Raw genomic sequence first — 55717 nt, forward strand, 5'->3', positions numbered from 1 at the left:
TTTTTTCGAGAAGTTTCACATCCAGTTGCATGTGAGACAAAATCTGATTGTATTTTGTCGGTCATGTTGGAAAGCGCTTTATTTTCTGATTTCAACTCATTGACTGACTTTTTGAGAGACTCTATGGTCTTGACATATGAGGACTGTGCTTTCTCAAGTTCGGTCACTCTCTGCATTAACGACTGAGTTAGCGATCGTAGTTCGATAAACGCTTGCGTCGGACGTTCGCTAGGATGATCTTGTTTAGATTTATCAAACACATCAGATATGTATGAGCTATCGCCATTACAGAGCATATAGAGGGCAAAACAATCTCTAGCATACTTGGTTGAACTAGTGTTACTTTTGGTTGTTTTTCTGGTGATAAGTTTACCCGTTGGGCACCCCTTGGTATTTTTTGCTTTCACAAGTAGTGCATATCTGTATTCTATTATAAGCTGTTCGCTGTTCGATGTGATCTCAAGAAGTTTTTGAACATATAAGTCCCTGGGAAGATTTTGAAGTTCGAGATCAAAAGATGCAAAGTCGTTTTGGCAAGTCATTATTGTAGATTCCAAGGTGGCGTGAGTATCACTCATACTGCCACATAACCCGCTAGTTACTGCTTTCACAAAATCAGAGTTTTGAGGACAATGCGCAAAACTGAAGTTGGGTTCAATCTGATTTTCTGACAATACACAACTAAACTCTGGATTTTGACTACTTACAGGCAGGAGGCTGGCTCCACAGTTCTGTAGTTCAAGAATATCACTCGGAGGCGAATCGTGACCGTCCTCACCGGACGACGCCATTTTTTTTTCTTTTCCCGCTGCTGACGTCAGAGTATGCGTGGGTTTAATGTTGGGATTCCCTTTGGTTAAGTCCCCCAGTTCCTTTTCAAAAGGATGGTGTTTTCTTGCTGTTCCTGTCTTTTTATTATTATCAACGACATTCTTGTAACCCCTCATCAGTGTTTTGTATTTGTTCGTTACCTGTGTTTCTGTCAGGGCAAGGTTTTTCTCCTTGTTCAGATTACGGGTAATTTCCTGAAACATTTTCTTTTTGACCTGTTTGGGGTTTTCCTTTTGGTGTGCATGTACCTCATCAATCAATGACTTTGTTATTTCAGGTGTCCATTTAAATGAAGCAGCTTTAGAAAAGAAAAAAACAATTTTTTTCAAGTGCAACTAAAAATGCATATTTTCAATTAAACCTGAAGAGTTCTTAATTTAGAAATAGATCGTTATTTTTTTTTACCTGTATTGTCATTATCATCAGAGGTCTGACTGGTCAGCTCTGACTCCTCAGCTGTCTGCTGGATTTCCTCTACGGGTTGTACGGGTTCAATAGCACCATGTCATAAACTAGTATGTTCATCACTCCAGGGCTTTTTCTTTGGAATTCTGATATTTTCTCTTTAAAGTCTTCCTCTGCCAGTGGATCTACAAAAACAATGTGACAAAATACAAAATACATGCAGTTATATTTGAAACACACCATATTCAAGTTGAGTCATTCATTGAAATAAAATCAGAAATCTTCAGTAATACCTATTGAAATCAACACTGCTTTAAGTATTACTCACCTGTTTCGATTTTTGATGCAAACTGCAGAGGAAGTAGTGCTGTAATGCTTCCTTCAGGCGTGTCAATTACAAACGGACGTCTGTAAATTATTGAAAAAAATCAGTTTTCCCCTAGAGGTCTTTCAAACCATCTTCACAATATTGGACAATATTTTAAGTTTATACATTAAATTAAAAAAAATACCTGGTAAGCTCCTCCATCTCTTACGCACACCAGTTGCAATATATTTCGTCTTTTTTGAATAGCACCCCTGCTTCGAATCAGTCTCACGCAGCATGAAATGCTGACTTACAAAATTGACACCTTAGGAAAATCCTAAAACAGTCGTCAGTTATAAATCTTCGTTATATTTGGAAAAGAGTTCATGTTCTTTAAAAAGAAACACATCGGGGTTTTTTTTACTTCAAAATAGTAAAAACTTCTTCTTTTTTTTTAAATTATCTAAATTCTTATTGATAATGAATATTGCATATATATGTACCTGTATTCTGCGTCAACAAAAACTTTCACGGCCTCTGTATCTTTTTCCATCTTCGCTAGCCAAGGATTTCTGAAACGCTACTCTCCTCATAAACCCTTGGCATACGGTGAAGTCAAAAGACGGGATTGTTTTCCGTCACGTGATCTCGAATCTATCAGGTATGCACAGATTGCGTCATCGCCAGAAATAAAGACGTGTTAAAAAAAATTAAATCAAAGTTTTTTCAAGATTAATTAAGAAGCAATAATTGAGTTATGTTTATTCATTATTTATAGAACAAATCTAAAGCTTCAATTTGAATTCTTAATCACATATTTAGAAGATATTTGGATGACACCATGGCTATTCATAGAATTGAATGTTATCTTACGGATCGTTGCTTACTTGCGTTTTTCATTTCCGAGATTAAAGAGTGAAGATGCATCCCGAACGCAAATATCGTCATTTACAAAAAGCAATTGTTGATTGGTCGACCAGGGTGAACTGAAATCCAATCAGAACTCTGAAAAAAATCTCGATTTCTATGAACACCGTAGGCCAAGGGTTTATGAGGAGAGTAGCGTATCAGAAACCCTTGGCTAGCGAAGATGATCTTTTTCTTGTACTTCAAATGCCGGAATCGATACTGGAGTGGGACAAAGACCGCAGATATAGCACTTCCAATTTTGAATGTTTACATCAGACTACAAATAAAATTCAAAATAACATTCAACTCATTTGTTGGCATTTATCAATCAATGTACATATTTTTGTCATATCTTAAATGTTAACGTGCAATTAAAGTATATATTATTAAAGCTATTCTGAAATTTTATCTATCCGAGGTGTGAAACAAAGGTACGCATGTGTTTTGCTGATTACTATTATGTAAGTTTCTATTGAAAGACATACCCCCTCCAATTTTTGTACATGCAGTAAGCAGTTAGCTTAAACCCTTTTGCCTATACACATAAAAGTATCAAGTTTTTACAATTATTTATTGGCTAGAAAGGGACCACCCCCCCCCCTCTTTGATGTAGAAAAATATCAAACTTGTATAACTTTTTAGAGGGCTATAGGCATCTAATGCCAATTAGTACAAGCACTTAGTAGCTGTCTTCTCTATCAGGAAAATGGGTAAAAAATGATGTAATACTAGTATATTATATATATATATATATATATATATATATATATAGCATTTACATGCATTCATAAATGAGTATTCATATAAAAATATCTATTCATGGTCTAAAGTATTTGTTGATTTTTGCCGCGAAAACATGTTTATATTGATTGTAAGAAATACCACGCATTTCAATTAACTCCTGGACATGCATTGAAGGCTTACTTCATTGCTACATTCAACAAACTACAATTAACACAACAAACACTCGACATTCATTCATTCATTCTTTCTTTATTTCCTCCCATTGGAGATTCATGAACATATAAGAACACATAGTGAAAGAACAAAATATAACATCATATAAGTGCTAATTATTTACATTAATGCAAAATTAAATTTGAAAATGAAGAAATTGTCTTATATGTTTGCAAAAAATAAAGTTAGTGCACAGGGGTCAGAAATATCCATTTACGAGTATGTTATCTTTCTTTAATACACCGCAGCCACATCTCTTATAAAGCGAAAGTTAAGGATATGGAGTTCTGGTGCATCACGGTCGGAGAGTAAAGGTGTTAGACATCTGGCACCGAGCAGAAACAAGTATAATTCATTTCCAGGGAGTCCTGAGAGTTCGGCGCCTAGTGAGATGTCGTAGTCCTCAATCACAGTTTCCCACCAGGCGTCGCGAAACAGAGATGTTTCGGGGCAAACCGTAGTAATGTGCTCGAACACATTTGTGAAAGATTTTGCGCAGAGGCAGCATGTTTCCGGCAGTACATCTAAAAGGGTCCATAGCTTGACAATGAATTTACACAAAACAAGTTCATGGATATTTTTTGGGATGATCCACAGTTGCTCAGGTGGTTTGCTTGCGCAGAGAATGTTGAATCTAGCAAAGTCGGGGTCGACAAGCATTCGGTTGCGCCTAGAGGCAGAGTGAAAGGAGATGACAGAAGATTTCACTGAAGTTTTCCACTGAGACTTGTTGGGGAAGAATCCACTTTCGAGATAACCAGTTAACACGTGGTATAAGTTGTATTTCAGGAGTATGGGAATTATGTCCTGAATAAACCCATAATGTTTAGTACTAGCGTTGAACAGGTAGGAGAACAGACGGATGATGAATATGCGCTTGGTGAGGTAAGTTGTGTTGAGTTCACAGAGACGACCAAAGAATTGCAACTTCTTAATGTCAATCTCTGCTGTAATTGGAAGGAGACCTAGAAGGCTTTCGCACATGTCTGATCTTGTATGGTGGGACAGTCCCATAACATGTTTAACAACGAAATGTTGGAATGCGTTGAGTGTTCTTATGTCTTTTGTCCGAAGATCGCACCATAATTCGCTTCCGTAGAGAACTGATGGTAAGACAACTTTTTTGTACATTTTGGCCACTGTTATGGGGTTGAGCTGTTCGGAAACTTTAAGTGCGAAATATGCTTGCCGTCCTTTCCTGCAAGCGTTTGATGTTCTTTCGCCAGGATCAAAGTTGGAGCTTAAAAGGATTCCAAGATGATTGTACGAGTTGGAAAATTCAATGCGTTCATTGCCGAGACGCAAGCTTAAAGTGTCAGCAGGATTTGAGCGCTTTTGGTGGAAGAGGAGAACGTTGGATTTTGCGGTGTTAAATGTAAATCGCCAGCGTGTTGAGTATAGGAATATGTTGTCAAGAACTCTTTGAAGCTCAAGAGGTGTGAGAGCAATGGCACAGATGTCATCTGCTAGGGTTGGGTTTGAGCTTTGAACATTGAAGACTCCTATGTTCTTGCTAAGATTTTGAATTTCTGATAGTAAACCATCAATGAATACGAGATAAAGGAAAGTCGAAAGTACGCCTCCCTGTCGAACGCCTTGGGATACTCGAAACCACTGGGAGCTGGTCTGGTTTACTACAACGGAAAATTGTGTGTTGGAGTGACAGTCATTTATCAAAGACCACATTGTGCCCGATTTCCCGAGTTCGTGAAGTTTGTACATGAGACCGTGCCTCCATACCGTATCGAAAGCTTTCTGTGTATCTAAAAAGGCAACATAAACAGAGCTGTTTTGTTCAATATTGTGATGGATAGTTTCTTGTAGATTGAAGGAAGCTGTTAGACACCCAAGTTTTTCTTGAAAGCCTTGTTGCTGAGAGCATGGGAAAGATATTGATTGCAATAAGTTTGACTGTATTCTAGTGAGGATAAATGTTTCAAAAACTTTAAACGCACATGGGAGGAGAGCAATTGGTCGGTAACTATCGGGAGATTTTCGAGGTTTGTTGTTGCCTTTATAGATGGGAACAATCAGGTCTTTTTTCCAACAGGATGGAACATATCCGACTTCCAGAATTGCATTGAAGAGTTGAGAGCAATGCATCTAGCTACTTGTATACCGCCATGAATTAAATGTTCGTTTTGAGTGAGATCAAGACCAGGGGCTTTTCTGCGCTTGAGATTACGAATAATGTTCTGTATTTCCTTAACGGTCGCGGGACCTCCTGGGAAACTATCATTTGTTGATCTCGATATGCGTACGAGTTCACTATAACGGTTTTCTATTGAAGCGAGAAAGTCTGAACAATAATTTGCATTTTCTTTGGCATTATAAATGTCTGAAAAATGCTTTGCAAATGCGAGAGATACGCCAGGAGGGTCGTCAAATTGTTCGTCATTGTATTCAATAACAGGGTAAGTGCGAGAAGAACGTGGTTTCAGTCGTCTGATTAACTTCCAGAAAAGGCGAACATCGCACTCTGATGATTCATCTATATCCTTAAAAACACTTGACATGTAACGATCATGTTCGTCGTTGAGTTCGTTCCGGAAGTTTCGTTTTGCATGTTTGTATTTTTTGTAAGAGTCGTGTGTCATTCCTCGAGGGCGACCTTCATTTATCCACATCCTTCGCATTTGGCGCTCTGTATCGTGTAGCTCTTTTACTTTGGGAGTCCACTCTGGCCTCAAGAAGGGTTTGTACTTTGCCGTGGGGATAGTAAGTGATGATGCAGAATGTAGCACAGAGTTTAACTCTGTGCAGAACTTGTCCAGATCATCTATAGTTTTCAGACTTATGTTTTGGAAGTTTGCATGATTACGGATATATTTTTCGTATTCCTTTATTTGGTCTGGTTTGGCTTTATGCCAGGCTGGAAGCGAGGCAGATGGTTTGGATAGAACATGTGTTTTGATGTCAGTTTGTAGTTCCATGCAGATTGGCAGATGGTCGGAAGTAGAACTGAAAGAACCCTCTTCATAGACATGATAGATTACGACATAATTGCTCAGAGTTTTGCTGCATATTATGTAGTCTAATGTAGTTCGTGTCGTATTAAACGTGTAGTTTGATCCACTTGTTTTAAAGTCTATGTTCGGGCATGCCAGGTTGTTTCGAGTAATAAGGTCTTTCATGATTTTTGATTTCTGCAAGTTACAGTGCGAGTAGTCTTTGGTATAAAGACTAGCATTGAAATCGCCCCCAATAAGCACATCACCATAGGAAGAGTAGAGGTTATATAAAGCTTCAAGTAAGTTTATCTCATCAACATAAGATTGTGTATTGCTATCCGACGGAAGATGTACACTAAAAATAAACAACGACTTTCGATTGTAGCGCTTGAGCTCTACGCCGATAATGCGAGTAGAGCTAATGTCAGTGATTTCGACAACTGAGAACTGGATTCCTTTCTTGTACATTATACTTACTCCACCCTTGCCCAGAAAGCGACAAATGTCGGATAGAGTTTCGTTAGTGGATTTTTCTATACGTGTGAGACTACAATAGTCTGAACATATGGAGTCCAGATAATTGTCACAGCTTGATTTTAATTTATGCTCTGTTATTATTGCAATGTCACACTTTGATTTTACTAAGAGTTCCGATAAACAAAGTGACGACGATATGACACCACGGACATTCCAGGTCAAGATGTTTATGGAATTAGACATTTTAATGATATAAAAAATACTTTTTATATTGCAGAACGAGTGATTCAGGAGTGTTCGGTCTCCCAATCTTCCTCCTCTGAGGTACCATTTTCAGTAGGTCTGCTTTGCGCTATCTTTGATTCCCACTCCTTTTCACTCATCCACAATCGACAGGAGATTCCGTGCGGCCAAAATCCAGGTGCTTCCACGATTTGGGCGTCAGACAGAGCTACATTAATTTTTGCATTGCGACGAGACCCAGGGTATTTCGGTTTAAAAAACACGCAGTGTGAGACAGATATTCCTTTAGGTTTGAGGAAGTTAAGCATGCCTGGTTGCGTTGATCTGTTACCGACTCCTGATATGTAGTATCTGGCATTGCGCTTGTACGTTACACCTTCAAAGATGTCATTATCATCCTCGTTGGGCGGAGACATTTCAGGTGAGGTTTTGTTAGGCGCTGTAGCATCTGTTGTCGAGTAACTCGCAGCCACTTTGTAACTATACTGTTGGTTTGCCGAATTTGCATTGTTAAAAGGTTGATCGGATGATCGAACACTCTTAGACGACATAGAAACTGAGTCAGGCATGGTGTTGCTCTTGTTTTGACAAGAGTTGACGTGCACTACTTTCTTAACTAAAAGCGTGTACTGATTTGCGGCATATGCAGTTTTGCTACAACTAGTATTTTTGCTAACCACAGGGTCGTTTTTGTGTGAGTTGTCGGCTAACTCTTGTGTATTTGGTCTGATCGCTGCAGACGGGCCAGGTATATTATCGACGGGTGTGGGTGGGCGGACAATGGAACAATCAGCGTTGTCTGTATAGGAACAGTTAGCTTGTTCGCTCAGGTGTGGAGTCCCTTTAAATTCCACCTCGGCTGAAGAAGGGGTCCTCTGCGGGGAAATAGCTGAAGCATATGATTTTTGTGTTTTTGTGTTAGAAATTTGTTTTTGTAAATTAACACACACTTTGGATACTCTTGATATTTCTTCGTTCATTTTCTTGTTCACAGCTTGATATTCAATGAAGTCAAGACCATCGAGTTTTTTCAAATGTGCTTTGGTATTTTTTCGAGAAGTTTCACATCCAGTTGCATGTGAGACAAAATCTGATTGTATTTTGTCGGTCATGTTGGAAAGCGCTTTATTTTCTGATTTCAACTCATTGACTGACTTTTTGAGAGACTCTATGGTCTTGACATATGAGGACTGTGCTTTCTCAAGTTCGGTCACTCTCTGCATTAACGACTGAGTTAGCGATCGTAGTTCGATAAACGCTTGCGTCGGACGTTCGCTAGGATGATCTTGTTTAGATTTATCAAACACATCAGATATGTATGAGCTATCGCCATTACAGAGCATATAGAGGGCAAAACAATCTCTAGCATACTTGGTTGAACTAGTGTTACTTTTGGTTGTTTTTCTGGTGATAAGTTTACCCGTTGGGCACCCCTTGGTATTTTTTGCTTTCACAAGTAGTGCATATCTGTATTCTATTATAAGCTGTTCGCTGTTCGATGTGATCTCAAGAAGTTTTTGAACATATAAGTCCCTGGGAAGATTTTGAAGTTCGAGATCAAAAGATGCAAAGTCGTTTTGGCAAGTCATTATTGTAGATTCCAAGGTGGCGTGAGTATCACTCATACTGCCACATAACCCGCTAGTTACTGCTTTCACAAAATCAGAGTTTTGAGGACAATGCGCAAAACTGAAGTTGGGTTCAATCTGATTTTCTGACAATACACAACTAAACTCTGGATTTTGACACTTACAGGCAGGAGGCTGGCTCCACAGTTCTGTAGTTCAAGAATATCACTCGGAGGCGAATCGTGACCGTCCTCACCGGACGACGCCATTTTTTTTTCTTTTCCCGCTGCTGACGTCAGAGTATGCGTGGGTTTAATGTTGGGATTCCCTTTGGTTAAGTCCCCCAGTTCCTTTTCAAAAGGATGGTGTTTTCTTGCTGTTCCTGTCTTTTTATTATTATCAACGACATTCTTGTAACCCCTCATCAGTGTTTTGTATTTGTTCGTTACCTGTGTTTCTGTCAGGGCAAGGTTTTTCTCCTTGTTCAGATTACGGGTAATTTCCTGAAACATTTTCTTTTTGACCTGTTTGGGGTTTTCCTTTTGGTGTGCATGTACCTCATCAATCAATGACTTTGTTATTTCAGGTGTCCATTTAAATGAAGCAGCTTTAGAAAAGAAAAAAACAATTTTTTTCAAGTGCAACTAAAAATGCATATTTTCAATTAAACCTGAAGAGTTCTTAATTTAGAAATAGATCGTTATTTTTTTTTACCTGTATTGTCATTATCATCAGAGGTCTGACTGGTCAGCTCTGACTCCTCAGCTGTCTGCTGGATTTCCTCTACGGGTTGTACGGGTTCAATAGCACCATGTCATAAACTAGTATGTTCATCACTCCAGGGCTTTTTCTTTGGAATTCTGATATTTTCTCTTTAAAGTCTTCCTCTGCCAGTGGATCTACAAAAACAATGTGACAAAATACAAAATACATGCAGTTATATTTGAAACACACCATATTCAAGTTGAGTCATTCATTGAAATAAAATCAGAAATCTTCAGTAATACCTATTGAAATCAACACTGCTTTAAGTATTACTCACCTGTTTCGATTTTTGATGCAAACTGCAGAGGAAGTAGTGCTGTAATGCTTCCTTCAGGCGTGTCAATTACAAACGGACGTCTGTAAATTATTGAAAAAAATCAGTTTTCCCCCTAGAGGTCTTTCAAACCATCTTCACAATATTGGACAATATTTTAAGTTTATACATTAAATTAAAAAAAATACCTGGTAAGCTCCTCCATCTCTTACGCACACCAGTTGCAATATATTTCGTCTTTTTTGAATAGCACCCCTGCTTCGAATCAGTCTCACGCAGCATGAAATGCTGACTTACAAAATTGACACCTTAGGAAAATCCTAAAACAGTCGTCAGTTATAAATCTTCGTTATATTTGGAAAAGAGTTCATGTTCTTTAAAAAGAAACACATCGGGGTTTTTTTTACTTCAAAATAGTAAAAACTTCTTCTTTTTTTTTAAATTATCTAAATTCTTATTGATAATGAATATTGCATATATATGTACCTGTATTCTGCGTCAACAAAAACTTTCACGGCCTCTGTATCTTTTTCCATCTTCGCTAGCCAAGGATTTCTGAAACGCTACTCTCCTCATAAACCCTTGGCATACGGTGAAGTCAAAAGACGGGATTGTTTTCCGTCACGTGATCTCGAATCTATCAGGTATGCACAGATTGCGTCATCGCCAGAAATAAAGACGTGTTAAAAAAAATTAAATCAAAGTTTTTTCAAGATTAATTAAGAAGCAATAATTGAGTTATGTTTATTCATTATTTATAGAACAAATCTAAAGCTTCAATTTGAATTCTTAATCACATATTTAGAAGATATTTGGATGACACCATGGCTATTCATAGAATTGAATGTTATCTTACGGATCGTTGCTTACTTGCGTTTTTCATTTCCGAGATTAAAGAGTGAAGATGCATAATAAACGCAAATATCGTCATTTACAAAAAGCAATTGTTGATTGGTCGACCAGGGTGAACTGAAATCCAATCAGAACTCTGAAAAAAATCTCGATTTCTATGAACACCGTAGGCCAAGGGTTTATGAGGAGAGTAGCGTATCAGAAACCCTTGGCTAGCGAAGATGATCTTTTTCTTGTACTTCAAATGCCGGAATCGATACTGGAGTGGGACAAAGACCGCAGATATAGCACTTCCAATTTTGAATGTTTACATCAGACTACAAATAAAATTCAAAATAACATTCAACTCATTTGTTGGCATTTATCAATCAATGTACATATTTTTGTCATATCTTAAATGTTAACGTGCAATTAAAGTATATATTATTAAAGCTATTCTGAAATTTTATCTATCCGAGGTGTGAAACAAAGGTACGCATGTGTTTTGCTGATTACTATTATGTAAGTTTCTATTGAAAGACATACCCCCTCCAATTTTTGTACATGCAGTAAGCAGTTAGCTTAAACCCTTTTGCCTATACACATAAAAGTATCAAGTTTTTACAATTATTTATTGGCTAGAAAGGGACCACCCCCCCCCCTCTTTGATGTAGAAAAATATCAAACTTGTATAACTTTTTAGAGGGCTATAGGCATCTAATGCCAATTATTACAAGCACTTAGTAGCTGTCTTCTCTATCAGGAAAATGGGTAAAAAATGATGTAATACTAGTATATAATATATATATATATATATATATATATATATATATATATATATATATATATATATATATATATATATATATATATATATATATATATATATAGCATTTACATGCATTCATAAATGAGTCTTCATATCGAAATATCTATTCATGGTCTAAAGTATCTGTTGATTTTTGCCGCGAAAACATGTTTTTATTGATTATAAGAAATACCACGCATTTCAGTTAACTCCTGGACATGCATTGAAGGCTTACTTCATTGCTACATTCAACAAACTACAATTAACACAACAAACACTCGACAGTAATCCTCAATATTGAAAAAGAATCTTACAATTTTACCAACTTACCATTTTTCGGCCATATTGAATTTCGTAGTGCAATTTCCAACACATGCCCTGCACAGGGTGTAGAAGGTGTACACCAAAAGTGTACACTTTTTCACTTGATTACGGAAAAGTGTACACCGGGTGTAAGGTGTAGACAAATCAAGCGCGCCCTTTGTGTGCGTATTACCTGCAGACTGTCAAAGGCATCGAATGACTAAAGAAATTATTTAGGAAAGCAAGAAAAAACGAAGAATCATCTCCGAAAAGGATTTCCTCAGCTGCTGCAACCGATTTGACGTCCATATTGAAAATAATACACTATACCGAATTGCACTTGATTATAAGGTGTAAATCGGTTACACCGGGTGTAGTACGGTGTAGACAAATCAAGCGCGCCCATGATTGCTCTTCTTGAATAACAGGTTAAGCCCTAAGTGCCTATTGATTGTTATGTTAAATAATATCTTGATTAGTTCTCCAAATCACTTAAACTATTAAGGAAAAATAGTTAATTGTGTAAGTCAGCCATACTTTTATACAAAAAGTTCCTGTATTTTAAGTGAAATTATGTGGTCCCTAGCAACAATAAATGTTTAACGCATTGCTTTTTTTACTCTTTATAGCAAAAACTAAATGATAATTTGATTAATAAATTAAATTTGAAATAAGGTAAAAAGGATTAGATTTATGGTCAACCTACATTTATCATACTTGTATGTAAAAGTATGAATTTACAAAATATACAGCCTTCTCATTCTCAAACATAGGTTTTCACACACATGTAAAACACCTTTTTAAATGTATATGTAACATGTGACTGATAATACACATACTATATTCATCAACATATATGTAAAGAGAGCTTTAGAACAACCATAATTTATTTATGTACATTAGTATATTTAATGTGTGGTTTATAATGCACATAAACTATATATATACATGACACTTGTGTTTTATAAAACACATGTAAACCATGAGTCCATTAACGTACGTGTAACATGTGGTTGACCATACACATGTAAACCATGTGTTCATTAACGTACGTGTAACATGTGGTTGACTATACACATGTAAACCATATGTTAATTAACGTACGTGTAACATGTGGTTGACAATACACAAGTAAACCGTACGTTTATTAACGTACGTGTAAATGGTTGCACATAACATATGTTACATGTACGTTTCACGTACATAACACATACGTGTATTCCAAACATACGTTTAACGTACGTTATGTGAAACGTATGTAGTCAAACATATGTTATACGTACGAGGGCTGTTCGAAAATTATTGAGACATTGTGTATATTTTGCTTTCTAATGAAGGTCTTTCGGTGAAAATTTGCATATACGTTTGACATACACTAAAAATTTATAAGAGCAAGAAATATTTTACAAATATTGAATATTTTCTCTACAATGGTATATAAATTTGTCAATGGTAGGGGTACCCGGAGCAGTCGCGGAATCAGATTTTGAAAATATGTAACACCAAAATTCTAATTCTTCGTGGACCCATAATGAGAGCGAAAATAATTAACTTTAACTGTATAATTTTTCAGCTTTGTTTCAAATTCATGTTGTGCAACTTTTATAGAATTTTGATCAGAAATACGGAGATCATAAAAAAATTAAGCGCGGTAGAGAAATCTGCTAACAACGACAAAATGGATTTTGACGTCAAGGGCGGAGCAGCCAGCATACCGAAAATTTGTGTAGTGCAATGTAGAACTCTTTTTCTAGATTGAACGACCTGCTAAAACAATAAAACATAATGTTGTTATTTCATTAGTATACATTTTTTTTACAATTAATTTAACGAGAGTAAAAGTAAAAGATCTGGACGACGATGGGTTATTACGTACAGTATTGATTTCGTTATGGTATTAAACCGGCGTTGCATAAATCGGCATTGCATTATTCTAAATCATCCTTTCCCATAAATGACAATTTTTCACTGATGTAGCAACAGCATACATTTCTTAAGAATAGTTTAAGAAAAAAGTTTTATTTTTGTAATGTTTTATGTAACAACAAAGAAAGAAGAGTATTAAACGCTTCCCGATCGTTTCACATGCGAAACAATCTACGGTTAACGTAACGTTAAAATGACGTAGCGAGGCTGCTCCGGGTCGATAGACCTATGCATATTTATTACTTCACCGAAACTTATCTAATTATCATAGGAATTAGAAATTTTGCATAAGTGTTTTAGTCGTTCTTTATAAGATGTTAATGAATTTTCATGAAATTATCTCCGTCCTTTATGGAGTAAATGTAATTGTCTCAATAATTTCCGAACAGCCCTCGTACGTTGTACCACATACGTGAAACGTATGTTTGTAATACACGTATGTGATACGTACATTTCACATACGTGATACATTTGTTATGTGCAACCATATGTAACACGTACGTGGCACAATTAGCTGTGTATAATTAAATGAATTTGACGAAAAATGAAAAGTGCAGTTGTTGAATGCTCAGAATTGCATATGACGGAAGAGTAATTGTAATTTAATTAATTACTTTCCAAAACGGCATGTAATTCACAATGACTTTTCACTTATATTCAATTACACTAACTTTAATTAAATAAATGAAAAAACTGTCCCCTCCCCCTCCATCTCATAAACATTATTAAGAATATTCGTTCCTCGGCCAGGAAGGATAACTCCAACAATTAATATTTTATTTGAAATGCATCAGAATGAAGCATGGAAATGAACTTTGTTCATGCAACAATTTTCATTTTATTCATCTTTATAAGATTCAAGGTTTTTGGAAGTCTTGGAAAAGGTCTTATAAAACTTGACTTTTATACCCTATAAAAGGGAAAAATTTAATACAGTTTTAGAGAAATGAGATTTTCTTGAATCCAGCCTTAGATACTAATGCTTATTAGCATGATGTGATATAAAGAGTGATTTGTGGTGTCTTGCAATGATAGCAAAAGCCTTTTACACTATGTATTATAGAATATATGACGGAAATAGAAGACAAAAAGTACCAAATAAGTATAAAAATCATGGCAATTTCTCTGACACCTATCGTTTTTAACCTAAAATATATTTGTTCATCAATTTACAATTAGAAAATGCATTGCTGATATTCCAATTTGCTTTTTCTGCAAAAATATTGGAGATTTGACATTTTTCACTATGTAATATGATTAACTTTGATTTTTAACTTAAGGGACAATATCCCTCTGCTCTAAATTTTACGACTTTTTTTTTAAAATTCCAAACATTGATTTTCAGCAACAACTACAGCATTAAATTCAAATGGAAAATAGTTTGAAGTATGAAGCGTTGCTTAATTTTTCAGAAATGAATAATATGTCATATCATGATGTGAAGAAAATTTGATATTGTAAATAGAAAGATCAATTATTTTTTTATCTCACAATTAAATTATAAATATGAGGTATATATAAAAATAATATTTACTCTCATACTTATCTAATTCTCATTAGAAAACATACTGAAGCGTTGCTTTTTAAATCAGAATATCATTTTTTTTCTGTGCATGTAAAATAATACGCATCCATAAACAAGAGTTATCGTTCCATTATCGCCCTTGAAAATATATTTTAATGAAACAAAATGTTAATTTAATGTTGATAAACAATTCTGCATCTAAAATTTCTGTACAATTAAAAGACTTACACATTAGGAGATATAAATTTCTCAATTTACACCGTTTAAAGGACCTGAGTATAAATGTTTTAGGTAAACCATTATAAATAATTAATAATTATACGAGCAATAGATCCTAGAAATCATTATCTGTACGTTAGAACATGTTTGTTTGAGTTGCCTATAAATGGTTCATATGAATGAAATTTGTAAACCCTGGCATGAAAATTCACTGAATTTCATGTCCAAATGTCTGCAGACAGTTATCTCTCTTATCAGAGGGATATTCCACCTTAAAAGAAATCCTGTGGATAAATTTACATAACTTTGTGGATTCAGATATAGTTTCATGAGTACTTTTGATTACGTAACTGCTAATTTTATATACCTGAGGATCAGACTACCGTAAATAAAGGTTAACCGATCTTTTGGACCATTGAAGTATTTTGATGGTCATTTTTTAAAAAGAATGTTAACATAGTCATATTAATTGCCCTTTAAATATAATGTCCCTTTTCATTTTTACAAACTTTAAAATCAAATTAATCTTTGTAAAGTGTAGAAATAAGATTTGTATCTTTATTTTTTTTTATTAATCCATATGAAAAAAGTCCAATGGCTTCGAATTATTGGTATACTTTTGTTTGCAATACCTCCAGCTTGTGTTAGAAATTATCACCAGATGCTAATTTTATTCAATTTTTAATTGTTTTTAGAACACCCTTTTGAATATAACCATTCGTTTACTGGAATATGGCAGATCCTATGATTACCTGTACTTGTTTTTTTTCTGAAATGTGGTTTTTTAAGTTTGGTAAAAGGAACAAGTCAAAGTTTGAAATATCAGGCGAATATGGTTTGGGTGACAAAACATTAACTTTCTGTTTGCGTTCTATACTCCTTCAGATATTGAACCCCCCCCAATAAAAATTTTAGCAACAAGTCCACTAATATTTAGGAAAATAGCATACAAAACTGTTTTTGTGCCCTTGCAATTCCTTGCTCTTCTCAGGCCATTGCTGTTTCATCAAGCGCATCTTATTGTTAATTTGCTTTAAGGGTTTCAAGCAAAATGGATTCAAGTTTCATAATCTCTTTGAATTACAGACAAACGTGGATAGGTACAATTTTTGATTTTATTAAATGATTTTTAGATATATTCTACACGCTGTTGTTTTCACTCATTCTTCAAAATATAGGGTGACCTTTGAGTATTTAACCTTTATACTATTAAATGTTGCTTCAAAAAGTGTGAACTACCCCCAAAATGATGTCTTAAAGTCAAACAAACATAATCAATGATAAATTGCATGTTGTTGAATATTTGCAAATATACATTGGTTGTTGTATTTCTTTGTCGCCAGGTAAGGTAACCATTTTTGATGCCCATTACATATATATATATATCATTTTTTGTCGTTGAAATCCACCTGCTTATTTGTGTATTAAACTGACATTGGTTGCTGTAAATTTCACATATTTCAGTTAATATTTCATTGGGATTCTCAATTCATTAAAGATTCAGTAATGAGAGACAGTCAAGCTGAATGTCTTATAATTCCTGTGTTGTATGTCTTGGAGGTAATGGCATTATTTATTGAACGTCTCTCGTATTAAGGCAAAAAAAAAAAATCAAATGTACGTTAAACATAAATTCAATGGAAAGCTTAAAAATGATTCCAAGTTTTTAACACACGAATTAATGTAAAACCATGAGTAAATTATCTACTAGTCAGTATCTACATGTATGCATTTTTCTACAAATACCCCAGTGGAAAGAATCTTCAGATAGCAGGAAAATCTTAAAACTAAAAGATACCGTATAAGTAGAATTTCTAGCGAGGATTTAATTTTGGCATTATTGCGAGGGTGCCGAGATCGCTAAAATTAAATATCGCTAATAATTTATTGCGTTTCATTTGTAATAGCATCTTAAATGTGCCTTTTAAAATCGCTAAAATAACATCTCGCTAAATATAAATTACCAGTTTTTAAGGACAAATTGCTAAATTTGCGTCTCGCTAAAATTTCCACTTATACGGTATATATAAGGTTAGGGGACATGTTATTTAAAAATTGTATGAAGAATTAATGATATTATTGTAAAAAATGTTGTAAAATAATCTGTTATAAATATAAAGGAATGTACATGACTACTTTTTCATGTGTATTCTTAAATGTAATTTGTAATTTAATTAATTACATTTGCAAAGTAATTGCAATTTAATGAATTACTTTCCTATGTAATAGACCCCATCCCTGTCCACAACACGTTTGTTCGATTCTAGTTCGTTCCACACAGTACCAATAGCGAAGTTCAAAACTTTACAGTAATTCTTATTTCACAAAAATAGCATGAGAAGGTTTTAAAATCATACAAAAAAAATTTATAAAAAGTCGTGGAAAATATTTTCATGGCATTTTCACACTAGTTTTATAAATACATGTATAAATACGATGGTTAAATGACCGTCGATCTAATCATGTTTCCTAGATAAGCCTCTGAAAAGCTGGTAATTATATATCCCTCTGCTCAAAGGTTAAGCAAATATACTGGATCACATCAATCGGGTTTGACTGACACAATAATTGTCAAAATAACCAGTAAAAGAAAGAAGATTGCGTGCTGAAAAGTCTACGAATTTACTCAAAATCTGCACAAAAATGCGATCCACGACGATTCTCGAAAATGGCAACATTTGGTTTAACATGGAAGTCCATGTTCCCCACCCTTCTTATTCATAAAATTATGGTTTTTTCTCTTTTCCCACGAAAAAAATCTTATTCGTGGAATGCTTTGGGTTCTGCCACTTCTCAGTTTATAAATACAATATACCAAAAAATACGAGGGGGGATCAAAAAGTTCGCGAACTAATTGAATTACTTCCAAAAAAGAAATGATACAGGGTTTCGGTGTGTTGAAAATGTTTTAAAGTAGTCCTCTCTGATTGTAATGCGCATCTGCAAAAATTCTGTCCATGCGCGATCACGTGATAGTGGCGGTCATCTGACATGCTCCTTAGCGTTCTGTCACAGAACCTTCAAAATGTTTCCGACTCTTCTTTTTTACCATGCAAGTCATTTTTTTTTTGCAGCAATGGCCTAATCTCGGCAATAGTATGGGTGAATGATGATATCCTTTTGAAGAATAAGCATGGTGACCATGAAAACCCAAGTCCTCTGTCTTTTGAGCGTCTTCGGTGCCTTCAATTTATCATATCTAATATGTTTTAAGTCTAAAGATAAATTATATTTTAGAGATTTATTAATTATTTTATTGTAAAGATATTTATCTATTTTTCTAACTATAAGTTGGTGATCTCTCATATAAAATTGCTTAACAAAAGACACGTTTCTCTCCCAGTTTGCTTTCACTGGGCAACAGAACAAACATCCTTTTTAAACATCTCCCTACCTTCACTTAAACAATCAATCCAATTAATGAAAAAGTCTTCTGGCAAGTCTTTTGTCTTCGTTTAACCATATACAAATTATTATAAACTTTTACAAATGACTTTTCAAGATATATTTTTAACTTAACAGCCGTTCGTTTCTCGAATACGACTAAGTCAACCAATTTTTGTCACGAGTGACCTACCTTAATGCATTTTTAGCTCACCTGAGCCAAAGGCTCACGTGAGCTTTTCTGATCAAAATTTGTCCGTTGTCTGTCGTTGTCGTCGTCGTTGTTATAAACTTTTCACATTTTCATCTTCTTCTCAAGAACCACTGGGCCAATTTGAACCAAACGTGTTACAAAGTATCCTTGGGTAAAGGGGATTCAAGTTTGTTCAAGTGAAGGACCACACCCTTTTCCAAGGAGAGATAATTATGAATTAGAGAAAAATTAATGGCATCTTAAAAAAAATCTTCTTCTCAAGAACCACTGGGCCAGGAAAGATGAAACTCATGTGGAATCATCATCAGGGAGTGTAGATTCAAGTTTGTTCAAATCATGACCCCCGGGGGTAGGAAGGGGCCAAAATGGCCGATCAAAGTTTTACATAGGAATATATAGGAAAAATCTTTAAAAATCTTCTCAAGAACCACTGGGCCAGGAAAGATGAAACTCATGTGGAATCATCTTCAGGTAGTGTAGATTCAAGTTTGTTCAAAGCATGACCCCTGGGGGTAGGGTGGGGCCAAAATGGCTGATCAAATTTTTACATAGGAATATATAGGAAAAATCTTTTAAAAATCTTCTTCTCAAGAACCACTGGGCCAGGAAAGATGAAACTCATGTGGAATCATCCTCAGGTAGTGTAGATTCAAGTTTGTTCAAATCATGACCCCCGGGGGTAGGGTGGGGCCAAAATGGCCGATCAAAGTTTTAAATAGGAATATATAGGGAAAATCTTTTTCTCAAGAACCATTGAGACAGGAAAGATGAAACTCTTGTGGAATCATCCCTAGGTAGTGTAGATTCAAGTTTCTTCAAATCATGATCCTCTGGGGTAGGGTGGGGCCAAATGGTTGATCAAAGTTTTAAATAGGAATATATAGGGAAACCTTTTAAAATCTTCTTTTCACGTACTTCAAAGCCATGCTTAGTGATATTTATAGGGAATCATCCTCAGGTATCGTAGATTCTAGTTAGTTCAAAACATGACCCCCTGGGGGGATAAAATTCAAGCTCCCTCCCCCTCACCGCCATCAGTAAATTTTCAGTTCTGTTCTAATATGTGCTCTTTTCTAGCCAATTACTCAGGTGAGCGATGTGGCCCCTGGGCCTCTTGTTACATTGTGACGTCACAAACACGGGGGAAAACGTTCCATTACATATGTTATTTATAGAACATGTGTATGACTTTATGCGTGCCAAATTTCATTCTAATCTGAATTTTGATTTTGTAAATATAGAGATAGTTCGCGAACTTTTTGATCACCTCTCGTATACCATAAATTAATTGAAAACTTTGATTGAATAATTGAAGTTATGTGTGTTTGTAATAGGATAGTATTTTGATGAGGATCATTAAAACACGTAACAAAACTATTCTTTTGTGTGATTTTCTTAACGGCAATAACATTATTTACTGAATGTCCTTTGAAACGTTGCTACTCTTACGACGCTTGCGGTGTTTCAGAGATAAGATTAATTTTCCCAACATATTTTTGCCAGGCCATGCGTTGTGCTTTGTATTCCGAGTTTCTTGTTCATTCAGGCCACTACCCCAAAACATGTCATCGCTTGCTTCAACAAGGATGTAATTTGAGCCGAAACCTGTTACTTTCTCCCGGAATAACTCAATTTGCTTGAATTTAGCTTGTAAGACTCTTTTCATAATATTTTTTTGTCTTTTTTCCCGATCTGAAATATTCATTGCATTGATATTAATATTTTCCAATTTTTCGTATTCCTGGTACGCATTTTCAGCAGATCTATATATCCTCCCATCAATTTCTATATTTACGGTAAAGGAATTTGAAAGAACATCGTGTCTTTTGATAACGACGACATTATCATCTTGCTTTACATAACTTTCGCAGTTCACAGAGCCAGCAACATGTCCTTCTTTTTTGCAAACTTTGCATTGTTGATGATTGGTGTTGTCAACTTTTGTATTGTTGTTTATCCATACTAGAACGACAACAGCAACAACAGCAACTACCATCTGAAATTCATTTACATGAGCTTGATTAATTATTTTAATTATAAATAAATATTCAACTCACAAACAATTAATAATTGCACTAATAGAATTTCACAAGTGATATACTTGTAAGTATATATATCTATATAGCATAACATATAAACTCACTGTTCGATAATATCACATTTTGAAAAAATATATTTATAATTTTTTTCTCTGAATAGATGGTCCAAGCAATTTTTTGATATATCAATACAAAAATTCAAATAAAATTAATTTACATTAAATAATTTTTAATCATTTTGTTAACAGAAAATGCTTTAGTAAAATTGTTTGCTATACATGTACCTCTAAGATAAAATAACCAATCACGACGTAAGAATGAAGAACTATTTTGTCCCTTAAAACTTCGTAACATCCCTGTAGATAAATTATTTTGTATTATTAATGAACTAATATAAATTTTATAGATTTTTAATTCAGGGTGGCAAAACGACAAGAAACATGTTTAGTAATAATTTAATTATTCCGAAGTAAATAATTTTCAGTTACTTTGGTGTTATATGTTCCACTATCAACATTTGCATGGCATACTAAAGGAGCTGAAGAGTACGTGCTGACAGTGACATCCTTACAGCAGGTCTTTGGAATTTGTGAATTCGTTTGTTGACACTCTCCACTAGTAGTGCACCAAGGAGTATTGTCAAAATCATTAGTCGTGCTGAACACAGGATTTACTGCACAACAGTCCAGCTTATTAAAAAATTAATAAATGATAATTGCAATATTTCCACATCAATATTATGACCCAGGACTCATTTAAACCGATATATATATATATATATATATATATATATATATATATATATATATATATATATATATATATATATATATATATATATATATATATATATAGAAAGCACAGAGAAATTCACTTTTACAATATATATATATATATATATAAGGAATGTTTTTAAGTTTTGTGTGAGTTATTGGTGTGTGAATCACACAGACTTGTCACGTAGGCATATTTCATGAAGCGCGCTAGCGCTTCATGAAAAATATGCCTACGTGCAAGTCTGTGTGATTCTCACAACAATAATTCACACTAAACTTAAAAACATTCCTTTTATTTACATTTTACATGTTAAGAAGCACAAAAAATATACTCAATATTTGAATTTCTTTCTGCCCTATATCGTTATACTTTTACTAACGTCGCTGTAGCCTTATTGTGACGTCACGTTTCTCCGTGTATATTTCTACACGTGAGTATACACGAAAATGGTTTTCAAATCAATTTCACAGTTGGCTTAGTAAAAAAATACAGTGAATGTAATATATATATATATATATATATATATATATATATATATATATATATATATATATATATATATATATATATATATATATATATATATATATTATATATATCTCGGTTTAAATGAGCACATTTGAAGCACATTTTACAACAACTCTTAAACTAACATAACTGCCCTAAGTGAAGAAATATTAATACAGAAAGCACAAAGAATTTACTTTTATATGGAAACCTACTTCCGCCCTAGCCCGGGGTTGAAATCTCGACCTTCGGAATTTGTCTCCTAGCAATGCATGAACAGCGCGCTAGATCGCTCGCCTATCTAGGCAAGTCAAAAAAACTTGCTTTCGATGCCGATGGAAGTGGGTATCCATATAAAAGTGAATTTCTAATTTTCGAATTTGTAAAATGTGCTTTATAAATAATAATTAATTTCATGTAACAATCCTCTGTTAAAACTAATGTCAAATAACTGTATCTCACTTCTATTCTCAATGACCGTGTAGTGTAGGACAGCGACGCGAGAATTCCATCGACATCGAAAGCAAGTTTTTTTGACTTGCCTAGATAGGCGAGCGGTCTAGCGCGCTGTTCCCGCACTGCTAGGAGACAGATTCCGAAGGTCGAGAGTTCAACCCCGGGCTGGGGCGGAAGTAGGTATCCACATAAAAGTGAATTTTTTTGTGCTTTCTATATTAATATTTCTTCACTTAGGGCAGTTATGTTAGTTTAAGAGTTGTTGTAAAATGTGCTTTATAAATAATAATTAATTTCATTACAACGTGTATTGGTAACAATCCTCTGTAAAAACTAATGTCCAAATAACTGTATCTCACTTCTATTCTCAATGACCGTGTAGTGTAGGACAGCGCCGCGAGAATTCCATCGGTATCGAAAGCAAGTTCGAGAGTTCAACCCCGGGCTGGGGCGGAAGTGGGTATCCATATAAAAGTGAATTTCTTTGTGCTTTCTATATATATATATATATATATATATATATATATATATATATATATATATATATATATATATAAAGCACTACAAAAACCAACAACACTGTATATCCTAAATGTCGGATCTACCAAGTAGATACAAGGTCAAGGATGGAAATTTATATAAAGCACTAAAAATGACCAACGACACGAGCAATAAAAATTGTCAAATTTTCGGGACGCCCTGTCCCTTCCTCGGGACAAAGAAAAAAGTTAAAAAGTCATAAGAACAAAGGAAAAAGAGAAATAAAAACAACTAGCACTACTACTAAACTACTAAACACTAGATATTTACATACTTAATTACATGTTGAATTGTAATTTTTTAAGAACACTAATAAAGAAAGAAATCCGGACCGCTATGAAATTCGTCCGGTCTATCGGGTATACTCGGGTGAAGTGCGATTTACATAATTGAACGAATTAATTATGCTAATTAATTACGACAATCAGTAAATCGTACATTGTTTCATTCTCTCAAAATGGCGTAACTTTACTTAATAAAGAATAATGAAAGAAAAATCATACAGTAGGGATATTTAATCCTATGAATTGTGATCAATTATAAATTTTGAAATATTTAAGGACTTATTATCGGGAAAAAATAATTAACAAAGGCGTAAGCAATACATAGTTATGTGGTTGTTCGAGTTCGAGAGTTGGTGGCACAAATTAACTGTAGAGTTTACACTAAATTGAGAGAATAATTTTGTTTAGTATGATCAGGAATTGGGTCTAATTTACGTTCATTCTGGTGAAGTCATTCAATTTGTTAATACCATTTGGGCGGAATGACTTCAATCTGTGCATCCAGAACTTTTCTTTGCTTTTCCTTTGAGCATCTGTCCATCTTGGGTTATGGTCAATCACCACGATGAGGGTATCGAAGCCTGTAGAGAAGTCTGGGATAGTAGATCCATACAAGTTCCTTCTACCGAGTCCCTTGCTAAGCTCCTTGAACATGTTCTCAAGTTCAACAACTTCATGTTTAATGGAGAACATTACCTGCAAGTTAATGGCACTGCTATGGTTACGAAAATGGCACCGTCTTATGCCAATGTCTTCATGGGCAGACTGGAACGCAACTTGTTACTTCAAGCACCATTTAGGCCTCATAGCTGGTTGCGTTTCATTGACGATATAGAGATGAAGTGGGTGGATTGTCGCGAGAACCTCGAGGCATTCATTACGTTTGCCAACACCTTTCATCAGTCGATCAAATTTACAGTAGACGTATCTAATTCGAAAAACGTATTCCTAGATACTACATCTACCCTGATTGATGGTGAAATCGAATTCAGTCTCCACACCAAACCCACAGACTCCCACCTATATCTGATGCCCACTAGCTGTCATCCCCCTCACACTTTTAAGGGAGTGCCTAAGGGTCAAGCCACCAGAATTCGACGCATCTGTTCGTCCCCTGCCTTATATCAGGAGCAAAGTGGTCTTCTTAAGTCCCACTTATGCAAAAGAGGCTACAATGCCCGCACCGTACAAACAGCTATTGATGAGATGGCGGAACATGACAGGCAAAAGGCAAAACCTATTACGCTACAAGGAAAAAGACAATAGCGACAGGGTCCCTCTGGTAACCACATACCATCCCGTCCTTAAGAACCTTAGCGGTATCCTTCAAAAGAACCTACCAATTCTCCATTCAAACAAACGAATGGCAGAGGTCTTTAAGGAACCCCCATTGGCTGCATACAGACGCCCAAGGAATCTAAAGGACATGGTAGTAAGAACCAGACTGGACAACCCATTACCTAACGGGGGCTTTAAAACTTGCTCTGACAGGAGATGTCTTCTTTGTAAGCACAGCACTGGCACAGACAGTTTTAACAGCCCTGTTACAGGCCGCAGCTACAAAATACTAGGGAATTTGTCCTGTCATACTGACAACTGCATTTATCTCATCAGTTGCAAAGTTTGCTCCAAACAGTATGTTGGTGAAACAGGAGATCTCCGTAGGAGAGTCAATAACCACCGTTCGACCATTAGGACCAAAAAACTCAATGAACCTGTTGGGGAACATTTCAACCTTGAGGGTCACAAATGGGAGGACATGACAGTAGTGGTGATTGACCATAACCCAAGATGGACAGATGCTCAAAGGAAAAGAAAAGAAAAGTTCTGGATGCACAGATTGAAGTCATTCCGCCCAAATGGTATTAACAAATTGAATGACTTCACCAGAATGAACGTAAATTAGACCCAATTCCTGATCATACTAAACAAAATTATTCTCTCAATTTAGTGTAAACTCTACAGTTAATTTGTGCCACCAACTCTCGAACTCGAACAACCACATAACTATGTATTGCTTACGCCTTTGTTAATTATTTTTTCCCGATAATAAGTCCTTAAATATTTCAAAATTTATAATTGATCACAATTCATAGGATTAAATATCCCTACTGTATGATTTTTCTTTCATTATTCTTTATTAAGTAAAGTTACGCCATTTTGAGAGAATGAAACAATGTACGATTTACTGATTGTCGTAATTAATTAGCATAATTAATTCGTTCAATTATGTAAATCGCACTTCACCCGAGTATACCCGATAGACCGGACGCATTTCATAGCGGTCCGGATTTCTTTCTTTATTAGTGTTCTTAAAAAATTACAATTCAACATGTAATTAAGTATGTAAATATCTAGTGTTTAGTAGTTTAGTAGTAGTGCTAGTTGTTTTTGTTTCTCTTTTTCCTTTGTTCTTATGACTTTTTAACTTTTTTCTTTGTCCCGAGGAAGGGACAGGGCGTCCCGAAAATTTGACAATTTTTATTGTTCGTGTCGTTGGTCATTTTTAGTGCTTTATATATATATATATATATATATATATATATATATATATATATATATATATATATATATATATATATATATATATATATGTAAGTTTTATATTCCATACAACTGTAAAACAGAACAAGATCTAAAAATTCTTTAACCAATATTTTGTAATTTAATGTTCCTTCGAGAATTTTCAGTCAGATGGAGGTGCCACCATTTGCCAATAGAGGGCTGATTTTGACCGATACTCAGCACTTAGGCCTTTGAACAGGGAACTATCTTTTGGTGCTAAAACTTAGTGCATCACGGGTCTTCGGATTATACGGTCTCCTCTTTGTACAGCGTTTGATTGATAAAGAGCAGATCCTTAATTGCTGTTTGACATTTGAGTACACAATCTAACCACTGCTCTGCGTGGGCGATTATGTGGGCGACTGTTTGTTTCAGTCTTGTGTCAACTGATTTATATTAACTGTCAGGCCTTTGTCTGTTTACGAAAATTAACCACGGAATTACAATCATCCTGTTCAAAATATAGATCTCAAGGCGGGTTTGAGAGGTTCCCAAGGGTACTCCTCCTAAGAACCTTACATTCTAAATCCTACAGAAAAGTAATTACTATGTACTCTTTAATGAAAATGAAATTTCTTTACAATATTGTATAATTAACTATATTTTCTCCAATTTTGGTGTTTATGCTTTCACAAATATGAATTTTATATCGTTTTAACTCCGGACCAAATTCAGACGTTTTGAAAAAATTGCGGCTGCATTGCCACAGGCGGCGCACTTAACTGTGATCAAGTGTCTGATCCTGAATTCGCTCCCACAGAAATGTACAAATCATAAATGTTTGGCAGACAAGGAACGTTTTCTGACTTAGTATTTAAATACTTAGTATTTAAAATGACTGATATGGTTACTCTATGTATTTGGATAGGAGAAACTAAGAAAAAAGACAGGCCTTAGAATTTAGTAAGAGTGCCAAAGTGCATCTCCATTATAGATAATAGACGAAAAGCCTGCAGAAATATAGGATTTTCAAATTATTATTTCATACCTGTTCATGCATATACTTTGTTTACATATTTTAATGTTTAATCACATCATAGTTATGAAGATATTTAACATCCATATCTATAATCGTTTTGATTAATTAAAGAATTTGAATTTGGTAATTTCGATTTCCTCCAAAAACTGAACCGTTGACATTTGTCGGTTTTTACGTTGCAGATTGCTACTGATGTGAAAGACCGATATCATTTCCAATTTTTTTTTACTCTAATTGTTTTAGATTCAACGCTAAAACTTTGTAATTTTTCTGCCAAGAAACGCTCTATCCGCAAGGAAAATTTTTATAAAGATGCATTATTTTGTTTAAAAGGTATAAACTCAGTCTTTGAAATTTTGGGACAACCCCTCTCGTACATTGATAATATTTTCTAAATATTATTATTTGGAAAGGTACATTGTTGAGTCCGTATATATGTACGAGGTGTGATTAAAAAGTTTATCTCTCTTTATTTACAAAACCACAATTCAGATCAGAATGAAATTTGGCACACATAAAGTCATTCACATTTTCCATAAATAGCATACGTAAAAGAACTTTTTCCCCGTGTTTGTGGAAATTTATAATAATTTGTACACGGTTTATGAAGACAAAAGACTTGCCAGAAGTTTTGTCATTAATTCGATTGATTGTTTATGTGAAGGAAGGGAGATATTTAAAAAGGATGTTTGTTCTGTTGTCCTTTGTTAAGCAAATTGTTAGGAAAGATCGCCAACTTACAGTTAGAAAAATAGATGAATATCTTTACAATGATATAATTATCAAATCTCTAAAATATCGTTTACTTTAGACTGTAAACATATCAGATATGATGAAGCAAAGGCATCCATACGTTTTCCACATGAAATAAATGACACTCAAAAGACAGAGGACTTGGGTTTTGATGGTCACCATGCTCATTCCGCAAAAGGATAGCATTGTCCACCCATACTATTGCCGAGGTTAGGCTATTTCTGATAAATGTACAGTTTTTGTTGCAAAAAATAACTTGCATGGTAAAAAATATAAGAGTCGGAAAAATTTTTAAGCTTCTGTGACAGAACGCCACGGAGCATGTCACGTGACCGCCTATATCACGTGATCCGCGCATGGGCAGAATGGTTGCAGAAGCGCATTTAAATCGGAGAGGACTACTTTAAATCATTTTTATCACTGAAATCTTATATCATTTCTCTTTTTGAAGTTATTCAATTAGTTCGCGAACTTTTTGATCACCCATCGTACGTTTCGTATGTTTCTAAATAGATGCTGATTTACCTTTTTCACACTTATCAAAACACAATTATTTACATAACGAATTGTCTACTGATTTGTTCGGTTTTAACTGATCATGACAAGTGCCACACTGCGGTTGTGATCTATCGACAGGGGATTTTCACTTCCTCATGGTACCTGATACCAACACTAATATTTAAGAGTCCAAATTTTTCTTGCTCCTGATTTGTGATGGTTCAAAAGAATTATACGCTTAAATATTGTTCGTTTCCTACATTTTTTTAATCACAGTTTGTTATGTTAACTTTTCCCCATTTTTTCCCATTCAAACCATAAACACAACAAAAAACTTACGTTAGTTAATTTCTTACAGGAAGTGTAAATTTTATAAAATCGGTTTTTCAAAGCATGAGTAATTACTTCCCCTAACTTACACTAAAACATCTATGCTTAAACATACGAAAGTTAAAATTGTCTACACATGTAGAAATACTACTTCAGGTAAGATACGCTTTTTTTCTTGATCGTGAAAAGGAGCGCACGGCAGGTATGATAGGTGGAAAGAAAATATTCATCCATGATACCTGATCCCAACTTATATATTTAAGATTGCTGGTCGTTATCTCCATAGATTTCAAATTAGTAATTTAAGATTTTCTTTTGAAATATAATTAAATGTATTTGTGTTTAAAATAAAAAAAAATTTCAATAAAGATATACCTCCATAAAAATTTTGCTCCATGAATTCGGAAATGAAACTAAGTTGCTGACTTCATCTGCATCCTCTGTAAAGTATGTTTTCATGTTCTCAAGCAAATAATCTTTTGATTCGTCCTCTTTAATCTATAGAAGATATATACATATATAATGTAGAATAAAAGCAAAAGAGATATGCATTTTATGTGATATTGCTGCAATTTTACACGAAAAAATAGCATTTTTTGTTACCTTTATGTTGATATGAATCCACAAACCAAAGACAATTAGCGTTGATGTAATTAAAATACCAAAAAATAAGCCCTGTAAAAAGATAAAATAAAAAATGCTTTATTATATGCAGAAGGTCCAAAGTATAAAAACTGTTATAAGATTACAACCGTGTTTGCAATATATGAATTTTTATCATTGATAGTAAAAATCTTATTTGAAAATAAAACAGTACATTTTGAAAGAAACGGTATTCCAAAGCTGAACATATTATTGTCGCAATTTCTTTAGTGATTGTGTCTTCAATAGTGAGGACTCGTGGCAAGTGTGAACGGTCAGCAGGAGATGTTTTCTCCTCCTAGTCATCTGGTCCTATCTTTTAATTTCAAAGTGTTTTTGATTTATGCTTGATCACATGTTGTATTGTTTATAGTATTTTTAGACAATAATTATCGTTGTTTTATCTTTACATTTTTAAATAAAGCAATTTTCTCAACTGTTGCATTCCCAAAATATTGAGTAAAAATCTTTCTTCCGCAAGCTACTGTAAATTGTTTTTAATCATGATTTTTATTTCTTTTCTTTGCATATATTACGTTATACATTCCTACGTCAGCAGTATATGTGTCATATTGATCGTTTGTAAGATTTCAAACTCGTCACTCATTACACCGTTCCGTAGACAAGGAGAAAACTTTTGGATTAGAACTTAGAACAGCCTTTACCTGTGGATTTAATGACAATGTCGATAGTGTTGGATATTTTTTCCTGTCAACAGTGTTACAGTATAAAATATATGATGGACTTTTTAACCATATACAGAGATATAAGCGTAGTCAGGGGCATCGGTCGGCAATAAACCTTTACTACAACATGTCTCATTTTGTTCATTACAATATACTACACTGTGCGTTATGTGAATCAATAGTTATGTCTACATCACATATACACTGAACTGTACCATGTCCCTTTATATCTTTTAAAATGTCTTCTTGAAAAGGTCAAGGAAACATTTTTTTTTAATTCTCGACACCAACATATCGGCACGGATCTGTGATTCTGGATATTGAAAATCAAAGACTTTTTAACCTCCCACCTTTTGCTAAAAAATGCAGCTAAAACAATCTGCCAAAAAAGAAATTGACGCGGTTAATTTAAGAATTCTTCCAAATTCTAAAAGGATCTACTTTTGTATTTTACTATATTTAAAGTTATAGACTACATCTTGTATTTCCTATCCAATTCATCGACCTCTGCCTCAAAAAGTTTTAATGAAAAAAAAACTTTATAGGGCCTGGATATCAAGTATCTGAAACATTCTCCTCCATCGTGTTCATGTACTTCTTCACCCTATAACTACATGTATAGGTCTGCTGCACACGATATTACAGGTGACGTAATTATAGTTAACAAAAAGGACCATAATTCACTTATTTTAAAGGTCCTAAATACTGTAAAACAAGAATATTTGGCGCACTATTAATTTCAGCGCCTTTGGCGCAAGAGCCTCTGGACGTTAAAATTTATTGTGTGCTAACAGATTTCTAAATATTATTTTTTGTTTTTAAAGCCTTTAAATGTGTACATATAAACCGCACTGCGCTATTACCTATGTTGAAGGGTCGTTGGATTTCAAATACACACTAGCACTGTACATGGTAGGATCGATAGGGGAATTTCTGCAAAATTATAATTTATTAAACTACTGTTAGTTTTACCCGACATTATCATAAGCACCTTCAGATTTTGACTTCTCGGAGTGCCAATTATCTATCGCCTCGAGGAAAACAATGTAATCAAGCATGGCGATTGAGCTTGTAGACAATATCTGATTATGATTAACATTTATCCAAGTAACTTTCTTTCGATATATGCATAGTTTTAATATGAATAAAATGCGTAAATACTCCATTTCTTTTATCTCTAGTAAAATGATATAAAATCTAACACTGTCTTACGTCCATGTGATTGCAACACTACGGTATTGTTGACGAGTGTTTACTTGTATATGGGAGTGCTATTGTGTTTCCGTGTTTGACTAACCAAAAAGTCAAATTAAAAAATATCACATGTATATTTCACAAGTCCCATATTTTAATGATACCAGTAAGTGCAAGCGCTAAAATTTATTTGCACCAATGCATTCCAACTTGCGTTTGCGCTTAAATATGCATGCGTCAATTTTTCTCGTTTTATAGTATAAGGAACCCCAATCCTTCAACTGGCGTCGGAATTTCATAAATATTATACATTCTGTAGAAGGTAACGCCAGGCAATAAACTAGATATGAAAAAGAAGACCTTGCCACTTTGTCAGAATGGATGAAATGTATCTGGCTCATGCCAACTTCATCTGTATCTGATCTTATGTTACAATCGCGAATTAAAAGATTTAGGGGCAATATCAGAACCATCTATTCTTTTGTATTTAATAATCCAGATATGAAAAAAGAATTAGATTCTATATAGATTACATGATCAGTTGGAACTGGTGCCTGCTGACAAAGAAGGTAACACCATTGTCTTTCTTTGTAGGAATCATTATGTAAACTGTATTTTAGAAGAATATGGAATTAATTCTACAAGTTGTAATCCAAATTATACTTATGCTTCACTTTCTAAGGAGGAAATTCTTCAAAATCATATGTCAGCTTTTAATATTTTTAATATCTCAAAGAACTAAATGACATTAAATCGCCATATTTATGTTGGATTCCGAGACTTAATAAAAACCCGTACCAAAAAATATAGATAGCGCGTTCCAGTAAATGTTCAACCAAGCCTCTTTCTTTATTTCTCACTAAGATATTAATAGTAGTGAAGGAGAAACTTTAACGGTACTGTACAACAATACGAGGGATGATCAAAAAGTTCGCGAACTATCTCTATATCTACAAAACCACAATTAAGATTAGAATGAAATTCGGTACACACATAGCCATATACAAGGTCAATAAATAGCATATGCTGAATAAAGTTTTTCTCCTTGTTTGTGACGTCACAATGTGAAAATGACGTTACTATGTAGGTCACTTGTGACGAAAAATGGTTGTCTCAGTCGAACATGTTCAACAAACGACTGTACAATTTTCTGTACATCTTAGAAATCCCTCTGCAGTATCATCTAATAATTTGTACACAGTCTATTGAGATAAATGAGTTTCTATAAATTCAATTAATGATTGGATTGATCGTTTTATTGAAGGAAGGCATATGGTTTAAAATTATACTTGCCATCTTGCCCAGTGAAAGCAAGTTTGAAAAGATATGTATTTTTAATTAGGCAATTTGCTATCAAAGACCTCCAATTAACACTTTGAAAAATAGTTGAATATTTGAACAATAATATAATTAATAATAACCTAAGGTATCGTTTATTTTAGATTTTAAACATATTAGATATGATAAAAGGAGGCACCCATTCTCTATCCACCTTGAATAAAGGTCTCTCGAGAGACAGAAAGATTTGTGTTTTAATGGTCGCCCTGAAAATTTCAATCACATACTTACAATGAATTAAACAGTCAACATTGATTTTAAATTTTAGAACTGATGTTAAGAAATGAATATCTTTTAATATGCAATGATCTTCTTTAAAAAGATAGATTAAAACGCATTTTCTAATTTAGGTAATTGAATATATAATGAAATAGGACACGAATTGAGCATTTGCCAGTGATTTTACAAAATGTTGTTTCAATGAAATATATGGAGAAAAATGAAGTTACATTCACTTTTGGCATATATCTGTACCTTGTCACTGGTCATTTCATTACACGCACAGTGTAGTATATTGTAATGTCAATGGTCATTTCAAAAATATTTTGTTAAAAAAAAACATTATAGGAAGAGAATAAGGTTGTTGAGGACGCTTGATACCAGAACCACTGACGGAAAAGGAAACAGAAGTGCCAAAGCCAGTGTTATCAGAACTCCAACGTCCAGAGCTAGACTTTAATATTCTTGATATATTTTTGCAGAAGAGTGAACCAGACCAGTTTGCTACAGAGTGAAGAGGAGAAGGTAAAGATCATGTAAGAAACTTTGAGCGTGTTAAAAAAACCTCCTTTAGTCGTCCAGAGAAAATCGACAGTTGCTGACTTTGTAAAATTCTGGGATAAGAAAAAATACAATGGTTATGAAAGATATCGAAAATGCAAGACACAAAAGCGGAGCGAAGAGAGGCGGCGAGAAGATTCCAACTCGTATAAAAGACCTACAGCTACGGCTAGAAGACCAACATTGAAATCAATGAGCATTTTTAAATCGCTAAAATTACATCTTTCTAAAAATAATATACCAGATTTTAAGGACAAATCGCTAAATTTGTGTCTCGCTAAAAATTTGTGTCTCGCTAAAATAACCACTTATACGGTATTTTCATCAAATTCGTTCTTTATTTTATTAATATCCAAGTTTTCAACAAAAACAAAGCACAAAGTTATACTTTAATCAGATACAAAAAAGACACATACTCCTACCCGAAGCACTAAAACGAAAATTCTTGACCTTCCCGGACGTCAAAAGCTTATCAATTAAAACCAAATACATGTAACTTTTCTCAACATGGTTAACCTTTAACTCTATTCATTTCTTATGTCGCTTTAAACAGTCATCAAAATGTGCACAAAATGCTCAGGTTTTACACGTTAAATAATATCTAATAATTACGAAGTCAAAGTCCGATGGTCACGCTAAAGTCCGATGGCTCGTTTCCTATGAGACACGCTGCGCTAAAGTGCAATGGTCTGACACGCCAAGACCATATAATATTCCATATATACGTATTTACTATTTTGTTTAATGAGAAAATTAAGATATATGTATTTTTCAAAATGTATTCCAAATTTTAATTTTTATTTCGTTTTAATACATAAAACATTTTTTCTTGCATTATCATTTTAGCAAATGACCCATTTGTTATAAATATATTTAACGATTTCTTGATAGTAAAAACATAACAAAGGCGGGTAATCAAATGTTGAACCCTCTCTTGACTGGTTAGTTTGGATCTTGAATTTTGAAATTCGAATTTAGAATCTCGAATTTCGAACCTCGTATTTCGAAACTTGAACCTCGAATGAGCCTTTTGGGCTTTCATTAATAATTCCTGTCTCACCCTGCAATCATCCAACCTCTGTCCGCGTAAAAAAATGACTTTATTTACGGAAATACGCAAACTCACGTTACTAAATTTATTTTGTACAGCACTGTAATCTCAGAATGATGGTCTTCCTTCAAGCATGTCATCCTTTGTGTGAAAATATTATACGTTACTTACATGTAAATACTAATAAATTGCTTCTTTTACTATGTTTCCCGATTTTTTATGGAATTTATGTGTCTCTGTATGTGTTTTTCCGATGTCCACGCAGAGTTTTGTCACTGTTCTATGCTCCACCTATTCTGAAAACGTCCATTTTTTTAACAATGCCGATCCTGTCTCAATATGTTGTTACCTTGATTGATCTGCTATTTTTAATCTTTGAACTTTCGCAGGTTTGATGTGAAAACTTCTGTCAACCTTATAATTTAAAAGTCATCCAGATTTCCGCAGACTTTTATAAAATATAAATACAATTTTTAAAGTGATGAATAACTTTTTAATTGATATTTTGTGGTAGTGCTCCGGGTCTCCATTTCAAATCTAATTATGAAACCATAATTGTAATTGAATATTAGTAAAGGATTAGAAATTTGCTTTTAAAAACTATCAATGACACAGCTTTTATTACCGTTTCATGGTTTAGTTCGACTTTCCACTCAGCGGACAGAGTTATGACACTGTTTACGGAATCAAATGAAAACAAAGACATGTATGCCATATATGGTTGTGAAGATAAATTATCGTAAAAGAAAATGTTAATAAAAAGTTTAATAGTGCACTTCATCTGAGAGTGTAAATGAGTGCGTTTCTGAGGAGGGGGCTACCGAATGCAATTCGGAGTTAGATACATTGTATTATACTATGGGTTAAGAATTTATCATCGAAACAAGTGCCTGTGGTAAAAGATACCGAAGAAGAGGTGTAAGAAATTTTGAAATTCACGATAGGACTATTTTCGGACCATAGCGAGCATCGGTGCTTCGTATTTCAGGTAGTTATGATATACTTAATACACTTCTCCAAAGGTTGCTCTAACATCACTGAAAATTTCATGCCTCTGTGTTAAGTTCTTCAGAAAACTGCCGGACAATTAAACTCTCTGAAAATCACTTAATCGCAGAAATCTCCAAACCGGAAGTGACGTCATCAAATGTATATATATATATATATATATATATATATAGATTTTATGATGTTCTATCAGACCTTAAAGTTTCATGAAAATCGATGGAGCCCTTTTCGAGAACTTATATGCACAAAAAGAAAACAATAATAGCTAGAGCAAAGCTCGTCGCAAAGCAACGAGTAGTCCATCCATCCTGTTTAACCGGAAATCACTTTAATTTTTTTTTTAATGAGTAATGTCATCCAAAAATGGTTTAAATCCTCCAAATCTATGTTAATTATTGCAAAAGTAATACTTTTTTTGCTACTTCTGGTTTGTCCAGAAGTGACGTCGACGGACGGAAAATTCAGTTTTATGCTTCCGACTCCAATAGATTTAGCTGAACATTTTGAAAAACTTTGCTTCTTTAAAGTATGACAAATTCTCAATATTTTTAAAGATATCAGGAAAAAACTTCTGACCCCTCTTGATCCTTTATTTAAGGAGATATAATAAAAGATATCATTTTAAAGGTCTTGTAATTCTACACTTCTTTTGTTCTATATCTTTAAACAAAATATTTCTAGGTAAGAAGACATCGTAGAAAAGGTGTTGGAAATTTTGAAATTCACGATAGGACTATTTTCGGATCATAGCGAGCATCGGCGTTTCGTATTTGCAGTGGTGGTGATATACAAAATTCACTTCTCCAAACTTTGCTCTAGCATCACTGAGAATTTAATGCTTCTGTGTTAAGTTCTTTTTGGGAAACCTGCCAGACAAAGTGACTCTCTGAAAATCACTTAAACGCAGAAATCTCAAAACGGGAAGTGATGTCATCAAAATAAAATATAACAATAATAAAAATATCAGTCCTGGAAGTTTCATGATAATCAAGCGAGGCGTTTCCGAGAACTCGCGTGCACCAAATCGGTAAGAAAAAAAAATAATTCAAATAGTGGAGAAGAAACTTAAGAATAACTAGATACGATCTCGTTGCGACCAACGAGTGGTTCCTCCGTCCGATTCTTGTAGAGATGAGATTAGATTTTGATTGAGATTTTCATTAAAAATAATAATATTATTAAGAAAAACGTTTTTGCTCCCGTAATGTTTTGAAAAAGCATTGAACATTTAATGCTCATTAATTCGAATTTTGGCTCCTCTTGGCCCCTTATATGAAGGGTTGGCTTTTTTTCTTCAAATCAATTGAAGACGTTTGGCCCCTCTCATCCCCTAATTTGCGTGCCCAGCCCCTTTTCTGGATTTTACCTTTAAGCTCTCAATATTTTTAACATTTTTTTTTCAACAACTTTTCAGAGAATCTTTTATTTTTTCGAGTAATTTGCAAAAAGAATATTTAGGGGTCAACTCTTCAACTACTTAATGGAGACGTTAGGCAAAAATTGAAAGGTTGCATATTCAGAACATTATTTTGAACATCTTTTGTTCAATATTACTTATTAAAATATTTCCCACTTTTGATAAATACAAAGCTTCAAAGATTTAGCATCCTGGCCCCTATCTAGGTAACATATGATATAAAAAAATATAATATATAGTTGAAAATGGTTAAGATTAACATTTTTGCTTCAGTAATGTTTAACAAAATATTGACTGTAAAAGAGTTATTGAATAAAAAAAATTGACCCCTCTTAGCCCCTGAAATGATGAGCCAACACTTTTTTTCTTGATACCATATTAAACTCTTGTCATTTTTCACGAATGAATGTTGTTCAGTATGTTTAAACAAAATAATTATAGTTTTAGAGATCTGATGCAAATTGTTTCAAAAAATCACTCTTGATTCATGTCCTAAATTTTGACCTCTACCGCGATTTCATACTAGGCACATCCGGAAATATCAGGACCCATGTGCAACATGGCAACATATCATCTATCGTCCCTGAACATTTCAGCTTTCTAGCTTGAGCCGTTTTTGAGTAACATGACAGAAACGGAGGTCCTCTTCTGCACAAATTTTGTAAGAAAAAAAGAATTAAAATTATAAGATTATAAGGGGGAAAAGAAACCGAAAAATAATAGAAGGGTCTTCCGCTGAAGACAAAAGACCCTAACAAGAAGGTCTTCCACTGAAGACGGAAGACCTTAATAAAAAAGAAAAAGAAACCGAAGTATATCAATTAGGTCTCCCGTTGAAGACGGAAGACCTTAATAAAAATAGTGGAAAAGAAACCTTAGAATGACAAGGTTTTTTGCTGAAGACTGAAGACCTTAATGACAGGTGAAAAGAAACCGAACGAAAACAATAAGGTCTGGGAAACAAAAGACCTTAATAATAATAATAATACATACATATATTCAAACATACTAATGTTAGAATGACCTTTTTTTAAAATTCGATTAATTTGATAATTTAATTGTTTTGTCAAGCAGTATATAATTCTTTTCTGTGGCATTCTCATTTTTAATAAATTAGTATTTCTTTAATTTTTCCACTTACAATTATACAATGCAAACAGTAATTAACAAAAGTATTAACTTGGGCGGTCATGTGATTGATTTAAAGGTGCTTCGACACAAATTTGAAGTTAATAATTTCTCAATTTTTGTATAATTTCCGTTGTCTTTAAGAAAACTTAGTGTGCGTATGCAATTTATTCAGCAGCGCAGTCAAATTTGCATGCACGTGGTAGGAAATACCATAACCTGTGGACTAAAAATGTGGTCACAGCTATTAAAATATGTTAAGTGTCATCAAAACAATTCATGGGATGTTTTTCCGTTTTGCATACATTTAATAATTAGGTATAGAACAACAGGAGTTAAATGTGTTTGATAACAATTATAGTCTGATTTCTGGTTAGGATTTACCTGTATTATACCTATGTATATGAATTCTATAAAGGAATTGAGAATAAAATTTAATATTTAATGTATATTGATATAAATTGGAAAAGAGAAATTTATTAGATAATTAATTCAATATTAATTAATGTATTAAATTCAGAATAATAACTGCCATTTCTTGAAAAATAAATAATTTTAAATCTGATAATTTATGCATTTACTCTGATTACTATTCATGATTTATAATTTAGTGTAAATTTCTATTTTGACATTAAAGAAATACAGTTGTAATTCAAAACAGTGCACATAATTTTTGGTTTAAAGTCTTTTTTATATTTCTCCGACGATAGGTTCACTTTTACCCTATTAACCAACTATTGTAGAGACCAATACTGTACCAATTAGGTAATTTTCTCACCTGGAAAAATTCCCGTTCTGCACACATTTTCTCTATGTCTGAAATTCAAATGTGTGCAAAACGGGAATATGAAAGCTTAATCAATTGCCATTCTATTGATACCTTATATGCCATGTTGGTACAAAAGTTTGCAATACATACTATCCGTTTAATTTTGCACTTCAAGAGTTGATCTTTCTCCGTTTCATCTTTATTTTTTGTTTTGCGATTGTAAATGTGATGGCCTGCTTCTATAAGTGCATACAACACTATAACAATTCCTATGGCAATTATTTTTGCTGTCAGGATTTTGATGTCTTCGCCATGACCCAGAGAAAATATTGTTATGATGTTCAAAATTTTGTTGACGTCAGTGTCCAATACTGGTATAAGAAAAACGGTTCCAATTGTAATCCGCACAGCTCCTAAAAGAAACTGAATAAACAGAATAAAGATATGAAATACATCATCGTTTCGGTCCACTAAAAGAAAATTGAATTTTGCCGTTAAAAAAAACGTCTTGATGCTATAGGAAAAGAGCATAAGCGAATAAGCATACGGAATATACCTTGCAGGAATTGAAAACATTCTAAACAAATATGTAATAAACTTAGGTAATTGAATTATTTAATAAATGTTGTTTGAAATTGTTCAAAAACTATATATAACATGCTATATCATGAAGGATAATGATATTTTTACATTTACCTTTACAATTAAGAGATGCCATTTACAAATGTTAATGGTCACACTTGCACTTAATTATACTCCTTGAGTATTTTGTTATCAAAATGTTTAGCCTGTTTGATAGTAGTATCGAAAATGGTCTTACTAATGTTAAAATGACCTTTTATAAATTCGATTAATTTGATAATTTAATCGTTTCGTTAAGCAATATATAATTCTTCTCTGTTGTATTCTTATTTTTAATTTTTTATTAGTATTTCTTACATTTTTGCACTTGACCTGATACCGTGCAAACAGTAATTAACAAAAGTATTAATTTGGGCGGTCATATAATTGATTTAAAGGTGCTTCGACACAGATTTAAAGTTAATATTTTCTCAATTTCTATATAATTTCATGACTTGTATGTTGCCATATCAATTCATACAAAAACATAATAAAAATCTCATTTCATCTGGAAGTTATTGGAAGTCCGAATGTCTGTACGCCTTTGATTAACGCATCATTGCGCTTTCACAAATGTAACTTTATCCTTATAATTTTAGGAAAGTAGCTATTTTGTTGTGAATCAATGAAAAAAAATATTACAATTACTAATATTATCCCGAAATTTCAGGGTAAAAATATACAAATACATGCACAAATATTTTATTCGCACAAACACAGTTACAGTAATTGGCAAAGACCCATTCATAATACATACTGAAAGAAAAAAAACTTTTGAAGTAAATTAGATTCATTTTTTTTTATTTTGTTCAGTTTTCCTATCTAATTTTTAAAGTCATCTTTTAAGAAAATGTGATTAAAATTACATTTGATTTTGTCGTATAATTCACGTGTTATTGAAAATCATATGACTATACCCTCAAAAGTGCAAATAGAAAACTCTCATTATCTTCAATGTCTCCCCTGCGTATCTGTCACGGCTTTGATTTTCCTTTGCATGGAATTAATCGGACTGTTTATTTTTCAAACAATGGCTATATTTGGCATGGGTAACCATGCCAAACAACTAGTCAAACGTCGCGCATCCGCCAGTGAGAGGAACAAAACGTAAAGTTGATCGTCTCGAAAACCCAAATTGCGCAATTGTTTTTTTTTTGGTTGAATGTAATGATAATGATAGTCTACTATATAAACAGTGGATTTTGTGGTAGTAATGTGGCGATTTAGTAGGTGGCAGGATGAATACCCCGATCATAATGATAATGTGACTCTGTTTCGCGTTAATGTCATCGTCACGGTTGATAAAAAACTATTCCGGGCCCTCTCTGACAATGAGTAACACGTTCTATGGAGAAATGCACAGAAATCTGCTCTGTAAGCTGTTGCTGCCTTAGTCTTTATTTAGGCAATTCGAAAAGCAGAGCCCATAGAATATCAACGTTTTTAAATTTCTAACTTATGTGAAAGTAACCCTTTTTTGCTAAAAATTATCTACAGTGTATTATGCAGCTAGTTTGTCAAAATAGTGTGCACGTTTATTATTTAGACAAAAATTCCGATAAATTGATAGTTTTGAGGAGTTCATAATACTTGCATTTTGTTCGTGTAATATTTAATCATGAATACGTTGCTTAACAATGCAAAGCACTGGTTTCAATGTCATGTTCAAATATGCTTAATATGAAAACCCTTAATTATTAAGGAAGATCTAAACACTTAACACTAAAGAAATCTATAATTTATAAGATAGGTTTATACAGTTAGAGTGATATGCCCTTAGAAGTAAGATAGACAAATTGGTTATTTACAGTTAATTACATAATGTGTAATAGTTCAAAATATTCGAAGCAATATATCATGCCCAGATTATTTAAATAAATTCTTTTTTCCATTTATTTTCCCTATGTAAGTTAACAACAGTGATTTCTGCCCACGGATACTCCATTGTCTTTGAACACGTTTCCTGCAGAAATAAGGCAGGTACCCTATGTTGATAAATCAACTAAGTAGTCCCAAAATGCATACTTTTATATGAGATATTTTATCTCAAAGTCCAAAAAGCACTTTTATTAGTGTTTGGAGATTCCGTAGAATAAAAATCCTCTCATCAGTATCAGTACATGTTTAACAGCTCAAACAAAGGGTTTTTGTTGCTTCAAAATCGAGTAGTACATCGCAAACTCAAGCTTCATTGTTGGCTGACTCTGCCATTGTGTGCTTAATTATTAAGCAAATCATTACCGATAGTACCTTACAATCATGGACAAAGGTGAAGGTCATCAAACAATGAATGTTGGACTTAATGTGCTACGCAGGTAAAAAAAAAACTACAAAATTGCGCAAAATATTAAGCGAAGAATGATTATTTTCTCTTCACCTGTCTTTCTGAAATGTTCAACTTTAGCAAAATTTTAAACATGGAAAAATGAAATTAAATCAAAAGTAATAGAGAAATTAAAAAAAAGGTTTAGTAATTGATTGGCGAGGTCTCATTATAAAAACACTCTAATGGGACGAAAAATAATAGTGTTGGTGGTTTATTAATCTTATAATTATATAAAGGCCAGGTCCCCAGCTAGCTGTGTTTTTTCTAGTATGCTTAAGCCAACTGTTAAATTGGTTTGAATACCATTTTCCTATATACTCACGCGTAGAAATATGCACGGAGACCCGTGCTTTATTCTGACGTCATATTGGGGCTTCAGCAACAAGTAAAAATGCAACGATATAGGGCAGCAAGAAATTCAAATATTGAGTATATTTTTTATGCTTTGACACATTTTACATGTGTAAATGTAAACGTAAGGAATCTTTTTATGTATAGTGTGACTTATTGGTGTTTGAATCACAAACACTTGCAAGTAGCATTATTTTTCATGAAGCACTAGCCCCCTCCCCCTCCTCCTCCCCACCCGGCGTTTATGTTTGCTTAGCCCACTCCCTTTAAAATTGCTTCCGACAACTATATATTCTACTTCTACTTTAAAGTAGGTTTTCTATCGTCAACTTCCCATACTTATGCAGCAATTTTCCTTCATCACCTGCATACGGAGTTTATGTATCTCAGTTGATTTTATATGTAGATCATGAACAATTTCTAAAACGAGGTAAATTTTTTGACAAACAAATTGTAAAACAAGAATATTAGCAGTCTCGTTTAAAGTTATCATTTGGTAAGTTCTGGTCGATACATTGGCTTGTTTATCATTAAGTCAAATTTTTAGTACTAATTATTAATTTATTTCTACACTAAATTGACGACGGATTTTCCCGGTATTTCCCGATTATGACAATGAGAATACTGCGGGTGTGACCGGTCAGTAGGGGTTGCTCACTTTTCCTTGGCACCTGATTCCATTTTTTTTTAGGTCTGTGTTTGCTGTTCTACTGTTTTGTATGTTTTTATGAACTTTTGATCTTGAATGTTGTTTGTTATCTGCATATTTTTCATCAATGCCATTTTCATTTACAAACTTCCGTCGTTGAGAATTAAGAAAAAAATGTCCAGATTACAATTTGTAACTTTTGTGTTTTATTTTCCGAATTTCTCTACGTGTACGACGTGCTCAGTAGTCAGATACATAGCTGGCTGTGACTGTTGACACTATTGTTTACACCGTTACTTTAGGTGTTGACTGCACGCGCACTGACCCTTCGGTGAATTCAGCGTCAAATCCGGTACTACATGGTGAATATGTAGTGATATGAACTTTTTGCGCTTGTATAGATTATTTAAGGACAATTGATAAACTACAGTGTATATAATAGTATTCTCTTAGTATCAATAATAGTATAATAGTAATAATAATAGTATTCTCTTCTTATTCACGAAAAGAACCGTAATTATTATTCATCTTGAAAAATTGTCTGCGTGCCTTCTACCAACCGACTGTTGTAAATCAGCCCGACTCAAAACTGTTTTCCTTCTGGAAACAATTATCTTTTAAAATTCATTTTTAACTTCATTAGCGTCAATTTTTCTTGTTTTTTTTTTTTAAATAATTGTTGGTCCTACCTACCCATCTTATTTCATCCTGAGTCTGGAGAGGGGAAGCAAAAACAAATTTTAAAGATAGGCTAGTATTAATAGTATGTTTAAAAAAGCAAAAATCTAATGGATTAAATGTATTTCATACTACGACCGTTTAGAAACCTTTTATACATTACGAAAAAATAGAATTTTATATAAATATAATGTATATAACATACAAACCAGTATTAAATAAATGGCCCAAATATATTTAGATCTTGTATTATGTTTCTCTGCCATCATCAAAAATGTCTACAAAAAAATCAAAAGAACAAAATCAAAAATGAATTAAAAAGTGACGTTGTCGTATTTGTACAATACAAATCAAACTTTTGTGACACTGACAACAATAATTAAACTCGTGTTTCTTCCATAGTTAATTCAATGCTAAATCGTTTTGTCAAAACATTGTTTGACCTTGTTATCAAATATAATTTATCATTTAGTAAAATGATCTCTGACCTTTTTCATACTATTTGTCAGGCGATTAATTACACACTGAATTGACGACGAATTTTTCTGTTATTTTGAGATCATGACGAGGAGCACAAGGCGGGCGTGTCTGATCGGCAGGGATGCTCACTCCTTCATAACACTTAAAGCCATCTCTGATGTTATGAAGGCCAGTGTTTGCTCTGTTCCTGTTTTGTATTGTTTTGTGGACTTTTGAGCTTCAATACTGTTCGTTATCTCCATTAGTTTCCATTCAGAAATTATTGATATTGGTTAATTGCTCTGTGCAACCGAAATATCCTATTTCTAGTGAAGAGGATCTTGGAAAAAACTCTAGCTAAGAAATATATATTAACTTTTGGTACTTATCTATCGGCGACTTTTTACAAGTTGCATAATTAATTATATAAGTGCACAAAAGCAGCATTTTTATATCATTGCATTTCTTTTCATCTGATCTAAGTGAAAAATCAAATGAAAAATACAATGTAACAGGAATAATGTTTATTATTTTGCAGATATACATATATATTTGCATATCCACTGCTTTCTCCCACTGTGAACATGCAGTCATCAATTGCGTTCATAGGACTATAGACGCAATTGCTTCTGCTATGAATTCAATTGCTATTCACACTCGTGTAGCACAAGCTCTAATAGATTTACATGTTGTGTTGAGAAGTATATATATGAAATGTTTTGCAAAAGGAATAAATACAAGTTTTTAATAATATTCTTTGGAAAAAAAAGAAATTAAGAATAATTTAAAACTGCTGATTTACATCTTTAAAAATTTTATTTTTGTCAATGTTATTAATTGTATAATAAAACTTTTTAAAAATTGAAGAGAACTGCCATATTTTTATTTTTTCTCTAATAGTATATCCTATTTCAAGAAGGATTTCGGGTCTAAAAATAAATATAACAAATTCAAAAAATCATATAAAGCATTCTGGAGTTATAATCTTTATTTAAGCTTTGTCTTTTTCATCATAGTGTTAAATTATTAATTTTTATCATAGGGTTTCAAAAACGTTGATCGATGACGTCACAACTGCATCAAAACAAAAATTAAGAGAATGTGACGACGGTGCAGCTTGTTTTCAGATAACTGTGTTTAAAAGGCAAATACTTTATATAATTTTTTTGTGATTTATTAGAGAAAAGGTACAATGATCAGGTATACTGATTTTTTATAGCTGTGAGTTTTTATTTACTGAAGACAACAAGCAGCAACTTTATGTAAGCCAGGATTTCCTCTGATATTCTTGACAACATCAAAGAATGCAAATATAAGTAATAAACAACGATTATTCAGTGAACATGGCATTAAAAATAGCAATAGCTCTGCTGGCATATTTTCCATGATGCTCTAGCGCGCATCATGGATTATGCCAGCAGAGCAATTGCTATTCATAACGCCATGTTCACTGAATAACGTTGTTTATTTCTTAAATAAATTTAGGTCAAGATATAAATCTAATTATTCATTTCCCAGACAGAAATCTGAAAGATTTGGAAATCTGTAATTTTTTTAATTGTGTAATTTTGAAAGTTTTAAATAATATTGTAAGAAATCACTTAATTAAGAACATTCTATAATATCAAACGGCAGTCTTTCGCATGATATATTCTTGATTCAGAACAAAACATACCTAAGCTTTTCAAAAATTAAATGTCTTTGACGCCCTGTTGACGGTTAGATTTGCTTGCTTTCGTTGAAATCCTCAATCCAACACCTTATAGAAAGTTTCTCTCTAGTAAATAAATATTAATTTATAAACTTGTTGCATTCCATTCAATCCATTTCTTCAAGAGAATAGAAATTGTTAAGTTAAAAAAACTGATCAAATCAAAGAAAAATCTACTCGATGTTATTTGAACATGCAGGCTAAATCTTTTGTTTTTATTCACAAAAGTATCTAAGCAGCACCTCTTACGTAATAGGGACATGCGTCTTCCAGTACGTTGGACAATATGCGATTTTTGTATGTCAATTTTAAAGAGACTCGGTCTATAGATTTGACTGATTTTTTATGAACAATTTCTTTTTGCAAACAAATTGTGGACGATTATTTAAATGAACTATCGAGATATTTAACCGATTTAGATCGGTGATAAAGTGTTAAATATCATTGCCGTAAAAGGATGTCATTGATCTTAAGAAGCCTCGTGTTCTTTGTTATAAATTATAGCTAGCAGCATATTTGATGTTCACTTTTAAAGTCAATATAAATGAAATAAAACATGCGCGGTTATATGTTATATATTTTCAAAAAAATAAAAGGTTCATGATCTTTCTATTTCCCTGGAAAACGGATTTTTTGCAACAGATCTATACAGCTAACCAGCAGACAAATATATGTACGTTAACAAAACCTCCAGCTATCCCGAATCTACAAAAAGTTCTATTCCGAACAACTTTGGTCTTAGTGCACGTCCTATTTTTTTCAAATTATCAAAATCAACGTGATAAAGTGAAAAAACCTCTGAAAGTGGACAAACTCAATCACTTGGATATGCTGAATTATAGACAAAATAAAAAAGCAATGTGATCATTTCCTCTTGTATTGACTTATTCAAAAGGACTTCCTAATATAGATAACATTTTAAAGCAAACTTTAAAAAAAACTATTGAAAATTCTGATCGCCTTAAGTTTGAGTAAGAAAAGACCTCAATCGTAGCTTATAGGAGAGACAAAAATTTGAAAGACAATTTCGTTTACCTTTCCAAAAATAGACGGAGACATTTATACTGCATGAATTTGTAATGTAAACATTGGCAATTTTTTTTTTAATATATTTTTTTGTATTCAGATTCTACACTACGAATTTAAATGGAGAAGAGAGAAATTGTGTAATTTTATGGTGCACCAATAATGAAACAAAATAGCAAACAGTACTCCAGATCAAAAAGATCAAGATCAGATGCCATGGAGTAATGAGCATCCCCTGCCGACGGGTTACAACCACCGTGGGTTCTTTTTCATGATCGGGAATTAACAAAAAAAATCAGTGTATAGATCATGAAATAACAATTAGCATGAAAAATGTCTGTCGGCATTTGTGTGAATGATGAATTGTATTTATCTTATTGTCATTGTATCGACTTTGAATTAAACAAGACTGCTGATATCCCTGTTTCATAACTTGATTGTCAACATTTTACCTCGTTTTATGAATAGTTCATACGTAGAGCATGCTCTTGAGTATCTCGTCAACTGGGAAATATAAACTTCCGTATGCAGGTGATAAAGATATACTGCTGCAATAAGTAAGGGAAGTTGATGATTGGTTGTTAGATTACCATTAGTATGTTTTTCCTGTAAAATATCAAATATAAAACAGATGTGTCAGCTTAGGTTGAATCTTTTATTTCCAGGTCACCAGGATATATTGTTTCGACATAAGAATGAAAATTATGATTGTTTATTGACAATACGTCGTCGATATATCTAAATTTCCAGTTGAAGGCCACAGCTAGTGTTTTCATCTTTTCAGGCATACGATTTTGCACAAATCCTGCTTCATATGAATACAAAAATAGCTATAGGTTTGTTAATAACGGGGCGCATTTGGTACCCATGGAAATTCCAATAGATTGTTGTAAGACCTGGTCTCCAAAAACAACACAAATATTGTCAATCAGAAACCCATGCATCTTTTTTATGTCGACTTCGGAGTACTTATGTTACAATCAAAATGTTTTTAACAAAATTATTTCGCACATGGCCAGTGACAAGGTTAGTAAATTTACGAATTCCATTTTTTTTTTTTTTGAAAAAGTAGCTTTCAATGATATCAAATAGGCTGGACTTTAATTTGGTTGTGTAAAAAGTTGAAAAGTCTTAATTTTTCATCTGTAGATTTTGGTAAAATCTTGTGAATTCACATTGTCCAAAAGTTCTTTGGAGTTTTTAAGTATCCACATCTGATTTATATCACTTCTTGAATATATTGTTGTAGAGTACTCTTAAGTTTCTCCTTCATTGCTTTTAATATCTTAGTGAGAAGTTAAGAAAGCGGCTTGGTTGAATATATACTGGAACCCGCTATGTATCTTTAGAAGGATTTTTATGAACTTTCAAAAGTCAATATAAGTATTTTAGATCAAAATCATTTTGGTTCTTCGGGATATTAAAAATATTCAAAACTTACATACGATTTTGAAGAATGTCTTTTTAGAAAGGGAACTATGAGTCGACGTTGCATTACCATATGACATCGGGTTCCTACAAAACAACATCTGTCTGCGGAATTTGGAGACAACCCTCGTAGTTAAATGCTTTCCTATTCGTTTAAGAAAATTTAATTATTTAGCTACCTTTCTTCATATATCTATAATTTGATTATCACAAACAGCCTGGAGCCAATAGTGATGCCTAGGAGCTTAATCTTAGCATCACAGAGAAATTTGTTTCAATCTAAATGACACACAACATGCACCATGTTATTTACGATTATAAGCTCAAAAAAGTTACAAATTCAAAAATATTTTGAAGGATGGAGAGGGAGAGACATCAATAGTAAGAATGTAAGCAATGTCTTAGGGTGTTATTGTACCCATCGTCACGTTTCTAGAGGGGTGTCTGATACATTCCGTCATGGTTCATTGAGTTCAGTAGGAATTATGTAAAATGCTTATGAAGCGAAGATAGAAAGCAACAGTATTAAAACATATCACTAGCTAGGTACTTTGTAAAAAAAATTGATGTAATTCCACTCTGTGGTTTACGTAGGATCTGACACATGAACAAGAAACTCTACAATTTTGAAACCACCAACACCCATACCAAATTAAAAAAAAAATATAAACAGTGAACCATGATAGAATAAATCAAATAAAGAATAACTATCAGCACAACAGATCTAACTTCTTAAGGCTTAAAATATTAAAAATTAATTTGTGATTTCAGACTATCTGTATTTCACATATATTAAAATATCTTGTATCATAATATCATGCCCATCTATTATAATATAACTGTGATTTATTAAAAAATTATGCTGAGTTGTCAGAATAATAAAATCAATACTCTTGAATATCAAGTTGCAAAACTTCAAAGAAGTACAATTAATATTCAACAAGTAAACATAAACGTAGAGGCACAAATATACCACCATAACATTAAGTATCACCCTGTCAAAAGACTTGTTCTCAAGGTCTGGTAACACGCTTTGAAATAAGCAATATCTGCGATAGAGTGCACACATACGAAACAATGGTGTTGAATGACAGCCTGGTAACACTACAACGTCGCTTAAATCTTGGCATTAATGGATAAAATTTCAAAGATTAAAATCAAAGTTTGAAAGAATGAATTAAAACAAAACGATCTTAATATACGTACAATGTATGAATCGCTGGGGTTTTTTTTTTTGGAATTTTTTAATTTAAAAAAATTCATGACCATGATTTTTTGACAAGGATAATACATTTTGTTTACACAATTAATAATTGTTCTTGATTAGTTTTGATCTCTGTAAAATATAATGTTATGTTTTATTATATAATAATAGCAGTCAAAGAGAAAATAACTATACCTGGCCTTCTAGTTAATTCCCTGACCATTGTAGCATAACACATATCTAAGAGTCCTCAATTTCTACACGATCTGTAAACCCAAATCATTGTCTTGGAATTGAAAAAGAGGCTTCAATCAATAGGACTTTCCATTTATTATTGCACAACTGCTCCAATAAAGCATGAAATATTTTAAAGCCATCATTTAAACTTAAGGTGAATCTCTTCTCAAATGTTTAAAATTAAGACAATAAGTTGGATTGATTGATTTACACGTTCCAAAAGGAGCAATTTTATATGCAGTTCTTTAAACAGAAGTTTCAAAGGCTGACTGCACTAAATGCTGTGTTTTTTGGGTCTTTTTCGGTACCCTCTGTTGCCTTTAAATCTTGGTTTAAATTCAATTTTATAATAAATTACATGAATATTTACTACAGTGGTCTATCATTCACACATCCAATTTATTTGCTAAAAAAATTTAGACCGTAATACAGTAACTAATTTCATGTTTTTGGTCTTACAGTTTTCCAAATACAGATCTTTACAGTAACTTGTCCTTGATTAAACATTATGTATGTATTTGCGGAGCTAACAAATCACATAGAATGAATCTAAAATTAGACTGTATGAATAACAATGACGTGTATTTAAAAATACGAGATATCTATTTTCCATCTGTATGGCACGATTTTATTATTTACAAAGATTTAAAACGAATGAGACCATCCATGTAAGTAAAGAATATTTTAAATCAATAACTGACTATTTAACGTTTTCGAGCACCGTGTCCTAGTTAGCTGAAACATGCTACCTATGTCAGGAGACGAAATTTTGTATTTAAAAAATTACGTGAGGAAAGAAATCATGCGGTGGTGAATAATAATATTCAATATGTTCAGCAGCCTTTGGTTACATCCGAGAGAGCGAGTGTAAGAAGCAGTTTTTTCTTTTAAACAAAGAGAGCATGTGACCTTGTTCGATAACCAAGAGCATGCTCTACGTATGTACAATTTCTAAAACGAGGTAAAGTATTGCCAAGCAAGTTGATGAAACAAAACTATCATCAGTCTCGTTTAAAGTTATCATTTCGTAAGTTCTATTGTCGATACAATGCCCTTGTCAGCAAATACAATTTTTCATCGAGTCAAATGCTGACGGAAGTTTTTCATACTAATTCTTAGTCCATTACTTATACACTTAATTGACGACGGATTTTCCGTTATTTCCCGATCATGACAAGGAGCACACGGCGGGTGTGAGACGGATCAGCAGGGGATGCTCACTCCTCCATGGCACCTGATCCCATCTCTGATGTTTTGGAGGTCCATGTTTACTCTGCTCCTATTTTGTATTGTTTTATGGACTTTGAGATTGAATACTGTTCGTTATCTCGATATCCTTCATTTACTTGGTAGATCCGACACTTAGGATATATAGTAACTTTTTTCATACTTATTGTTAGTTCATCGTATATACAGAATAGACGACGGATTTATGCGTTATTTCCCAATCATGACAAGGAGCACGCTGTGGATGTTACCGGTCTGCAGGAGATGCTCTTTCCTCCATGGCATCTGATCACATCTCTCATGTTTTGGAGGTCCATGTTAGATCGGCTATTGTTTTATGGACTTTTGATCTTACGTTTCATTCATAAAAATCATATCAAACAAACATACATTGCAGGTTCCAGTTACTATTCCTCCAAACTTCTTTCCTCCACCGAAACATGGCTGAAAAATGTCCGACTCGGCGTTAAACAATATGCAATCATTCCATCCAAGCTTTTTTCCTTTATCTTCATAAAAAATATTTAGAGCAGTTACGGAGAAACATTGGGAGTACTGTGAAACAATATATTCTGCAAATCAGATGTGGATATTTACTAATTCTAAGAAATTTTTGGAATCCATAAAATAAGAAAATTATACCAAAATCAATAATTAAGAAACGTGCGATTTTTCAACTTTATATATAACTTTAACCATTCGCAGTGATAATCTTTTGTCTAGGTTTTGTTTCGGAAGCGTAAAGGGCCCCACACCAACTAGTATTTTGTTATATTATACTTTCATGTAAATTAGTTGAATCTGATTGGTTGAGAAACATTTGCTAAAAAGCACTATTACCCGCTGAATAATGAAGCCACGCCCTTCAGCGTAGCAACAGTCAACATTGCTTGACGACGGGTGGTATTCCGAAAAAAAGCGACTGCGCAGAATTTATGCGCGCACGGTTCACTGTTATATGTATTTGTATAAACATTCAGTATAACATAATAAATATTGCATTTAGTTGAGTGTAACATTGAAAATTTTCATCCCTCGAAAACCAATGTCAACCTCGGCTGCCCCTCCGTTGACAATGGTTTTCTTGGGGTGAAAATTTTCAATGTTACACTCAACTGCATGCAATATTTATCTAATAACTTTGTATATATAGAGAATAATACATGGCAAAATCTGTATCACACTCCATATGAACCCAATACTCCAATATCAGTTCGAGGTCTGGCGTAATCTTTAACAGAATCCATCATATTTATAAAATTATGACGTCAGTTAAAAATTGGGATTCTTCAAACAATTTTGCAAACGAACAATTTGTACAACATAAATTGTTATTTTGCAGAAGTATAACTCTAATTTCTTCATATAAGAGCTAAGAACATTTCACCTTATTCAACACAGATAAATTCATTTTCACGTACACATTTCTGTATTCTAAAAGCAAAAGTATCGAAACACAAAAGGAGATTTTATTATTCAACAAAATGTCAATTCTGATTAAATCAATATAACAATAATCACTGCAAATATCAGTTAATCAACAAATTATTGTATGGCGTTTTAGCTGCGCATGCAAATTGAATATAATATTCCTTGAGTTTCATATTCCACACTCTCCTTCTGTCATGTTTTTCCTTTTATTTCCCCTTCTGTGTCCTCTACTCCGTTTCCTTTTACTTGTTTATTATTCATTACCAATAAGGCCAACACCAAACAAAGGGAGAATATCAGTGATACAGCCTAAAACAATAAAAGTAATTATTTATTAGACTCAGATTAATTTGATAAAATTTTCTTAATACCACAAGACATTTAACATCAAAATCATGACATGACGTTTTGTAGCGTTTTGTTGAATTTTTATAGTTACATGTACGAGGCTATACGTTGGCTATGTTCCTCATTGTAATATTATGATTACAAGATCAACAATTTTTTTAAAAGTAAGAGCATTTAATTTTTCGGCGAGTGAAATTTCTTTCCGTTTCATTGAATAGAACTCATATTAGCCTATTTTAAAGGAATATGGTTTGTTACCACGAAGCATGGCTAACCAACACTGTGACGTTAAAAACAACGTCGAGAAAGTTTCTCAAAAAATTCCTGCTTTTTAATTTCATGCACGGTTTGTAGCGTCTTCTACATTTATAAAAACGGATCCATAATTTTGAATGACCCTCGTATAACAACGAGCATTCATGTAAGTACATGTATTAAGCATTCTTAATATAACCATAAAAAGCATGTGAACAGTACATTTTGCTAAATAAATTGTAGGCTATTAAACAAATCATACTGAATTAAGTACTGAATTAAGTACAGACAATTTGTTGTATTTGAATTATTCTAAAAGCCTATTTGATCAATCAACAGGGTTTATTTACTCCTACTAGGCACCTGATCCCAGCTATTAAAGGTTCCTTGTTTATGCTCTGTAACATCGCGGGTTTCGAAATCCAGTGTAGGACGTGGAGACCATTAATAGGGATGAGACTGTAAAAACCAAGTGCTTGAGTGCCGAGTATAGAAATAAATGTGCAGTTTCTACTCCGAAGTGGTTGACTCCCCATTTGAGTAGAATATTCTCGAGCCGGACATTAAAAAACAAATAAATAAAAACAAAGCATTACATAATTCAGAACTAATATTAGTTTTAAAAGAATTTCAGTGAATACGCTTGGAAGCTCAATCGTCGTAAATATTAATAAAGTAGAATATTTACACATGCATGCATGTTCTTTTTTTTCATTTTTAATTATTCAATCTGGTACCTATATACATGTAATAGTATATGGGCCCCTGATTCCATACTGTAGAGGTAGAGGTATAACATACTAAATGCATTTTCTTATGCTTAAAAACTAAAGAATTTACACATTATGACAATCGTTGTTAACGAGATTTCTAAACATGTAATAGATTTATCGCTTAAATATTTCTGTTGTGCCTAAGTTTTAAACTTTATGTTCTTTTTTGGCTTATCAGATTTCAGCACAAGTGCCTCTATGAATATAATATGTTTAATGTTCCTTTATTCGTGTTTTGTGAAAAAAATTCCTAAATCATATGTGCTGCATTTATTAACATACACAAGCTGTTAAAAATTTATTAACTTGAACTTACATGTGACACGGCAGCTACAATTCCACAGAGAAACACCAGTTTTTTCTCGTCTGTATAGTCTTTAACTGCATCTAGCCATAAAGCAGAACAGCCCTTTAATAAGAAAAAAAGATATATTTTCCCCAAAACTCTTTTTAAAAAGTAGGCATGCAAACTTCTGTTATTGCTGGTTTTTGAAGTTTTTCATTGACTTATTGACAGTGGGAGAATGTTATACATACTTCCTATTTCTGCAACAATATACTGCTATTATCTTTCACGTCCATATCGCGATTATGTTTACAATTTAGTTTCTACATTTTGACGGAACCATCATAAGTCCCCATTCAATAATTTTTTTTTATTTGTAAGTATAAAGTAAATACCTTTTCGTTGTAATAACCGCTGTAGACAAATTCATGGCATTCAGCGGGAGCCAATGTATAGCTTGATTTATCTATACCCTTACAACAAGATCTCGGTAGCTGTGAGTTGGTCTGCTGACAAGATCCGGAAATCGTACACCAAGGGGTCAAATCAAAGTCATTTGTTGTAGATTTCACTCCATGTACAGCACAGCATCGGAACTTCAATACCAAAATATCATATCAAACAGGGAAATGTGAGAGATAGTTAGATCTCTTGCAAACTAGCTAGATTGATATTTATATCTAGATGAGTAAAAATCTTAAAATGATTGATTAAAGAAAGAGAAAGAAATATTTCCTCACATCAATAAATATTTCGTTCCAAATGTCTGACTATGTATTTCCAGGCGATGGAAAGGAATCATTAGTGAAGCCATCGTGGAGACGTTTGAGCAATGTCGTTTTGTCCAGCTTAAAGATAAATAGTATTGCATTGCTCACTGGTTCTCATTGTATTAACTGTGAAGGCTTTTTGCAAAGAGTTATACCAATCTTACTCATTGGATGATATGTATTAGTTCTTCATTGCATTGATTAATCTTTTATTATTTATAAGAGAGGAAGATCTAATTTCGATTGATATTTTATTCATTTACAAAAACAAACTGTACAGAATTTTACCCATCTCTTATCCACAACTCCTCTTATACCACTGATTGAAATTTAATGAAACTTTTATAGAATTTTTATTACATATTGTTATTGTGCACCTCCTATTTTACTTTTTGATCCGACACATATTTTGGGTTTCCCATTACAAATCATGGACACTGCCATTATATTTACATGGGAGGCTGGGGTATCATTTAGTGAGCTCATTGCTCACACTAACTCTAGTTTATATATAAATATATGTGTAAATGATTACACATCTCTTTTGATAGATAAGACGCCGAGGTGATAAGACGTGCTTAAATTTGGCTCCTGATTTTACCTGAGCTACCTGTGCAATTACTCTGATTGGATTACAAAATAAGTACTGTTTTCAATAATCACTATGTAGTAAATCAAATGATGGATGTGAGTTCAAGTTCCAGTCTTTTTAGATCATTTCTGGATTCTTTTACTGGATTCACAAATCCAATAAATGACAATCATGATGACGTGCATATTAATGTGGACATACCAAGCTTTCTAAAAGTCACCACCAATAAGAGGAGCTTTACTGTGAACTTTGACCAAGAAAAATATGAAATTATTTTTTCATATTTGCAACAGGAATTGTTATGTGAGAAAACTACTAAGGGAGATGGTCATATTTTTAAGACTAGTTGTAGATCTGTTACAGCTACAATTTACAAAAGTACCTCGATACTCCATATTCAGGGGAGTACAGCATCATCATGGTGCGAGAAATTCATTGAGGAAATAAGTGTTTACGCATGTGACATAAATGAAACAAATATCATTATTTCCCAACAGCCGCCACAAATGGCATCTACGCCAAGGAGGAACCTATCGAATTATGCTCCGTGTAATGAAACTAAAGAATGCAGCAGGTGCTGTAATTCTGCCTTACGCGTGGAGGAACTTTCATCAATTGTTAAACGCTTAACGCAGGAAATCGAGTCGTTAAAAAAGGAACTGAGTGAAAATGCAAATAAACGTGTAACCAGTTCAAGTACTCAGACA

At 33.4% G+C, this 55717-nt stretch overlaps 2 protein-coding genes and 1 long non-coding RNA gene across 4 annotated transcripts; all 3 read right to left on the reverse strand.

The window, feature by feature from the left end:
• Positions 1 to 5439: 5439 nt before the first annotated feature.
• On the reverse strand, positions 5440 to 7080 carry LOC134238510 (uncharacterized). The gene has a single exon (XM_062720637.1). It carries the CDS (start codon positions 7078 to 7080, stop codon positions 5440 to 5442), a length of 1641 nt encoding a protein of 546 aa, XP_062576621.1.
• Positions 7081 to 19372: 12292 nt separating this feature from the next.
• LOC134238509 (uncharacterized) lies at positions 19373 to 45579 on the reverse strand. Of its 2 annotated transcripts, none has more exons than XM_062720636.1 (8): positions 45398 to 45579; positions 43473 to 43541; positions 38789 to 39061; positions 29229 to 29300; positions 29001 to 29123; positions 21425 to 21625; positions 21221 to 21292; positions 19373 to 20893 (listed from the first exon to the last, which is right to left on the reverse strand). In XM_062720636.1, the coding sequence occupies exons 2-8, from the start codon at positions 43530 to 43532 to the stop codon at positions 20312 to 20314; spliced, it is 1383 nt and encodes a 460-aa protein (XP_062576620.1). In that variant the 5' UTR covers positions 43533 to 43541; positions 45398 to 45579; the 3' UTR covers positions 19373 to 20311. The 2 variants fall into 2 exon arrangements, with proteins under 2 accessions (XP_062576620.1, XP_062576619.1); XM_062720635.1 differs by lacking the exon at positions 45398 to 45579 and adding an exon at positions 43752 to 43877.
• A 6512-nt stretch (positions 45580 to 52091) lies between these two features.
• Positions 52092 to 54450, reverse strand: LOC134238511 (uncharacterized). The gene is made up of 4 exons (XR_009986035.1): positions 54389 to 54450; positions 54044 to 54244; positions 53679 to 53771; positions 52092 to 52295 (listed from the first exon to the last, which is right to left on the reverse strand). It is a non-coding gene; the product is annotated as an uncharacterized LOC134238511 (long non-coding RNA).
• Positions 54451 to 55717: the final 1267 nt, after the last annotated feature.

Source organism: Saccostrea cucullata, unplaced genomic scaffold, assembly GCF_032062105.1.
Source record: "Saccostrea cucullata isolate Sc308-1 unplaced genomic scaffold, CSIRO_AGI_Scuc_v1 ctg3361, whole genome shotgun sequence".
NCBI lineage: Eukaryota > Metazoa > Mollusca > Bivalvia > Ostreida > Ostreidae > Saccostrea > Saccostrea cuccullata.

What these genes read in the sequence shown, in the direction of transcription:
- LOC134238510 (XM_062720637.1), bottom strand. Translation starts at nt 7,080, where the DNA reads ATGTCTAATTCCATAAACATCTTGACCTGGAATGTCCGTGGTGTCATA.
- LOC134238509 (XM_062720635.1), bottom strand. An exon ending in AGTGCAAAATTAAACGGATA is followed by an intron (nt 29,301 to 38,788) that starts GTATGTATTGCA and finishes ATCTTTTTACAG; the next exon opens with GGCTTATTTTTTGGTATTTT. An exon ending in GTGGAACATATAACACCAAA is followed by an intron (nt 21,293 to 21,424) that starts GTAACTGAAAAT and finishes ATTTATCTACAG; the next exon opens with GGATGTTACGAAGTTTTAAG.